Genomic DNA, 72089 nt, shown 5'->3' with positions numbered 1-72089 from the left:
ATTTAATGCTATGACTGGAGCATTTTTCCCATTCTAAAATCTCACCGAATAAGCTAGACCACAGCTAGTTAAGGATTTAATCCCATGGTTATTAGTATCGTTTTCGTGCTTGAATCCAACATTGGATTATGTTGCGTGAATCAGTGATGAATCGCTCGATTTGAATCAAGCAGCTCCAATTACACATCGAATCGCGATGTAAATCTCATGTATCGTGCGATACTAATAAAACTGACTAATACAGGACAGCTCTTGAAAACTGTCCTTGCCACACGATTACGAGCATATAAAACATTGAACACATGCTTTGTTAAAGCCATTGAAGACCTTGAAATCAGATATCAAAACAAATAAGTGGCTCTAGAAAAATGTCCAAACATTCTTAGTAAAAGTTAGATGACATCCACACAAGTTAAAACCAAAGCTAATTGATAGGAACTAGTATCTTTATTGCTCAAATAGGGAAAACTCACTTGATTACAGATTAGAACTAGTAGAACTTTGAGGGTTTGCCAAACCTCCCAAGTCCCAACGCTTGAAGGCCCCATACTTTCTCAAAATGACTAGACACCCCTCTCTTTCAACTGCGCTTCCAATTTAGAGGCAATATTCCTTAGTCTCTCGAACCCACTGACGAACTAACTATTACTCTGTTAACTAATTCTATCATCTGTACCCATCACTACTATTGTTCAAAGGAATCAATATCATAGTTCATAGACAACCTCCACACCCTCCCTCGTTATTTTTTATCAAGACCAGCAATACAAGAGGCATAATGTCCTCTTATAGACCATGAAGCATGCACGAGCTTCATAAAGCATGAATGCAAGAAAACTTAGGGCCTATTGGGTTTGAAAAAACATTCTGTTTTCATCGAGTGTTTTATAAATAACTGTAAAAAAATGTCATATAATACTTGACTTCCTTTCTTCATAGATTTGTACTTGTACAAGAAAGGACAATATGTATTCACCATTAAACCATTCAAATGTATTCACCATTTTCTGTATAAATCTTTGAAAACAAGAAATAAAGCAAAACCAGATGACATTTTTGCAATTATTAGTGAAAACAGGAAATAAAAACAATAAACATTTTTAGAAACCAGACATGAACTGCCCCTTAATAGCCTATTTAACATAAGGACATCTTTTCTGTCACCATTTGTAATTTTCACTAATACTTACATAAATGCCACATTGGTTTCACTTCGTTTCATGCACAAATTTTTGAAAACAAGAAATAAAGTAAAAACAAGATGGTATTTTCATAATTATTAGCGAAAACAAAAATCAAAAGAGAAGTATTTTCTATAAGACTAAAACCAAAATGTCCTTAACTTTCAACTAAATGAAGATTATTTTTCTAAAGCAAAGTTGGAAGTTAGCATGATTCACTAAAAAATAATAGTTTCTCAGCTTGACCATTAGATAACATAATCATACCACCTGATATATTTTGGAATATTATGTTTCAATACTTTCAACTAAAATTTAAAATTGTAGAGATAGGAATATCATGCGAACCTTTTCTCAGATCCCGAGGTCTTAGGCCACTAATTTTAGTGCGGAAATCAACAACCCGCTCAATTGGCTTTACAAACTCGTCATAAATAACATTTCCCCACTTATTAACCTGCCATCAACAGAACTAATATTAAAAATAAATGACTTAACAAGGCAACGGCAGATTAAATGAAGATATAGATGATAATTGCAAAAATACTTTGTCAAAGGAACTCAGAAATTAATATTTCGCCATTTAGTATTATGGTTTTACTATTCAATGTTAAATTAGTCTACTCGTTAAAATTAGGACCAGCTGAATCTTAAGTGAGGAGTTCTTCTCTAGCAGAGTTCGGATTGACTGGGCTTCACACATATATATACAGGGTGTAATCTTCTTAGGGCTTTCAATCTTAATTTTTATGTAGAAAAACACTCAGAAGATTTTTATAATATTATCAAGCATGAGTTCGGCATCACTTGGATAAATTAAAAGTAACATCACAGATGATGAGTCATAGGGCCAAATAAATCTTCTCTAGCCCTTGGACTTGAACAATATATGTTCATGTAAGGTGATAAAATACAAGTAATGAGTTCCTATTGTTTCATATGGGAAACCAGAAACATAAGAAAGGTCATGTAAAAGACAATCAAAGGTGTTATATCTTCCGAACAACATACAAATCTACTTTTCGGGTTCTCATGGCATTTACCCACACCCATTGGGTGTAACTTACCACGGTTAAGCGATTGATTGTTTAGCCATGGCCACAATGTACTTCAAGCGGGATCCCAAACCCTGCACTGCAGTCTGCAGGTATAGTTCTCCCACATGGAGCTCAGATCACAGTCTGAGAATAATACACAGTCTAAATGTGTGTGTGTGTGTGCCTATTGCCTAACTTTGAGCAAGGGCGTCCTAATCTTGAAAACCACCCACATTTATTCAGACTGGAAAATTTAAACACAATTCTTAACCTAATTTAGGCAGAAACTGTATAGTCAATGGAAACTAAAATAGATTAAGATGAAAAAGGTGAAAATTTTCTGTAAATGACCAGTTAATAACTTTAACAACCAGACATTCTTTTTAATGATATGGATTCTCAATGCCTAGTAGCTTGGAAAAGAACAAATTTTAGGTGTGTATTGATGATAGCAAGAAGAAGAGGAACAAATTAATACCAATGTTACTCTTCCAAGGGCACTTTTGTTCCCGGAACCAACGCCCACCATCTCACAATCCATGGCCACTGCATCTGTCAGACTGCCAAATGGTTAATAAGATAAAGGACGGCAAACTTTTAAAACAGAGTAGAAAGCTCCATGATAAGATAGCACGCCTAGATTAAATGAACAAATACAACACAAGAAAACACAAGTTTCAGTCCCCCCAGAGTATCAAGCCAAATGCTATTGCACAGTAAACTCTACTAAGGCGGGAAAATCATAGAAGCAAATAATATTTTTTTTTTTATAGGCCAAAGTTAGTTGTTAGTAAATTAGTTCCTTCACCAAGGTTTGAACCCTGACCCCTTCAGCCTTCATTCCCCACCAACCCTTATGTCCTTAGCTCTTACCACATGAGCTAACCCTCGGGGACAAAAAATAATATATATGTCTATATCATGCATTCAGAAACTTGGAATTAACTGCATACAGCCTCAATCTCAAAATGAAATCACAAATGCAATCAAATTCTAACATCACTATAGTCACCTTGCATCATCATTGACAGGAATAAGAGGATTAATCTGAGAATCATTGGATTCATCATCTGGCCTCTCTTTACGTTTCCCTGTCAAAAGGAAAAATTGCATTATTTTCAAGGCTTCACCACCTATAATCCTCCATACATTATATCCAACAAACAAGACACACCCACAAGGAAAAATTAAATTTTTCGCCTACCAAGTATCGATTTTAAGGTATCTTCTTCTGAATTTTTGGTCTTGGAGCCATTATTATTCAGGTTCAGCTTCTGCATAAGGTAAAAAAAACAACATTAAATCGATAGAGAAACATGGGTGTGTTTCTGTACATGCAGAACAAAGAAGAAGAAGCACTTGTTGGAGTTGAGCCCAGTTGGGACTGAACTGGGTTTGCTTTGGTTTCTTCATGAGATCGCCGCCAATGCGCGCTTCACTGTCTCAGGGTTCGTGTGCTGGAGTCTCAAGTTGAAAGAGAAAGAGAGATGGACATGAACGACGTCGTTGGCTTAAATAAGTTTTCTTTTGCCCCTGAAATATACTCAATTTTGATTTTAGTCCTTGAAAGATTTAATTGTATTTTCCATCTCTCCAAGATTATCGGTTTCGCTTTTAATTCTAAACGTTTAATTTCTTATCCAACTTTGGCGAAAGTCCACAATAGGTTTGAAATGTTATTCAACTGGTGTCGGTCGATGCAGTCTATGGTGTCACCCTTTAAAACGAGGTCACCGGTGCCGCCAATTTCAACCTACAATAACTGGTAGGTGTTGTCTATGGTGTCACCCTTTAAAAAGAGTTGGAGGACTTCATTGTAATTTTCACAAATTTCTCAAAAACTTACACAACTCGTTATCGATAGAGCATCTAAACCACTCATTTAAAAAAATAATATATTCAATAGATGTAAAATTGTATATACCTATGATCCTCATTTTATTAAAGTTTTGGCATGGGAGAGCATCGGTGCAACCCCTTTTTAGGGTAACACCATAGATTTCACTGTGTCGGTCGCAGTGGTAAAAAGTAATTGTTATAAACTCTAAGTTGAAAATTTATTTGGCTAAAAAACATTTTTGGCCCCTGATGTTTCAAGTTTGTGCAAATTCTTCCCCTACTATATTTTTGTCGACGTTTCTACCCCTCATATTTTCAAACAGTGCACCGTCTACCCCTCTGTCAGTCAGGCTTTCTTAGGAAGGTTCCTGAGTGGATTGAAGAGATGAAGAGGAGTATATGAAGTTGATGATGATCAAGGAAATGATATAAATTAAATTTGTTTGATGTATATATCAATTATGTATGTAATTGAACTGGTTAAATGCATGTTTTCCTACTCCCATGCCCCATTTTTTCAATTTCATTTGTAATTTTCACGTGGCAGATCCAAAAAATATATAAAAACAAAGTCAAATCAGCTCATTTAGTTAGTTTTTTAACGTCTGACTGACGGACCGTTTGAAAATATGAGGGGTAGAAACATCGACAAAAATAGAATAGGGGCATAATTTTCACAAACTTGAAACATCAGGGGCCAAAAGTGCTTTTTAGCCAATTTATTTCTATGAGCCGCACTTTTTTATGGTAAAATATAAGCCGCATTCTTGAGCAGACTTTTATCTCATCCTGATCAATTACATGGTTTCTGGTATAGAGAATGGTATCGCACATGGGAAGAGAGGGAGGTAGCTGAGGCCTGACGACATGAGAAAAAAAAAAAAGTAAAGGCCCATGTTAATCATTTTTTGCGGCTGGGGGAAGAAATGCCCCACCTTCAAAAAATATGCGTATCATCTTTCTATGTGCAATTTCATGAAGAAAAAAAAGAGAGAATATACTTTGGCACTTATGCTCTACTTTTCACCTATCCCTTGTACATTTTGATTTGCTGATGTATTCTAACCATTATGACACCCCTCTTTTGTGGCCACTATTTCACGACTTTAACGTTCCATCATAAATTAAACAAAGAAAATACAAATTATTTCCACGTTTTTTTTGTTTTTATCTTTTAATATGATGACATAAGATAAAGAAGACAACAAATGCAAACATCAAAACAAAATAGGAAAAACCAAAAACTGTTTTTGGATATTGTTTTATGGGGTATGGTAAGTAGACCACCAAGAGGGTAATCGTGCCCCTTTCATACATTATATTTTTTTTTTATCTCACACTTCTTAATTTCTTATCACATGATCTTATCCACTACTTCTCTTTATTCCATTCCCTTCTTTTTCTAGACACCTATACTTATTAGGTGTTCACTTATTTTCATTATTTTCTTTTACGTTATTTTTTTTTAGTTTAGGATATCGTGCACTCGCATTAACAGTAAATAGCTGATTACAATATGCACTTCAACCCGACGTCGTTCCTTTCCATCTCTCTTTCTCTTTAATTAAAAAATGAGGTGAGCTAAGTACTCCTTCTATTCATTTTTGGAGATTGTTAACTCTAGCTCCTTTAGAATAAAAAATAATAATTTATAGGATTTAATTTATTTATATATAGGAAGCGGGTGTGTCAATCACAGCCATGCCACGCTACATGTTTGGATTGGAACCTAATTACCTAATCTCATCCGGAGAGCCAATAGCCAATTTTTTAAACCTTGAGATTGTTTTGAAATAATTATAATAAGTAAAACAATTAATGTAATTAGAAAATTGAATACTCCAACCTGTGCATATTTTTCTATCATTGGTGTTACATGGGATTGCAGCTAGTAATTTTTTTATGGTTACTAGTACTTACTAGCTAGGCATGCGTTTGGTGCGAGGGAGTTCTTTTGATAGTTTAACAAAAACAAACCTATGATAACCTACATTAAGAAGTCAAATTTGCAAGAATTAGTTGATCAATTGCTACACACCTTCAATTGAAGTAGAACAAGATCAACCTGCAGTTTGATTGAAAACCGGATTCTTGGTTGGTTTGGTTTGGTCAGCATTTAAATTAGAATGCATGCACATTAAACGGGTAATAAATAAGATGAATCAGTTATAAAAGCTGACGTGATCAAACCTGCACTGATTTTAATGGTAATGGTAAGAGCTTTGAATAAGTGTATGATAGTGGAAAGTTACACAGCAAAACAACAACCACGTTTGCCAATGTTCGCTTGAAATTGAAGCATTAAATAATTTCTTAGCTACTCCTTTCGTTTTTTTCTTTTACAACTTCTTTCGTTTCTAAATTCTAATTATAAAACATTGATAAGACAATTCGCTAAAAAAACATATAATGTGGCTAATTAATATATTGATTTAAAAAAATTAAACAATATTTCATATTTACTCTTAGTTAGTGGTAATATGTTGAGTATAGTGTTTTGGAGATTAATTACTAATGCTAATCAAAACTTTGGAATCACAAAGTACAATAAATGCAAGTGTGTGTATGAAAATCAGTAACAAATGTTTCTAAAATTTAGTAGAGGTCTTTTATAAAGGAACACTAAAATTTCTCTAAAGGTCTTATAATTAGGAACGGATGAAGTATTGCACATGTTTTAGCCAGCATCTCAATCATATTTGGTCACTTTGTCCACTGATGGTCATCTCGGCTAAAGATAATCATTAGCAGCCAATCATTTCATCTCAGCCACAAGATTTCAATCGTATTTTGGTCAATCAAATTTACAGTCTCAACTCTCAAATGCTAATATAGCTCACATATGGAGCATTTTACTCTATACGTACATATTTGATCAGTGACATATTCATAAATTGTTTGTTGTGAGGACAACACCATAAATTAACGATATTAAAAAATTAATATATTATTATATTTTTTTAATATATATCATTAAAATTAACCCTTCCGTGAAGAGATGAGAATATCCGAAAAAAACAATTATTTCAAAAATATGGTTTTAACATGAGAATGTAAGACACTGTAAAGTTGAAGATTTCCACTAAAATGAAAATTACAATGCAGTACATCACAAGAATCCACTAAAAGGACAAATAGAAGGCAGATAGTGGTAACTTAATGAAAAGCCATTAAGCTATAAAACTTAAAAATAGAAGAAAATGGAGTTAATTATGTCCGTGAGATATTGCTACATGCATGAGAATTGAGAAAGAAAAAAATTGATTCAACTTCGTAATAAGAACCGATAAAATTTGAGGTATAAGAGCTAGCATTAAAAATAAAAATGCAAGGGGCATTTACCATTTTATTACTATAACAATATAGTATGTTATTAATAAGAAATGAAACTCAAGTGGGGGAAATAGCCCGTATCTCCTCAAGTGGATCGGTCCTTGGATTTGATCATTCCTAAATATAAGTATTACATAGTTTGCTTACTTGAATATGAGATAGAAGAGTTTCATATTCTCTCTGAATAAGAAGCTATCTTGAGCGTCAAGTCAAAGAATCTTTTGCAGATACTACAAGTAAACATGTAATTATCGACGACCTGGAAATCATCTCAAAATCTCTCGGTTATGTGTTTTATAAAAAAACGATAACTTTGCAGTATATAACTTTTTGGCAGGAATAATTACGGGAAGCTCGAGTCGTCAGTATATTGAAATAACCATGTTATTACCGATGACCTAGATTGCGGGTAACTTGGCAAGCTTAAAAAGATTTGGACATCAGTTATATCGTCGGTCGATAACTTGGCGGTCTTTTGAAAATCTGGACATCAGTTACCAAAACCATAATCGTCGTTAATTTCCAAAATTACAATTTTCATCAACCAGTATCTAGCGGGCTTTTGAAAATCTTAACATGGGATACCGATGTCAAAACCTTCGGTAACCTGTAAGTGATACTTAAAAAAGACCTAAATAACCTATAAAATCTTCGCAGGACCTCGTCGTCCTCCTCCTCATACTTCTCCTACTCTTCCTCCTCACGTTCGTATGAACTATGAATAATGATAGTGTTAAAGGCTGCAAAATGCTCATTTTGCTACAGATAAGGATATTTCTTTTTATAAATAAAACTTTCTTGAATGTTACATTTTTAGTCACAACAAAAATGTTTTTTTTTTAATGCATACCATATCAATTGCCAACGAAAATAATCGGGCTTATGTTACCTGCATCCTAGACCGTTAGTACCAATGATTTTGAAATTCGTTAGAAAAACTCTACCGACGAGACCCATACCCACAATTTTTTGGTCGTCGGTGGTTAAGCACTACCGACGACTTTTCCTAGTGACTAAAAGTCGTCAGTCCAAATTTTTCTTCTACTAAGGTATATGACCCCCTCTGCTCTATGAACAAGTAGAGAAATGATTTTAAGTAAGTAATAGCAGATGATAACCGAAAATTAATTTGTATTTATCATTAGTAAATTAACATTTTAAGTGAGTAGTTTATTTAATTTTAGTACTAGTATTGTGACCCGAGCGATACACAAGAGATATTCATGTTTGTTTATTGTGTGATTTTTTAAAAAAATCTACGTTATCTTTTTAAAGATAATTTCCGAATTACTCCTAAAAGAATAAAATTTATTTTATATAAAAAAATCATAGATTTGAAAGGATGAAAAAGATAAACATAAATATCGAAATCATTTTAATATTGGGTGAGGATGAAAAAGAAATATTAAAATTATAATTTTATCTTGTTGGACTCAAACTCAACCCATCACGATAAATTCCACTCATGAAGGGCTAGAGTATAATGGATAACCAAGATTCATTACGATATTTCGTTGGTGTAACAAACAACATATTAAAATATAGTATCGTGGGCGCAACCCATCATGATAAATTTTGGATTGATTTAAAATTTTATAGCTATAGTTTAAGTAATAGTGACTTACAAACAAATGTTGGTTTGCAAGATCCAATTATCTCGCAAAAAAGTTGTCGACGAGTGTAAAATTACAATGTAGTACACGGGTACAAGTTTGATCTCTTTCTTTTATTATTATTACTAATTTAATTTATAATATCGAGTTTAATCAGTTCAATAAATAACTGAATAAACAATGATTTTGGATTTCATTCTTTCATATTTTCTTCATGTTCTCTGTCTAGCTATTTTTATATAATAAAATATGTTAATTAAATTATACATTTTTAATAAAACAAAAAGATGTATTAATCACAAGCTTTGAGAACAAAACTCAAAACGAGACAAAGTTTGTATTGGTGATCAGTAACAACAAAAAGCTAACCATTAAACAGCGAAAAACAGTCTCCATAGATTCCAAAAGAAGAAAACCCAATCAAAAGAACCACATAGGGCAACCAAAAACCTAGAAACTAAAAAAGCTACCAAGAATATCCAAAAGAGACCTACCATAGCAAAAACTAGTCCCAGAGTTAAAGGAACAGAACTAAAGACCAGCAAAACCAAAAGGGCAGAGAGAGAGACCCGCCAAACAAACTCAAAGGAGAAAAAACGGCTTCGACTTCCCTTAAAAAAATATGTGAATGGCAGCGACAAGAATTATCTTAATCAATCTGGGCTGATATGCCTTGTATTGCTACTTCATCTAAACAATCATAGACCAACCCCGATCAATTACCCATCTCTAAGGAACTCCTTGCTTTGGTTAGAATAACTTGAGGTTCCCGAGGCCTCGAGGGAAGAACCATCAATTGGTTCTCCCCCAAAGCAACATGAGTAGACAAAATCTCCTCCTACATCTTAGAATCTTCTTCGATCCAAGCGACTTGTTCCTTCTTTTTTCTGCTTCTTGGTTTCATCTTCCTACTACGAACTCTTTTCCTAGGCAACAAGATCTCAGAACCTCCCACAAGCGAAACGTCCAAACCTCTTTGAAATCATGACCCAATGATAGAATCTTTGGGAGCAAAGCCTTGCATCTCTAGAAGAATACTTGTTCATAGCCAATAATATGAAATAAAAAAGTTCTGCATCTCAACCAATCGATACGACCTCGGAGAGCGGCTTTTGCTAAAACTCTAGCAGTTTCTTGAAAACTTGCTTCGGATATGAAACTTTGAGTATTCAGAGATGTTTTTGTTATTCCCAATAATAGAGTTCGGTAACAAATAGATTGTAGGATCACGCGCTTACCACTACGCCAAAACCAATTGGTGTTAGTGAGGGCGCAACGTTATTTCTTATAGCGTAGCAGACAACGCCCCGTTTCGAATGCTACCTGCAGGCAGGATGCTGGCCCACCTGGACCCAACAATCCCCCCCCCAGCACCTGCCAGCCAAACTAGCTGCACAACATGCCTTCCGTGGGATTCGAACACGGGACCTGGCTCTGATACCACTTGTAGGATCACGCGCTTACCACTACGCCAAAACCAATTGGTGTTAGTGAGGGCGCAACGTTATTTCTTATAGCGTAGCAGACAGCGCCCCGTTTCGAATGCTACCTGCAGGCAGGATGCTGGCCCACCTGGACCCAACATAGATTCTTCCAAGGCGCGCCCTGTTCGTTGAGCTCGTAACAATCCAATTAGAAGAATACTTGTTCATACTCTATTCATCCTAAAAGCAAGGCCTTAGAACAAGTCCCATGTTCTTCCCCAAAAAGGAATCTTGCCAAGGATTAGAAGAAGAAACCCCAACCTCCTTGAGTACCCTTCCTTGAAGATAAGCTTCACCTTTCATACCGGAGGTCTTTGAAACAGATTCCTAGAAGACATTTTCTTTCACAGAACTCCAAGGGTATCTAGCTGAATGAATAGACCACGCAGTGCACCCATCTCTAACACCACCAAGGGATTTAATCACCGCCGAATCATGATCCTAAGACAAGAACCGCATGAACCGAACCAGAAACAACTCCCAACCTTCTTCGTCCTCTGCAAAAACACATTCAACAAATCCTCATATTGCACAAAAAGATTATGCACCTGGTAGTTCCTCACAAAAATATGAATTTCGTTGACAAAGAATTGCAAGATCGCACACCCTTTGTCATTCTTCACTGACTCATCATTGACTTCCTCGAGCCCTTGTTCTAGCTCCTCCACCGCGATGAGAAGATCTGGACCGACCACTTCTACCGCACCCCCACGACTTAGATCAACTAACAACACCAGATCTCCATGACCCAAAATCATCACCATCACACCCGAGCCAGACAAACCTAATATCCTTGTCGCCTTCATAAAAAACCCGCCTTTGCTCCGGTATCGCAAAACTCTGCTCGGTCCCAGCCACCATACCTCCTCGATCCATATCCACGCTCGAGCCATCATCCTCGTTTCCTTCCCCTTGCTCTGTCGTCGCACTGCCTTGCTCAACCCTTGCCGTCATTGCTCGTCGTCCGAGATCCACAACCACCGCTGGTGGAACCCTAGCATAGCCCCCACCGGTCATAGCAGATCCACTCACTTGAAAAGTACGTTTAATTATTCTTTCACTCTTGTTTAGTCTTTTGAGGATGTTGTTACCCGATTGGGAAATAGTTGCATGCTTTGTCTTTCCATGGATTCATATTTTTAATCTCATCCTTACAGAGGTCTAACTTATTTACCACTAGACCGATATCTTATCTTACTTGCTAAGTTTCTACCCACTTTACCATATCTATAATTGTAACCTAACATAAGTTTATGTTTACTGCCAACATTTTACTTTTATTTTTATGCATAAAATTGCAGAAAAGTTAACAACGGGAAATAAGCTTTTATTTTACCTTAAAAAAAGATTTTATTTTAAGATGCAAAATAGGAATAATAATCCCTAAATCTGATTATTTTGTACCCAAAAAAAATCTTATCACTTATTGATTTTTTTAAAGCGGACTTATTGGTCTTAGTTATCCTCTTAATTTTTTTTTTGAACGTAGTTATCCTCTTAATTACAAAATAAGAATTGAACATTTTCTATTTTTAAGCATTAATTGTATTTATTTTATTTATTACTATTTCATTATAAATTAAGGAAAAAATTTATTAATAAATATAGCCTTATCATGAATCTTATCTTCATTACTTATTTGTATCAAAAAAATTTATCTTCTTTTTTATGAGACTAAAAAAGTATATATCTTGATTAACCACTTATCAATTGAAACCGTTCTGTGACATGCCTTGCGTGTCATATAATTTTGTGCCAATTGATACCAGAAATCAAGAAAGGTAAATTGATTAATTCTAGATTTTATTTTGATTTATTCTAGATTTACTAATTGGGTTTTCTTTTATCCCCTCACAAGCAATCTTTTTTTTTACAAGTAAAAAAAAATTAATCACTTTTTTCCTATGTAATAAAAATTAAAACCTTACAAAAAACATTAAAAAATCACATATTTTCAAGAAAAAAAAAACATGAAATTCACTCTCCTATGAAAGACACAATCCTCTCCTTCATATATTCATTTTCTTCCTCTCTCTCTTTCTCTCTCTCCACCTTGTTCCTTCTCTTCTCCGATCGTTCATCATCTGATCATTGATTTTGATCGTTCATCGCTACCCTCGTCTTCTTTCTCTGGTAATTGAATTTTCCTCAACTAAATTTTCAATCTTGATAAAAAACTACAAGTTCTATGTTTCAATTTGGGGCCTTTCTAGGGTTGAAATCTCATGTCATTGATGTTTTCTGATGAAAGGAATCAACTTGCATTCTTGGGTTTCGTCCACATTTACCCGATCATAATTTCTCACATTTTTCTGAATAAATTTGATTTTTTTTTTTAATTTTTTTGTTGTTGTTGTTGTTGTGAATTTTGCAGACTCTTGAGCTATATTGATCTCTGAAACTCAGAAGTTGCAAGCTTTGTGTTTTGATGATATCAAGGTACGGTTTTTGTTTAGTGGGTCGAATTTGGGACTTTATTTTGAGGTTGTAACCATGGAAAGTGGTTACAGAAGGAAAAAAATCTTCTTTTTATTTTTTTTGTTCCTTTGATTTTTATATTTGTTTGTGTGTGTAATGGGGCTTGTAATTCATAGATGTTCTGAAATTCCTTGCTTTGAACTTCACACCAATTAAAGGTTGCATTTTTTTGAAGGAATTTTTATTAAGGGTGATGGTTTTAATGCAGAATGATGTGTTTGTTGGTGTTTTATGTTTGGACTTGAATTCTTATTCACCTTCATTCTTTGCATGATTGTGTTTGTACCTTTATGGGTTCATGTTTGAAACCCATTGTAAGATGAAGCTGGCTATGAAATGTCTGAAGGACTGGGTAGCTACTGCTTAGTAATTTTGATATGAAAATTTTGAATGTGGAAAATTGACTGTTCTATTGTGCAGAATATGTATGTATGTGCTTTGCTGTTTTTTTTCATCTGTTTTGATTTTGGTTTTCTTTCTTATGTGTTGGAGTGGTTTGAATTTTATTTGCTGTTACTGGAATAGTAGGACTAATCTGCATTGATGAATCTGTATGTTGTGATCAGATGACAGATTCTGAAATGGATAGACAGAGGCAAGGCTATTTTCATCCTGAACCGTGTATCCTTTTGAGGGCCGGCGTTACCACCGTTGCACAGCCTAACATCCGCCCAGTGTTGGCAGCTCCAGGGAACACAGCTAATGTTGATCCTCACTATTTACCAGATGTTTATGACAATGGTAGGGTGTATGGGATTGCCCAGTACAATGGCGGTCAGCCTCCACATAATCTCGATATGGGTGTTGCAGCTCCGGCACACTTATATTATTCTGGGATGAATCCTTCTTCTAGTGCTGGTGTATTTCCTATGCCTTTAAACCACAGAGCCGATCAGTTGCCAGGTTCAAGCACATTTGCAGTCCCTGGAGTGTCCTCGGATAATTTCGGAAGGAGCACTGGTGTCGTTGATGATGTCAGAGGTCCGTACAAAAGGAAAAGCGCTGAAGCAATTCGGGGGAATTACCAGTATTTTAATCCTTCGGCCGGTCCTTCAACTGCTCCCCCTAATCCAAGACACACTGATGGGGTTACTATGATGGATACTGCATCATTTTCATTCCCCATTCCTTCACCTATTATGATGCATGACCATAACCATTTGATTCACGGAAACTATTTGGGGCAGCACTTTCATCAAGCTGCTCCTCCCTGGTTGGACCAGCAGTTGAATAGTAATAACAATGATGGTCACACTACAGCCTGGAACCAGTCTCTTCCAGTACATTATATGCAAGGTAAAGTTAATACATTGTCTTTATCTTTCCCTATTTTGAGTTTGTCCTTTTGGCGATTCATTGTCTTTATCTAGATGTCCTGTAGCTGAATAATACATTGTATTTTGACTACACTAAGAAGCCCTTTTCACACTTCCTGATGAAAAGTAGAAACTACAGTTTCTTGGATGTGGTATTTTACTGATCAGTAAATTTATGAGAAGTCTGTTTTTGCAATACTCAGTTTGCGCCTATAATTGGAGTAAATGCGTAGGTTTTTTTCTCTCTCTGTATGATCTGGCCTATTTACCTAACAATGCACTTATATGTTTCTTTGAATTTTTCATGTACTTCTGTTTGGCTATAAGTTTTATCTGTCTTGACTATTTCTCCCAATTATTATTCTCCAGCATCCAGTGTGAATGGAAGTTCATTAGAGAGTGCAAGCATGGGTTTGCAGAGATATCATGATACAGCTGGCAACAGAAATAGCATCAGGTTTCCTCATCCTCCTCCTGTCAATCAACAGTTCCATAGTTATCATCATCCAGCACTGCCCATGCCAGGAGTAAGAGGACACACTATCAACTTTCACCCTCCGGTAACTGCAGCTGCATTTAGAGTTCCAGCAAATCCTTCACGCGGTGCTGCGATCCCACCACAACCTGGTTTTGAATTAGTTCCTAGGCATGTTGGTCCAGCACCACCAGCAGGTTTCCGGATTTACCGACCTCAAAGAGGAGTGATGCATGAAACAACTCTTGGACATCGAACTCATCCTCCTGTGGGCTTCCTCCAAGTTGATGTAATATTCCATATTTATTTTTCTTAATAACTACTTTTTTTTACTCCAAACATTCTCATGTATACATTACAAATTACAAACACATCACTTTCTTATCAGTTAAAGTTTATTCTTACAGGGTGTTGCTCTAATTGATGAAGTGGGAAATTTGGTTGACCATCATAGAGATATGCGCTTGGACATAGAGGACATGTCTTATGAGGCAAGTATATACTAATTGATATTGATTGTATTTCCCTACCAATGCTTACATGTGTGAACTCTTGGATACTGAATTTTTTGAGGCTATTGTAAATTGTAAACTCTTTCCACTTGAAATTTGAGTACAGGATCTTCTTGCATTGGGAGAGCGGATTGGTAATGTCAGCACTGGTTTATCAGAGGAAGCAATTTCAAATCAATTGAAGACAAAAACTTATCTGGCGCATGCTACTTCTGTTAATGAGGAGGAGGCAGCTTCTAATGACCAGGAAACCGATTCTTGTATGATATGTCAGGTATGAACTTTTGGCAACAGGTCTCTCAGTATTTCAGTTATTGTGAAATTCATGTTTCATAGTCAGGCTTTCTGTGACAGTTCTTCCTTTCGCTGCACTTGTGACTCATCCTGTACTTATCAAATTATGAATTATGAATTATCCCTTATTAACTGGACTGTTTGTGTATAATTCTGCAGGATGAGTTTAAGAACCAAGAGGAGATTGGAATTCTTCGATGCGAGCATGAGTATCATGCAGAATGCTTGAGGAAATGGTTGCTTGTGAAAAATGTCTGCCCAATCTGCAAATCAGAAGCTTTGACTCCTGGAGGGGGGGATGTGTAGAAATGAGTGAAGTCAACAACAACATCTCTTTCTGTTCCTGCATGAACCCTTGTTGGATAATTTATTTCTGAACAGAATTCATATTTTGTTTTGTAATTTGTATATGTACTTGCACATAAATAGACAGTCATATTGCCCAACTCCTTTATTGTTGGCACCGGAACCTTGTATCTATCAACAAGCTGTACAGACTTTGTTCTGTTTGGTGTATTAACTTCAGGTCATTATATCGGTACTTTTATTTTTTATTTTTGCGTTTATTATTTCACATGTATGGTTGAATTGAATGGCTCATAACCATACTTGTGTTTTACATGGTTGCATTTTCACCACATGTGGTATGTATTAGAAATTTAGAATTCGACTTAGGCCTAATGGTACCCTAGAAACTAGTATAGGGGGAGAGTTTCTCTACCCTTTACAAGGACTGGCTCAGAAACTAGGACCCCAGAAACTAGGCCTAATTCATATCTCTCTGAAACTTCTCAGCAGTATGCAATGGCCAGTTACTTTCTTGAACTAGAATTTTGCATGTGAAAATTAATTACCAACCACCTTGGTATTAACTTTCTTTTGTTTTACATGGTAAAGAACTAGAACTATAATTTTGCATGTGAAATTAATTCACAACCCCATCCTTGATTAAATTCCTTGTGTTTTACATGGTTAAGAACTAGAACTAGAATTTTGCATGTTTAATAAAATCATAACCATATTTGCATTAACTTCCTTGTGATGGTATGCAATTACATTTTAAATAAATTTATGAATGTCAATTTTATAGTACTTAGTTTTGTTTGAGCAGTCATTGTTGACTTGCCCACAGCACATGGGATATGGATAATGGTCACGTTTACAGCATGAAAACCGTGGCTTATTGACGATTGACTGTGTCAAATTGTCAAATATTGAAAGTCTTCACTGACTGGTTTTCTATGTGATTGCATGACATAAACAAAACATATTTTGCAGGAGTTAGCCTGTAAATGTCAACTTGAGGCTGAACCGTGTAACGAAGTAACAGCTAGCCTTCTTGTTGTTGTTTACAAATATACCACCAAATTGTATAAAAAATGTGATTTTTAAGTATTCTAATAGAACAGCCACCTCTCACACTTTCTTTCTGTCATTGTGTTATCATATCATATATTACATATATATTCCTTTACTTATTCCTTTGTCACTTTTTTAATTTGAGGTTAAGACTTAAGAGTGTGTACCAACTATTTTCCTTGGATTAACTAAAATGACCAACCTGGATTTTATACCGTAGAATATTGTATAGGATTAAGTTTGATTATCAATTAAAACTTTTTTTTTTGAAATGACTATCAATTAAAACTTGATGCAGTAGTACATGTAAATGAAAATGCATAAAATTATTAAAACCTCTAATTATGCAAACATTGATGACATCAAATTATAAAATTTAATAATAGATATGCAACATTTTCTCTTTAAATTATACATTGTTAATGTGGTTTCTGAAATAATTGTCTTCTAAGAATTGAATGCTTTGATTTGGTCCTTACACATAAATAAAATCAAATTGAAATGAATGTGCATGTGAGACGACCTACCCAAATGGAAAAATGTTGCTTTTCTAGTGAATCACTAAGAATAATCTTGTCTGCAGTGGTGGAGCCAGCAATTTAATCTCATTGGGGCCAAAAATGAAAATAGAATTGTCGCAACAGAAAAAATTTCAAACATAATTTGGAATTATTAAAAAGTTTGACAAAGTTTGGAATAATTTCTCAAAATAAAGTTAGAGTTGATTTGGTTAAATGAAATATCACGTAAATTTTGAATGAAATTTTAATTTTGTGAAGAAAACTTTCAAAGTGTGAAAGCATTGTTTAGTTTTCAATGAGTATTTTACTGGGCTTGATATTGTGTTGACTCATGGAAGAGAAGTTTTTGGTTTGCAAAAATGTTTAGTGGGAACTCTTCCATCTATTGGGCTAATTTTTAAGAGATTTGCAAAATCAGGGGGTGGCCATGGCAGGAGCAGGCCACCCCTACCTCCGCCCCTGCTTGTCTGATAATATTGAGGAGACTCAAAGTGCTTTAGTCCCCCATCGCTTGAATCACTAGAATAATCTTGTCTGATTATGTTTGAATGCTTCATTATATTAACAATAAGATGTCCGGTCGGAATAGCCTTGAAGCTTGATATGTCAAAAACCTATGAGGAGAGTCTTAAACAATGAAGACGCCCTAGTGTTAAAGGTTTTTAAAGCATTTTATTATAGTCTTTCTGACGTGCAGAGAAGGCTAAGTTGGGTTTCAAGCTTAGCTACACTTGGAGAAGCATCTTAGAATCAATGTGTGTTATTGACAGGGGATGCTTTTAGAGAATTGTCCGGGGATAAAGTGTATATATGGAACTTATGAGCTTTTTAGGATATTTTTAGTATTTTAGTAATTTTATTTATTTGTGGTTGAGTCTTTTAATTTGTATATTTTATTAACTTTTGATTAGGATCTTTTTATTTTCATATTAGGATCTTTTTATTTTCAGAATAAGATCTTTTAATTTTAGAATAGAATATTTTTAGTTTCATTAGGTTTTTCTATTTCTCTATTTAAGTAGTTGTAAGGCATGAGCCACAGTAAGTTTTAGATAACAAAATTCAAGAGATTTCTCTCAAACTCTGGTGGATTCCAGTTTATTAACTCTGGTGGATTCCAGTTTAATTTATAGGGTTTTAGTGCTGGCTAACTCTCTTTCTGGTGGATTCCAGAAACCTTTTCCTTTAGGATTTGCGCTGGCAATCCTAGTACGACTTCCGCTGCATCAAGTGGTATCAGAGCAGGTTTCTCTTGTCTCTTTTCTTTGCTTGATCAACCATGGAAGATCAACCAGTGACCAAAGCAGACCTGAGGGATGTTACTGCGGCTTTTACCGCGGCCCTGGCTGCTATGACACAATAGATGACACAACATATGGCGACGTTCACGACGGCTATATCAGCGCATTTCAACAACACCAGCAACGTGAACCAATATTGAGACAAAGGAGAAAAACAACATAGGTTTCCACGCGAAAACAACAACAATCATTCCGCTATATACTTACCTTCCCAATCCTTATCTTCACCATCCGTATCTCATCCTTATTACCAAGTTCAGTACCCAACCTCTAAAACCACCAAAACTCCACACCACGAACCTTCTACACCCAACCTTATCAATCCTCACCCAACATATCTAATTCACTGACTGCAAATCCAATTTCCTTGCCACAACCCCTACCAAAACCCACATCTAATTCATGTCCATCAGCCAGACTTGTGCACGCAACTTCTTCGGAATCGGACTCTCAAATTTCATTTGCGCCATCCTCTGTTGTTGGCCTGGAAGATGAGGCAAAAACGTTGATGGATGATTTGTACAGTGAGAGCACACCAACACACAGTTCTCTTCTATCTAGATATGATGACATCTCAGAGGTTGCACCCCATGTTATATCTGAGGCAGACACCTCTGCCAATTTGGGCATCGAGACAGTAGTCACACCTTACAATCCAACACTTATGGTTGTGCCTCAGGTTCGATCTGTCCTTGTTCCCAAGTTTGCACCCCATCTGTTTGGTAATACGCCTGAGCAAAAGGAAGTGCAATTCAACTTGTCTAACTCGCAATTCAGACAATTGATTCCATGCTACTGAAAGTTGTTTCAATCACTGCTTGTTCATCCAGAAAACACACTCTTTCAATTTCATGGACGCTAGTGTTTCAAAACAGGAGTCTCCACACTCTTTTCCATGTGCTTTTATCAGATATTCAACACTCACCCTCCTTGTTTAATTTGGAAGCCTTTTGATCCTGGTATTTTGAGGCAGCTGAAGTCCTTTATCGTGATGAGAACTCGGGGTCGAGTTCTTCACAAGAAGAGGAGACTGATATAGGAGCTTTTTAGGATATTTTTAGTATTTTAGTAATTTTATTATTTGTGATTGGGTCATTTAATTTGTATATTTTATTAACTTTTTATTAGGATCTTTTTATTTTCGTTGATGCAGCGGAAGTCTTACTAGGATTGCCAGCGCAAATCCTAAAGGAAAAGGTTTCTGGAATCCACCAGAAAGGGAGTTAGCCAGCGCTAAAACCCTAGAAATTAAATTGGAATCCACCAGAGTTAATCAACTGGAATCCACTAGAGTTTGAGAGAAATCTCTTGAACTTTATTATCAAAAACTTACTATGGCTCATGCCTTACAACTGCTTAAATATAGAAATAGGAAAACCCTAATGAAACTAAAAATATTCTATTCTAAAATTAAAAGATCCTATTCTGAAACTAAAAAGATCCTAATATGAAAATAAAAAGATTCTAATCAAAAGTGGCTTCCTAATTGATCATAAGGTGTACTCGAGCTCCATGGCTGCTCACTCTCTACTGCTAATTTCTAGCCTTATTGATCAGGATACCATATGTTGGGATAACGATCTCATTAACCAACCATTCACCTCTTCAGTCATGAGTTTAGATTGGACCGCTAAATGGGCAGCGAATGAAAATTTGTTGTGCGAAGGTTGTGTTGGGGCTGATTGCAATGTAAGTCTCACATTATTAATGTTGATGAAAGAAAATAAAGTCAAGAAAAGCATATTGGAAAAGTCACACATTGCATAGCGTGGTGAAAGGTGGAAGAGCCCTTGGCTAAATATGAAGAGCTCAAGCTCTTCTTCCAACACACCAAGTTGCAACACCAAGAAATATTTAAGCTTATATTTGTGTTATCTTTTTCACTTAGGACCTGTTTGGTATGCTTTATAGTATAAGACCTGATTGTATTAGGTCTGATAGTATTAGACCTGATAAAATTTTAATACTATATAGCAGTGTTATAAAACTCGACTCGAACTGGCCGGTTCGACCGGTTGAGCCGGGAACCGAACCCTAAGCCGGTTCGAGCCGAGCATCGGATCGGCCGTGCAATTCACCCGCTGCGAACCGGAAAAAACCGGCCGGTTCAGTCAAAAAACCGATGACTCGGTCCTTACGGTTGGACCGGTTCGCTATTTAAAAAAAAACTGAAAACATAAAAATCAAAACTGTGTCGTTCAGTCAGTAGGGTTTCAATTCAACTTTCACAGTTTCACCCATTCGATCTTCAGAGTCTCAGACCTCAGTGCTACATCCTTCACCCATTCGATTCGATCTTCCTCATCGTGCGCCGCCGCCGCTCCACCACGTGAAGCTTGTTCCGCCGCCGCTCCACCACGCCTTGCTCGCGGTTCACGGTTCAGCTTCTTCTTCCTGGTGAGCTTCTTCTCCTTTCTTGGTGTTTCTCTAAATCACACTGTATGTTTTTATTGTAGATGATTTCTAATTCTAATGGGCCCGAATCAGTTGAAGAAAGAGAAGAAAGATTCATGATTTCATGATTTCATTAAGTTTTGGTTGAAAATCAAGTCTTGTGGGAGAGAAGGAGAGAGCGTGAGAGGGAGAACTGCTTACTCTTGTGGGTGAGAGAGAGAGGGGGGAGAGAATTGCTTGTGTTGTGTGCGGCTGTGGTATTGTGGTGCTGTCCCAATTGTTTGCTATTTGCTAGGGTTTCTCATTGTCTCACTCTCATGCCCTTTTACTGATTGCTCTCTTTTTATTGGTTAAACTTTATTTTGGTGGTATTGGGCCCAACCTCAAAAGTTGTGGTTTGTTATATTTTTTTGAACGTGTCTCTTACATAAAAAAAAATTGGTGAATTTCTGTTACATAATTTTTTTTTGAAGGCTAATTTCTGTTACATAATAAACAAAGGTGTGTTAGGTAAAAAAAAAATAATTAAATTATGATGAATTAATAATATTTCAGGTGAAATTGTAATAATAATTATAAGACTTAATACTTATATTAGTTTGTTTGAAGGTTTTAAATTTACAATTTGAAATAATTAGATATTAGTATTAACTTGTATTATGATTTTTTTTAAATAATAATATATTTCGAGTCAAACGGTTCAACCAGTGACCCAGTGGTTGAACCATTGACTCATTGACCCAGTGCCTCGACCGAGTCGATCACCGGTCCGAGTCTGATAACACTGTTATATAGTGTTTGGTGACACATCATATAACTTATCATTTTGTTTAAATTAGTATAAATTTATGTATAGTGAAATATTGAATAATGATATATATTATAAAAATGAAGATGGTGTTAGTGGTGGTAAAGATGGCGGTGGCGGCCAAGGTGGCTGCGATAATGGCAATGACGGTGGTGGTTGTAGAGGCGGCAGCGGTGATGCTGAGTGGTGGTTAGGGTGGTGGCGGCGACGGTGTTGGAAGTGATGGTGGTGGCGGTGGTGGAGGGAGTTGGTGGTGGAGATGGTGGAGGGTTGTGGTGGCTGTAGTTGTTTAGGTGGTGGCAGCGACAGTGGTGATATTGGAACTGATGGTGGTGACAGTGGTGGTGGCGGCGACGACGACAGAGGGAGGTGGTTGTGGCGGTAGTGGTGGTGCTGGGTAATGGCGATATGTAGTGGTAGCAGCGATGAAAATGACGGTTGAGGTGGTGGAAGGTGATGGTGATGATGGTGGTGGTAGTAGTGGGTGATGGTGGTAGCGATGGTAGTGGCGATAGCGATGACGACAACGACGGTGGTGACAATGATGGTGGCGGCGGCGATTGCAGTGGTGGCGGCAAAGGTGTTTGAGGCGGCAGTGGTGGTGGAGGGCAGTGGTGGAGAGTGGTGGTAGCAATGGTGGAGGGTGGTGTGGTGGCGATGGTGGAGGATTGTGGTTGTGGCTTATACATCACACTCTTATCATGTCTTATCCATCATCTATATGGTTGATTAAATAATCCATCATCTTAATGTATAAGAGGGGATTGATGTATAAGCTTATACAATACAATGTTAGCACCAAACAATGGATAAGCCCATAATGTATTGTATAAGCTTATACTATCATGCCTAATATGGTGTGTCAAACGAGCTCTTATACTCTTGCTTTAGAGTATTGTGACTTGTGAGTGTAAGACCCTATATTCTAGTAGTTAGTTATTATTTAATAATATTATTATGATAGTAATTAGGTGGATGTTGATTTTTGTATTTTGTTGACTTGTTTGGTTGAGTTAAGTGTTATTTTGATTTTGAAATAATAATTCATAAGCATAATAATATCGGACAAATATATTTTGATAAATGAAAATAATTATAATTAGTGTTATTTTCGTGATTATGGAGAGAAAAATAATTATTTTGGGTTTTAGTGATTAATAATAATATTTTCCTTAATTTATATATAGAGAAAATAGGAAAAAATTGTTTTTTTAAAATAATTTTAAAAATACAAAAAATTGCTTGAAATGTTATTCAGAGATTGTTTTTAACCAAATAAATTGATTATGAGATATCAGTTTTAATTTAGTTTCTAAGCATATAAAATTGTTTTTTTTTTAAATATTAGGAGTTAAAGGTGGAAAATTAGAGGAAAGCTAATTTTTTTTTGAATTATATTCAGAGATAATAGCTGCAGATATTTTCTAAAAAATAATTATATTTATTTTAAATAATAATTTTAGTTATTTTGTGATTTATAGGAAGAAAATAGGATTATCTCTTATTTTAGTTAAGAGATAAGGTAGAGATAAATTTGTTTTAATTAAAATAAATTTAATTTTGAAAATATGGATTCATAATATTATTTTAAATTTCAGGAATTAATATAGAATTATTTGGATTAATTTTAGATGTGTCAGTTTCTATCTCAGATTTTGACTAGATATGATTTTGAATTAAGTAATATGGTTGGATTTAGTTGGGGAAAATGAATTATGAATATTAATTCATATTATTAGTGTTAATATTTATTTTTAGAAGATAATCTATTATTATCTGAATTATTTTTAGATATAAGAAAATTGATTTTAGTTGATGCTACGTGATAAGATGAAGAAACAAAACTTATCTCCTATATCTCAGGGCTCGTTTGGTGGTCAGGATATGATAAGAGCAGGATAGGACAATTGATTGGATAAGCACATGATCTGATAAGAACAGGACATACTCTTATCATATCATGCGTTTAAGGTGGACAGTTTATTGATAGGATATGATAGAAATAATGAAAAACGTATATAATTTTCCTATAAAATAAAAAATTCGTAATATTCATACACTGATATCCTATCCTGTCAGGATAATTTCTCTCTTAACTTCCCATCAGGATAATTTTTACACATGATAGACAGGATAAATGACATGATAGTGTTATCATATCCTGCTGACGCAACAAACACCATATTACAACAGGACAAGATTACTGCTATCCTATCATGTCTGTTTATCCTGTCCACCAAACGGGCTCTTAGTGCCGTGTGCCTATCATGAGACTTTAGGGGGTTGAACTCTTTATTTTTCTTCTCCTCTAAATATAGACCTATATGATGAGTATTTCATGCATAAATTTCACCTCCTTCTTCCTTCGTTTGGTTGGATTTCCTCTCATTTTTCACTAAAGAATCCTAAGATGTCCTAAAAAACACAAAAATACATGAACTAAAACGAAAGTTCCATAAAGTGACTAAAATACCCTAATTTACCTAATAAAATAACTATAAAATAAATGAAAAATATCCCTAAATATATGGTTCACAATAGATAAGACAAATTAACATTCCATAAGGTGTTGATAAAAATAAAACTTAGATTTAGATTTGGCTACTCGTCCTGTGCTATCCGTTTTAAGTTGCAGTAGAAGGTGGGGCGCGATGGCTATGGAGAGCAGTGAATGGTGGGGCCTGTCCATGCGGGATGCATGGCGCAACGATTATGGGTTGCAGTAGCAGAGGTGGCTGACCTTTTCTTGGAGCTCACGACCCTGACAAATGTAGAGGCGATATATGCGGTGGCGATGGATACACCTAACACCTTAAGAGTGTTCTTCTTTTGAACGATATATTATTGAATATTTCCTAGTTTGCCTTAATTACACATTTGTTCCCCCACTTATACCCTTTTACGATTTTAGTCCCCTACAAAAATTAATTGCATTTCACGTCCCTAACAAAAGCCTCAGTTTGCAGGAATGGTTTTCCATCTCAATTGCATCCAGTTTCTAATAGAAATGCTGACGTGGTACTTTTTAACAATATTTTAGTTGAAATTTTTATTTTTTAAAATTAAATAACGTTTGCTCTATTGTAGTTTTGGTCCCTCTCTCAACCACCACTCCTCCTCCACCACCACTCAAAATTTCCAGAATCGCCTTCCTCCTTTAAAAAAATCTTCATCATCTTTTTCGTCACCCTCCTTCAAAATTCAGAAAATCAACATAAACATAAAAAGTCTTCCTTTTCTTCATCAACTCATTCATGAACCAGATAATCAAACAAAAAAATAAAAATCTTCATCATCAACCCATTCATCTCCCTTCTCCACCAAAGGAACAAACCAAAAATCCAAGGAATAAAGTTTCACAGTGTAGAAAAAAACATGCCCAGGTCCAAATCAAGGTCGTCCATGACAGCAGTGGCGGATCCAGGACCCCGGGGTCAGGGGGTTCAAATTTTTCATCAAGTCAAACAAGTAATACATACAGAGATATTCTTTCACGGGAAAAAACAACAAGTAGTACAAAGGATTCAAGTACTAAAAGAACCACAATGAATCCGTTTTCCCTTCAAACTGTAAAAAAGACATGATCGTGGAGTCCCATCTTGAGAAAGCAATGCTCAAACAGAGGAAAATTCTCTGTGCAGCGCAGATCCAAAGCATCTACAGGGGCATCTCTAGAGATACTCAGCAAATAAGAGGCTACAGTTTTACCAATTTTCTCAAATAAGAGGCTTCAGAGGATAGGGCATTTAAAACTCATACCCTTTTAAATGATAGAATAAATTTTGTTTCATAAAGATAGGTGAGGCACAATGATACAAGCATTATACAGAAAACTAGAACATAGTAAAGAAGTCTGAACCTGTAAAAGAAAAAATCGAAGTTCTTCGCAGCAATTACCAAAGCAGACTCATCAGGTGATGCAGCTTGATAGCAGATCTTCTCAGGGGACTCATCCCCCTAAGGAAGCACAGTATGGCATATAGCAAGGCATCTGAAGAATTCCTGCATAGCCATTAACTCCAAATATTACTTTGTGTTATGTAACAAACTAAACCATAACATAATATTATACCTACAGAATTCAACGTATAAGCATATTACAAGAAAGAAGCTCAACTGCTTAACTAAAATAGGTAAGCAAGCAAAAGACAAACAACGGTTACACAAAATGAATCAACTTCTCTTCCAATAACAAAATTCTAAACCCCCTTCTAGGCAGTGGCAACTGTAATTAAAATGTGGCTGCAAATGAACAGAGAGCCTGATTATGACAAAGCAAGCAGCCCTGTGCTTATTCCTTGTTTTAACAATTAAACAAAAGAAGATCAAAAGATTGTTCAGACACATAAAATTCAGAACAACCCAGAATAGAAATCTAACAAAAATGAACAATAGAAATATGAATGATAAACTTGGTCTGGTACCTTACACTCCCAATCCCAAATTTTGGTTTCCCATAGTAGAATTTCAAAATTTCTTTGCAAAGAACATAACTTTACTAAAATCCCAATAGCCTCATAAACTGAGAACATCTAAAACCCTATGATTATAGCAAAAATACACAAATATATACTACAAAATACAAAGTGAGAATCAAGCTAAGGTGATGGGTAGAAGGGAATCAATTTAGGGATAGGGAAATCAAGCTTGAGAAGAGAAAGGAAATCAATTTAGGGTTAGGGAAATCAGCCATACCTAGGTTTGAGTTTTTCCCCCAATCTAAGAGTTTTCTCCCAATCAATCAATAGACACCTTACCTTACCCAAAAATTAAATTATCAATCAATCGTATTCATGGTTGCTTGGGAAAATCAAGCTTGAGAAAGGAGAAGAGAAACGAAATCAATTTAGGGAAATCTCAAATCAGCCAGCCATACCTAGGGTTAGAGCTGCAGAGGGGCGGCTGGATTGGTGGACGGTAGTGGCGTTGCGTGGTGATGGCCGGTGGCGGTGCATCGTGCCGTGCGTGTGTGCTTGAATCTTGATGATGGCCAGACCTAGTGAGAGTGAGAGTGAGAGGGTGAGGGCGTGGTGAGCGTTCCTGAGAGGGTGAGAGCGTGAGTCTGACTGTGAGTATGTGAGAGAGAGAGAGAGGAGAAAGTGGGGGTCTGGGTGCAAATTGAAATTTTCAGGGGGTTCAAAAAAATAACAATACAAGGGAGTAAGTAGAATTTTTTGTTTTTTCAGGGGGTTCATCTGAACCCCCTGACTTACACGTGGGTCCGCCCTTGCATGACAGCGATACCTGAGATGATTCTGATTCCCCCACTTCATTTCCTTAAAAAATTATTTTTCTTCTTTTTTTCCAAGCCACTGCGCACGCCAACCCACCATCTTTGTTCTGAGAATCACCATTGCAGTACCCATACCCCACCATCTCCTTCTTTTGATCAAACCTCAACACACCCGGCCACCAGATATGCAGCAAGAAGATGCGAAGAAAGATCTCACCTTGGGAATGAGAGCATGAAACCCTCATCTTCTCCCTTCTTCAAGACCTACAACCTATTCGTGAGGGTTTGGTCAAGATCGAAGACTGAATGGAAAATGAAAAGGCTCATGATTGAATTTCTAAGTCTCAAATGGAAATGGAAAGGCTCATCTTCTTCCTCCCTCAAGATTGAAGGCTCTTGGAGGGATGGATCTCTCTTTCGATTTTCAACTTCGCTACAACCATGTTGCATTTTTCTTCTGATCTACAGAAGCTGCAACCTCTATCTCCTTCTCTCTTCCAATTTGCGCGGTTGCGGGAATCATTGGTGCTTTTGAATCGTCCAAGTGTAAGGTGGTGTTGTGCGTTCAATGATGCTCAACGTATTGTTCAAGAACATGTATGGAAGTTTCCGCTTCTTCTTCATCATTTATTTGTTGTTTTTGGGTTACTATTGGTGGTGGTTTGGAGTCAGGTTGGGGATGAGAAGTGTGGTGGTGGTGGTGTGTGTGAAGAAGAAAATGATCGAAGGAGATGAAACATGTGTGGCTGTGGTGTCACACCAAATTCAACAACATGATTCTTGGTTGATGGTTCAAATCTAGGTTTTCAGCATTTCTTTGAGAAATTGGATGGAATGAGAAACAGAGGCTTCGTTAGGGACGTGAAATGCAATTAATTTTTATTAGGGGGAAAATCATAAAAAGAATATAAATAGGGGACAAATTGTGTAATTAACCCTCTTAATTTCCACACCAAACACCTTTTTTTTCTTATAGTTATTGGACTCATTTATTTTCCCAATTTACCCACCATTTGACTAATAAACCATGAACCTTAGTTTAATTATCTCTCCAGTTTTTAAAACAAAAAGCATGTGATTGTACTTTTGTCTACTAGAAAAAATTATCTAACCACGATTGATGATTTTTTTATACGAGCCGAGGAAAAAAAGGAACAAAAAGCAAGAAAAGATAGGCAGAAGCTTAGAAACTATGATCTCGTAAAGGAGGACACACTCAATGCATCCGCAATAGTAAAATACTAATGCCCTCAAGCGGAAAAGTAATGAAAATCAAATGTTCATCTTGGCACGCTCCATGTTTGGCTTAAAACCCACTATTAATGTTAACAAAATGAATATATTTAAACACTTTTTTAAACATAGTTATTTTCAACTTAAATTATGAAACAGTTTTAGCTTTTTATTTCCTTCAAATTTGTTTTTTATACGAGTTATTTTAAATATGTAATTTTAAAACATTGTTTGATATATCAGAAATAAATTGCACCAATTAGGGATTGATTTCTAAACCCTCTCACTCCAACCATATGTCTCCTAACTCTTACGGCTTGAACTATTATTCGGGGGAATGTAATTTTAAAACTAATTAATACATGTCTTAATTATTTTAGTTCCTTAACATATTTAATCAAATTAACTATTGATGAAGACGTAACATCCTTGTACTTTACTTAAATGCTTTTTTAAATGTGGCCGGACATCGTAGGATGTACGACATGCAATGCAAGGCAAATATTAAAACAGAAAGTAAGAGAAGACACAAGTCGTGTCTATGTTCTGGTACTGCACGGGTCAAGCCCTGTATATTCATGCAAACACACAAGAATCTTGACGCCACCAATTTTGCAGTCGCTGGTCATGGACCGAAGACTTGTTAACAATGGGTAAATTGCTACCAAAATTTGAAATCAAACTATTAATTTGTCACTCCAATCTTAATTTCATTCTTACTATAAATAGTACATGGACCCCAATTAGCATTACAGCAATTAATCTGCTACTGATCACGAGTTAATTGTACTTGTAGTGGCTTCAAGACATTTTCATTCTTAGAGGGAGTTTGAATCTGCAATCAGAAGCTCTCTGTAATCACCGATACGGAGAACCCGTAGCTTCTGAAGTTGAAGTTATCGTGCTTTAAATTGTGTGTTAAGGGCCAATGCAACTACGCTATTAGAATCAATTACACAATCAAACAAGCCTAAGCACTTAGCAAGTTTTCTGAAATTTTGGTTACACAATTTTTATTGCCATTAATTGTAGTAGGAAAAAATATATGGGGTCTGAGGCAAATCCAAATAGTGGAGGTGATGTACCTACTATTGTTACCAGGGTCCCTAAGCATTGGCAAAGGTTGGTGACTTTGCCTAGTGAGTTTGCTGCAAAGGTACAAGAGATGATTTTGCAGCTGAAGAAAGTGGGAAAAGATGATCCCAGAAGGGTGATTCATTCTTTGAAAGTAGCACTTGCCATTACCATAGTTTCCGCGTTTTACTATTTAAACCCTCTCTATGATGGCTTTGGTTCGTCTGGAATATGGGCTGTTTTCACTGTCGTCTTTGTCTCAGAATTCTCAGTAGGCAAGTTCTCTTTTACTATTTGCATCTCTATATTTAATCTCATCCTATGGCATATATTAAGAAGATTAAGAAAAAAATCTCATCCTATGGAATAATAGTGTTTAAGATTAGTTAGTTTGAAATTGTAATAATTAAACTCTTTACCATATGTTTCTTATGTATCAAAATTAATTTGTAAAAATGCACATTTAACTTGTGTTTTCATTATGTAATCACAAAATTTATTGAATGAAGTTATAGTGTCGGGGATATTAATTAGACAACCCCAGGTAAATCTCATTTCTTCCCCAACCTTGATAAAAAATATTATTTTAGTTATTATATTTAAATTTATTTATAAAAGGTTCTTGACTTATTTGTTATAGCTAGGTTATCATAGTCTTGGTAAAGGACAAGTATGACAAAACAAAATATACATCTATCAGTGGTTGTTTAACACATAGCAACATAAAATATCTGGCTAAAATTGAGGATAAAAACAAAGTTTTACCCTAATCAAGTTTAGTACAGTATTAAATAAGTATGTAGAATGTAGACTTGACTTCTAATTCAGAAGCAATTTGATTGCAGGAGCAACGTTGGGAAAAGGTGTAAATAGAGGTATCGCAACGCTTTCGGGTAGTGCTCTTGGGCTTGGATGTTACTACATGGTTTGTCTAATTTCAAGAGGAGATCACACTACAGTGGAACCTGTACTTCTTGGAGTCATAACTTTTCTATCAAGTAACATTTATATTAATTTGTTCAATTCAATTTCACTAGTTAGCAATTAGCATTGAGTAACTAAATAAAAACATAACCAATGCAAAATTTGGAATGATTAATTGCAGGTGCAGGAGCCACATATCTTCGTTTTTTACCTCAATTGAAGGTTAGGTATGATTATGGGTTGCTGATCTTTATCTTGACATTCAGTTTTGTATCCTTATCAAGCTACAGAGAATCCAACATACAAGAGATTGTAAAGAAAAGGATAATCACAATCCTCACAGGTTGTTTAATCTCTGTTTCGGTCTGCATTTTTGTGTGCCCAATTTGGGCTGGTGGTGATCTTCACAATCTAGTATCAAAAAATATTGAAAAACTTGGGAACTTTATTGAAGGTGAATGCAAGTCAATTAATTTAATAAATTTGATTTTGGGGTTCAAAGGCTCCAATGTGTTATAATTATGGTAATTGACAATGCATAGAAAATTATTGCAGGATTTGGAAAGGAGTATTTCACCACATCAGAGGTTGGAGAATCAAATATTAAATCCTATATGCAAGGATATAAGAGTGTACTTGATTCAAAACAAGTTGAACAAAACTTGGTGAGGAGAAGAAACTAAAATTGTCTTCTAGACTCCTCAAATTAAAATGTCATGCTTATTGATTCAAATTCTTTCAAATCTTCTTCAGGCTAACTTAGCAAAGTGGGAGCCCTGCCATGGTCGATTCAGATTTCATCATCCTTGGCAACAATATCTGAAGATTGGAAACCTGACAAGGCAATGTGCATTCCGTATTGATGCCCTCAATGGCTTCCTTAATTCTACAATGGTAAGCAATTTGAATATTCTGCAGGAGAAGTTCCCTCCCGCACAATTATAATAATTAATGTCTATGATTAATGTATAATAAGAAAATACTTATTAAATTAAAGAGTTTATGGTGATTTATTGGTAGATGCCGCAGAGAATTTGAATTCATAATTTGGCCTCTAATTTTATTTTGTGATTGACTATTCTCTTTGTGAAGTGCCATAACTATATGATGTTTAACTTATAGGCACCATTGGAAATCAGAAGCAAAATACAAGATCCATGCATGAAGATGAGCACAGAATTAGGAATGGCTTTAAAGGAACTAGCAGTTTCAATCCAAAAAATGATTCCACCATGCGCCGCAGAACCTCACATTGCAATTTCTAAGATTGCTGCAGCGAAACTCAGGTCCATGATCCAAACAGGATTGTGGGAAGGTACCAATCTATTTGAGGTTGTTCCAGTTGTGACTATGGCTTCCCTGTTGCTTGATGTGGTTTCTTGCACTGAGAGACTCGCTGAGTCAATACAAGAACTATCTAGCTTAGCAAAATTTAAGCATAAGGAAAGTAAAATTGCAGCAGAGAACTCAGAGAATCCTCATGATCAAGAGGAAGCTCCACAATCAGCTTCTTGTGACAACAGGGGTCCTCATCATGTTATTGCAATCAATCAACCTTGTACGAACTTGTCACATGATGGGAAATCCCAATTGCTTAGGAGTTAGGACTTAGGACCGCTTTTCAGGGGGAAATTATATTGTATTCTTTAATTAGTTATTTTTATCTAGTTTTCTATAAAATATAATTTTTTCATTAATTTTACTCCTCTTGCTTTTCATCCCATCACATCTCATCTCATTGACACAAATTCAAATTTACCCAATGAGCGTAAAAGTGAGTGTAAAATAATAACCATAAAACACTCATTTCTCATTTTAAAACAAATTAAATGACATTGAAAAATAAATTGAACCATTGAGGAATTGATTTCTAGATATCATTTTTAATCACACACTTCAATCCCACCCATACTCAATAAAAAAAAAAAGCTTCCCTTTTTAACCAAATTAAATACTCAATGGAAGAAAAGAAATAAACATGAGATATATATGATAAATGATGTGGTAGGAGAAGAGAGATAGTCTTAGTTAACTACTATTTTAAAAGGTGGTTTAGAGGTAAGCAATGTCATATCCTTTATAATGATTATTTTGTCAACAATTATAGTTAATGTGAGATTTCTAACATACTTCCTTAGTCCAAGGTTGGACATATGAGCTGTGAAATTTAAAGGACTTGACAACTGACAAACGAATTTAGAATAGATTCTGATATCATTAGAAAACTTTGAAGATCTAACTAACTTTCGGGATGTAATTAAACATAACTAAAATTCTAATATGGTATGAAAGTGAGAAAAAGAAGAGAGGGAGCGGTGAATCAATAAAAAACAAAAGCCCCTGTAAAGATTTGGTCAAATCCTTATTTACTTGTGTGCAACAAACCACGATTGTACTGTCTTTAAATCAATTTGCAATGGAGGCCCATAGTATTTGAGGTAAACCTATTGGACCAAATCTTTACAGGGGCAATGAACAATGACCCGTTTTGCCCAAGAAAAAAGGCCCGATGATTTTGTGGGTTGAATCTGATCCCCTGAAGGCCTGAACTCATCCGAAGTTGCTTGCTCGCTGCCTCTTTGACATGCATGCTCCAATGATTCTTATTTTGTTTCATATTGAAAATAATATTTTAAAATTGTGTACTATTCAAACTTTCTACTACTTCATTTTTTTTAGTTTATATTGTTTTTGTACCCCTAAAATCAGGATTCTTTGGTTTAGACTCCTTTAAATTATTTTTTCGAATATGGGTTATGTCCCTCTTGGTTGTCGTCACCTTCCATCATTTAGAGGAACTTCAACCAAAAACCCTTAATTTTAAAAGGCCTTAACCAAAGAATCATGATTATATAGGGACCTAAGATCATGATAAAAATTGGTTTTAGGTTCTTCTAAAATTATGGTTCTTTTGTTTAGGCCCCTCTAAAATCATGTCACGTTAGCTTCCGTTAAGTGATTCAGCACTCAATAGATGGAAGATGACGACAGAGATCAAAAGCTCAGTATTTCCAAATAAGGGCGTTCCACAAAAAAAATATTTTGATGGGCTTAAGCCAAAGAACTCTGATTTTTATTTAAGCCTTTTTTTTAATCTGTCAACAAAGTGAATCTGAGCATCCCGTTAATGTCCCTAAAAGATAACTCAAATGGTAAGAGCTGCGGAACATTTGGATTGAGGAGCGGAAGGTCCGAGAATCAATCCCTAGTGAGTGTAATTTATCTTTCTGATATACCAAAAAAAAAAATCTTCTCGTGAATTAATACAAGGTAGACACACTTAGTGCTTGTTTGGTATGTGTCATATATAAAGTTTTGTGTGATATTTCTTTCTCTCTTTTCCATTATATTTTTACTCCCAACACACCAACCATCACCATTGCCTCCACCACCTTGCACCACTGCTATTACCACTACCGCCACAACCACTAACTGTCGCCGCCACCCACCCCACCAACATCACCACTGTAAGACCCAAGTTTTAAGCTTAGAATAAGTGGAAGAGATTTCCATTTACGATTAGGTTTGACGTATCGTGAAGGGAAAACCTGAACAAGAGTTTATCGAATGGAATAAATTTATGAAGGAGAAAGTTCAGGAAAAGTCAAAGGATTGTATCGAAGTCGATTTAAGTTATAGCACGACTAATATTCGTTTTAAAACCTAGGACAAGAACCTTAGGAAATCAAACTGTGTTCCACCCTTGGAACACTGTAGGAATTTAGTCCAAAAATCTTCAGAGAAATGTTAGAACTTCTCTTTTTCCATATATCACAATCGTTTCGAGGCGAAACTCTAGAATCTATGAACGTCCGATTCCAATCATCGGAAGTTTGCCGAAACCAAAACCCTAGAATCACCCGACGATGAAGACTTTTTCTATTCAGAGCTTCAAATGAAGATTCTACACGCGTACACCCATTTCTCTCGATGATTTCAATCTTTCTTCAGAAGGAAGTTTTCTATTCCGACATCCGATGCAAAAAGCAACTTATCGGGTAAAATAGTTTTACACCGACTTTGCATTAGTTACCAAAAATACAAGGAAACCTTTTCTTAGTTTTGGATTTATGTCGCCAAAACCTATCTTAGAATTCATGGAGAATGAAGCCGGAAAAATCAGATTCGCGAAACTTTCATTTTCCCGCGTTTTGCCAACCTCAATATATAGCATTAAAAACAAGCCTCGAAAACCAAAAATCATACCGATATTTCTTTGAAGAATTAGAAGATTCAGAGGGGAGAATATCGTGTCTAGAATACCTTGGAATCAGTAGGAAGAATCGGAAATCACTCTCATATTTTTATCTTAACTCTATGAGCTAAATCCTCCGATATCTAAACAAATCTGTACCGGTTTACAAAATATCTTCTCAAAAATATCTTCACAAAAATATCTTCTCAAAATATCTTTGATAAATATCTATCCATCCTTATCCAATCTTTACAAAATATCTTCCATTTCATTCCCTATATATATATGTTGAAGCTTGAAACAAAAACCTCACAAAACACAAAAACTCACCCATTTTCTCTCTTGAAGCCGCGAGTTTGCTAGGAGGAGGAGGAGAAGAGATTTTGTTCATTTCTTGCTGGATCGTCGATTAAACAGTTGCTACTTCAAGGTTTCGAGGTATAGTCGCTTTTCCTTACCTTTGATCGTCTTTTTCCATAGCTTTTCTCTATGTCCTTCTGTGCTCATAGTTTTGAGATTTTTGCAAAACTATCTTGAATACTTCATTTTTGATTCTAAACATCTTCCTTACGTGCCCAAGAGCACTTCTGTCGGATTAGTTTTTCCGTTATGTCGCCGGAACTCCGCCGGAATCAATTTCTGCTTAAAATACCCATTTTTAAGCAAAGTCTCAACCTTTGGGCTGGAAACTATCGCCTTAGCTTAGTGCTAGTAGGATTAGTCGTCATAATCGTCGTTAGTATCAACCCCATCTAATTTGTTTTTCGAAACTCTGATTTTGAAATTCTGAGCTGAAAATAATGACCAAAATACCCCTGCGACAGTTTTCGATTCGATATTTTTTATGAGAGTTTCCTTGGCCTAGATATCGCCTAAGAATACCTAGGAATCGATTTAGATCGAAGAAAAAGTTCGGAAACCCTATTTTACATAGTGGCCGAAACCTATTGCTTAGAGTACCGTGTCTAAAAATAATTTTTGGGTCTCTATGACCTGAGCCATTGCGTAGCTCTTCCGATTGTCGAAATTTTGGCGCTGGTTTCGTGTCATTCCGAGTTCTGTAGCTCGAGTTATGCTCGTTTTAGCGAACGAGGTTATGTCGTCTATTCATGCTTAAAAATTGTACTCTGAAGCTTCTTAAGCTTTGTCTAAACGCTAGTTAGTGTTATATTGACCGAATTGACTTGTTTTGATTGACCTTCGCTTCGTTTGCTCGAAGATTCGTTTGGAGGAACACTTGGAGCAGGAAAAGAGGATTGTGAAGGAGCCTTGCTTGAACACACTGGACGAGTTCGAGGTTAGGGCAACTTACTTGCTAGCTAATGCTTTGTAGGCGTCGATAAATTCGACTTGAATTATTGTTTATGCATATGAATTGTCTGGATTGAAAATGTTTTCTGAAAGCTTCGGCCGACATGGGAGATTAGGATTTATCGCATTGATATGTTGATAATTGACTCGCATGCTTAATTGTTAAATGGTTAACTATAGGCTATGTGATTATTTGTTCACATGATATTTGGATTATATTGATTATAATGTGTCTTTCTATTACGCACTTGAATTGCTGACTATATTGAATATACCGTGCAATTGTGCGAATGAGTGAGGAACGTCAAGATAGTGGATAACGGGTAGTTATGCCAGACTCCTGACGAGTTTTTAGATAAAGTTTGATGGGACGGACCGAGGTTCGTACCCTATTATTGTTTTATGGATCGAGACCTTCTCAAAGGAAAATTGAGTTTGAAAATGATATTGGAAAAACCCCATTTGAATTCACGTAAGAACTTGGGTTGTTCTGTCTAAGGCAAGAAGGGCTTTTAATGAGGCATTGTGCCCGGCCAGCTTACCTGGGAACTTCTCGGGCCATTACTTGGGTGATGATGGACCTTTTGTTTTGAGACCTTCTCCAGGGAATCATTGGAATTATGGGATCTTTGAAACTAATAGGATTAGAGACAAAACTTAAACAATTTCATAATGAACCTCCATAATGTATTAAACAACCTCAAAACCCTTAATATAATGATAAAAGACTCAGACGAAAGTTTAGGGCTTGAACATTAAGTTTTGAAAATGAGAAGTGTCGTCGGATCCAGGTTTCTAGGGAAACCATTGTGCGTTGGCACTTTGCTCGATGAGCAAGTTTTATTGGTTGGCCAATCCAAGGGATAAGCCGGGGAACTAGTCAGTTCTGAGTATGTTGATACTCTTTTGCTCGTTGAGCAGTTTGTTTGGTCATCGAGATGGTGAGCCATGGTAAGTTGAAAGGTCACTGAGTGCGAGCTGCATTCTTTTGCTCGTTGAGCAGTTTGGTTGGCCATCGAGACGGTGAGCCCAAGTGACTAGGAAAGTTACCAAATTCGATTAGCACTTCTTTGTTTACCTTAGGGTATTGTAGAGACAATGTACTTTAGCTAGACTCGCGTACCTTGGTGAGGACGATTCGTGGTTTGGCTAACCATATTGCATTCATGCATACATTTCTTGGAAAGTGTGCTGCTTTCCGAAGGACGATCTCAGATCGGACTTCATCGGAGCGAGATGCTTCACAGGAGCGTGCAGCTTCATAGGAGCGAGATGCTTCACAGGAGTGTGCTGCTTCACAGGAGCGTGCAGCTTCATAGGAGCGAGATGCTTCACAGGAGTGTGCTGCTTCACAGGAGCGAGATGCTTCATAAAAGCGAGATGCTTTATAGGAGCGAGATGCTTCATAAAAGCGAGACGCTTTAGCGGAGCGAGATGCTTCGGGTCATCGTGAGGGTGACATTTTATCCGGATCATATTTTGAGCATGACATTGCATTGGCATACCATATTTTAATTATATTCGTTGATATATTTCTTATCGAGTTTTTGAGATATAACTTATTGAACTGTTGAGATATTGAATATTGAATTTAGAAATCTGATAACATGTTATGTATATACCTTAGGGTAGACGATACAGAACTTATATGGATATATACAACCTATATATATATACCCCTTTATTCATCACATGTTGCTTGTATTATCTATTATATTCTGTGAGTTGACCCTAGCGCCTTGACTTTGTGTGTATGGTTGTGTTTGGGCGGTCGGCCTGCTGCCAGACGTCCAACAGCTGATTCAAGATGGATCGTCGTTCGGGGAGGATCCGGAGCGCAATGACTATTACTGAGCCTTTGACGTGGACCCGGACTTCATGCATGATTGGATGAGGGTCGATGTTAGGAGTGTATTATATGGGGGGATTGTTTTCACAGCTCTGATTGTCATTTCCCGTTTTGGGGCTGACTTATCTCCTTGAAAACTGTATTCATAAAACTCATGGCTCTGACCATGGGATGCACTTATTCGCCTGCGGGCACTATCCCCAATTACTTTATGTTTATTATCTTTGGGTTGAGTCTTCATTATGTTAAGTCTTCTATTTGAAAAGAAAACGAAAAAAAAATATTTACGCATTTTCCGCACTATTGATTTAAAGTCACTAAAGTGACACCACCGAAATCGGGGTGTTACAACCACCATTCTCCACCAAATGTAATCGTATTTATTTACCCTATATGATAAGTTATATATGTTGAGAATTCAAGTGCGGAGTTGGAGTCCCACATTGGTTAAGTATGGGTGAGGAGAAGACTTTATAAGAGATGTGACCCATAAACCTAATGCCTTAAGGTTTTGGGTTAAGATGTGTGGCGTTGATATCTCTTGGTGTCTTGCTCCTCGGCCCATGGGCTTCCCTGTCTCCCCCAACAAGTGGTATCAGAGCCGATGGTTGGTGTAGTCATGGTTACGACTCCTTGTGTCGAAAGTCTTCCTAGCGGTGTGGCTAGGCGGCGGGTTCCGTTGACGCGGTGAAGCGAACGGCGGTGCAAGGGTGGATATGCTTCCGCGGAGGGGAGTCATGATAATGTGGAGGTGACTCGCACTTGAGGGAGAGATTGTTGAGAATTCAAGTGCGGAGTTGGAGTCTCACATTGGTTAAGTATGGGTGAGGAGAAGACTTTATAAGAGATGTGACCCATAAACCTAATGCCTTAAGGTTTTGGGTTAAGATGTGGCGTCGAGATCTCTTGGTGTCTTGCTCCTCGGCCCATGGGCTCCCCTGTCTCCCCCAACAATATACAGTATAATCAATGGTATATGATATTAATTTTTTATTAAATCTTATCTAAATATAAAATCATCAAATTTTATACTATACAACATAATATTATTAAATTTGTTTCCGCGTCTACTTTTGCGTGTTTCCATTATTCATTATTTCATACTTGCTTGGTACCTTGGTGCTTCATTATACGATGAAGTACGTACTTTTAATTGTAACGAACTAGTGTGTTTTACCCACGCGTTGCACGAGAAATATGTCTATTGTATTTGATACATTAATTAATACTTTGATTATTAAAAATATATTAAACAACGAATGAAATAGAAAAGTCAGAATTGATGAGTAAAGTGGACATAAAAACTTCTCTTCTAAGCCCGATTGAGACCAAGAGGAACTCGTTTCACATTCTTTGTAAATATGAAGACGATAACACAAATCATAGATATAAGGAATTATCAACATATTAATCTTAAAAAAAAATTAATGTGATAGTAGCACAAATCAGGATTGTGTAAGATATATCATAAAGTATAACATTATTGTGTTTATTCCAACTAAGTAGGGATGACAATGGGTAGGTACTATAGTACCATCTCCATACCCGCGTTTTTAAAAATTACATGTACCCGTCTCCATACTCACGTGGGTAGCAACTCGAAGCTCTCCACCTTTAGACAATTCAATGTCATTATAGGAAGCTATCCATCTTTGCCAAAATCTAAATCTATGGATTACAATGGGTCTCAAAATCATAGGGTACCCGCAAAAAATATCAACTATGGGTAGGGTAAAAAACCGCTAAATGGGTATGAGGTTGAGTATAGATAATTACCCGCAAAAAATAGAGGGTATGGGTGCGGGTATGGGTACTATAGTACCCAACCGGCCCATATCCGCACACACATGTTATCATTATTATTATTATTATTATTATTATTATTATTATTATTATTATTATTATTATTACTATTATTATTATTATTATTATTATTTGGGAATATATTAACAAATTAACTTAAGCTATAGCTTTCAAACTCACTCTTTTTTAAAAAAAAGTTTGGGATATATTAATTAATACTCTAAAAATAAATAATAAATAAATTAAGATAAAATCAAGAAATAAACCACCTAAATCCTAATCAAATCTAAAATTTAAAAATGTATTTTTTTACTCTAAAAATAAATTAAGATAAAATCAAGAAATAAACAACATAAATCCTAATCAAATCTAAAATTTTAAAATGTATTTTTTTATGAGAATTAATCTGAGAATGACACGTGTTATTTTTTTTTCCAATTAGTGAATATTCTGCACCCTAGAAGATTTTCTTTTCCTCAATCCTTTTGCTTTTGATTAAGAAGATAAAAGCAGGAATCCTTAAAGCATATGACATCTTACAATTAGTTGAAGAACAAAATCAATTCATGAAGAAGATTGAAACAGAAACCCAAAATGAAGTCTTGAAGAACAAAATACCCTCTTTCACCAATTTGAAAGGACTGTGGTGAAAGAATTGTATTTAGTGTATTTGTGAATCTTGGGGTAGAGCCCTTGTGAAACAAAAAATCAAAGGAACATTTCAGTCAAGAGAAACAAAAAATGATGTATTGCCCCATATGTGCGCACCCCAGCAAATTATCTATATATGTAAGAAAAAAACAAAATAATTCTCTCACCCAAAATAATTGTGGTTACTTCACCAATAAACTTATACTAACAATCAATTTAAATTGAACTTAAGGAAATATATAGAGTAAAGTAAGATAAGTCACTCAATTGGCATACTAAAACATGAGTATATGCAAAACTAATGAGTTTGAGGAAAACATGAACCAACCTTAAGAATGAGCTAACCATACTCATGAAGATTAAATGTGAGCTCTTCATATGCTTTCATCAATTTGACTGACCTGTGCATCATTAAAAAAAAAATTAGTAAGTTGTGCATCATTCACATACAGTGCAAATAGTATGCTTATACACACAGCTCAAACATGATGAATAAAAACGTGTAAAATTTGAGAAATGAATATAAATTCAGGCTATCCTAAGTTTCGTAAATTTCTATAAATTATACCAAAATCTGGTTTAGAATGGCTTCAAACGCATGGATTTCTACAAACTATACTAAAATCTGGTTTAAAAAAATAAAAAAGCGGAAGTAGAACAATAGAAAAAACATTACGTCTTCAACAATGATTCGTTAAAGGGTCTATGCAAAAATTTGTAAACTTTTGGATCAAAACACACAAAATATGTGAAATTTAAGAATCCAGGATTGAATTACGAACAAAGGATAAACTGAAATAGCACAAACCATCAATCACAACATGATAAACTCTTCTTCACGTAACATCATCTTACGGCATACCTCTGTCGTGATCGCGACATGTGGCAGAGGTAGAAATAGCAGCTATCAAATCTCTGCGTGTCCATGGTAGCTTTGTGGACCCTCATCACCAAATCAACTCCCTTTTCTTAGAATTAGCATTAAATAAATAATAAGATAAATTAAGATAAAATCAAGAAATAAACAACCTAAATCCTAATCAAATCTAAACTTTGAAAAGGTACTAAATAAAGATAGATAAAAACTACCAAAATCTAGCAAATCACAATAAAAAACTCATAAAATCCTGAATTAAATAAAAATATGAAAATTCAATAAAAATACCATAAAAATTCATTTATACTCTAAATGTAACTCAAAAATAAAATAAAATATTTCATGAAATTAAAATTAAATAAATAATAAATAAGGATAGATAAAAACTATCAAAATCTAGCAAATCACAATAAAAACTCATAAAATCCTGCATTAATTAAAAATTCGAAAATTCAATAAAAATTAATTATTATACTCTATAAATAAATGTAAAATAAAATAAAATATTTCCTGGAAGTAAAATTAAATAAATAATAAGATAAAATTAAGAAATAAACAACCTAAATTCTAATCAAATCTAAAATTTAAAAAGGTACTAAATAAAGATAGATAAAAACTACCAAGTCTAGCAAATCACAATAAAAACTCATAAAATCCTGAATTAATTAAAAATCTGAAAATTTAAGAAAATTTAATTAATATACTCTAAAATTGAATCTAAAATAAAATAAAGTATTTTCTGGATTTAAAATAAATGATAAGATAAATTAAAATAAAATTAAGAAATTAACAACCTAAATCTCAATCAAATCTAATATTAAAAATGTATTAAATAAAGATAGATAAAAACTAACAAAATCTAGCAAATCACAATAAAAACTCATAAAATCCCGAATTAATAAAAAGTTCGAAAATTCAATAAAAATTAATCAATTTATTCTAAAAATAAATTTAAAATAAATTAAAAGACCAAATCTTATCTTTTAAAATAATATCAATCGATTATTTTAGAATATATAAAATTAAAACATATATCAATTGAAAATTATATCTTCTAAAATAATATCAATTAATTAGGTTAGAATATATAAAATTAAAATATATATCAATTGAAAATTATATCCTCTAACAAATTGACACGTGAAATAATTTTTATGAGAATTAATCTAGGAGCGACACGTCACTAACTTGGCCTGTGGGAGCGACACGTCATGCTAGAAGTTGTTCTTTTCTAATATATATAGATATAGATGAGATGACTGAATTAAAGTATAATATTAAAAGTTAAAATATTTATAAGTATAATACAATATATGCTTGTTACTTTTTTTTTGGTGCAATATATGTTTGTAACTTGAGTAAATGAGTAGCAGTATTTCTACACTAAAAAGAAACAATGGAAAATAAAAGACAGCAAAGACATGTTTGGTCGTCCCACGTGCAATTATGCTTCATCTTCACAATCACTTCTAAGTCCCTTTCTCCTTCTAATCGACTGTACGGTAATACAGAAATTCGGGGATCCTAAAGTTTTTCCAATATTTGTATATTTTAATTTAATTTTTATATTATTGCTCTTTTTTCTTTGCAATAAGCTATTTTGAATGTAGTTTATATTATTGCTATTTATTTTTTCAATTTCAAAAAGGATTGATGCGCATGTAAATAGTAAAAAATAGGATTAACGGTTAAATTAGCCTATAATTTTATAAGTGAGTTTGATTTATTTTATTCCATTAACGGAAAAATGATGCATAGCAGAGGTTAAAAATAGTCATGAATTATAAAATGACCGCTACTAAACGTTATTTTTCAGGTGATAAATCAAATTCATTTATAAAATTGAAAACTAATTTAACTATTAACTCTGAAAGGAAATTTACTCATATATGCAACTATATAAAAGTAATAAATCACTTTAAGTCAGTCTTTTTAGACCTTCTTTAAATTCGTTCTCAACAAATTTTAAAATTTTATTAAATTAACTAAGACAATAATGGATTCAAATGATAATTTAATTAAATAATTTTCATATATGAATAATTAAAAAGTACATTTTTATTTGTACATTTTTCAGAATGATAATTATTTTAAAACAAAGACTTAATTCCTTTTTTCCGAATGCAAAAAGGACAATGTAAATATATTAAAAAAAGTAAGGGTTAATATAAGAATAAATTTAATAAATTATGTGATATATAAGTTTAAAAAATAAGTTTTAGAAAAAAGTACAAACACTCTTTATACACTTTATTTTTGTTTTTATTTCTCACTTTTTATCACATCATATCATATCTATAAGAAGTGTAAATATGCTAGACCAGACTTTGCGGGATCCAAATTAAACCTGACCTTCACTCTAATTTCATGGCTCAAGTCTTGTCTGTTACTTACTATAGACAAAATTTTAAGACTGATGTACTTTTTTTGTTAGAAGCATATTTGATAGAAAATATCCTGTTAAAGACTGGGAGACCAACATGCTACATATTGTTGCATTTTCATTTATTTAAATTATTGATAAAAATAATATTATGTAAACATGTTGGCCTATCAAATAAGTTTTTATTTATAGCTTGAGCCAATCCTTTTTACTTAATCACACTTTTTAAAAAGCATAGAACTTGACTTTTTTGATAAACGAGCTTCGTCGCAGGCCCTTTTGGGTTGCCTAACCTACATCCACCTATAGTGTATTTGGTCTCAATTCTTAAATGTGGTCTGAGCTCCAAACGTGGATCCGGATAAATTCTCAAAATTGGTTTCCAAACATCTTCAAAACGATGGATCGTAAATGGTTTTCATAACTGAATTATAGTACAAGCACACAAAATCGGATCAGTCAGATGGAGAAGCTAACCCAAGAGAATTTGATCCGAATTTGACAGAATTTACCTGGGTTAGCTTCTCCATTTTGTGTGTTTGTACTATAACTCAGTTACAAAAATCAATTATGGGTATATGTATCCAAACATAAATCACAACACTTTAACTCACGTTACCAAACCCAATTTTGATCAGATCCAATTCTGTTAACGTTGATCCGAACACAAACTATATGAATCTCTCTACTTATTTCTCTTCTCTACTCTCTTTTATTTATCTATCTTTAATTTCTCTACCAAACAAAACTTTGAAGAGATGAAAATCAAAATATGACATCGACAAGCAGGCTGTTTGCATCAAATCAATTTTCCAACAATAAAAGTATATTTTGTGAATGGAAAATGCATGTAGCTAGAATTTTGAACTGTCCGAAATAAAGGCAAACCTTGGTAGTAATATGAAAATGGCCGAATAGGATGATCTATCATTAATTCTCTTAGGTGTAAGCTAGTGACCGAGTGCACATGGCAAACCCTTTAATTAATGTTTCTACTGTCCATCAGAACATTGAGCCGGTTAATTTAATAATAGTAATAGATAATAGTTTCCCTTTAACTAGGTGCTTTTTAATGTTTATGCTATAGAGAATTATGATGATTAACCATGGGCGAACCACTTAAACCTTGGTAAGATTGAGCTTACAAACTCTAGTTATATGTCTTGAGTGAATATATTAATTAATAATCAAAAACTAAAATGAAATGAAGAAATGAAATTACAAAGATTTATTAAATTTAGTAAAATAATATAACGTTTCCGAAAGTGGGTGATATTTCAGTACATAAGAACTATATAATAATAAATGTAGAGACAAAGTATTAAACAAATGCAAGTTAATATGCATCCCACCCTTCCCCCCTAATCATTGTTAGTATGTCCTAATTAGTACTATCGATTTATAAAAAAATGGAACATTGGTGCCAGCATGAAATGATGGAAGTACGTAGAATTTCAGAGGGGAGGGAAGGAGGGAGGAACACAAATCCCCCCATGTGAGTGTGATTTGGGGACAAAGCAAGTAAAGCTGGACGCGCTTACACATGGGGGAGAGAGAGAGATGAAGGACATGATTCTTACAGTCTTTTTATCCTCACAGCTCATGCATCTCCTGATATACTAAATTTCACTATTTCCATTATCCAGTGAGATATTAAAAAGGAGGAGACATATATAAGAGATAGGAAAACAAAAGATATATAAAAACAGAAATTGAATGAATATGAAATAGAATTAAAAAGATGAGTGTGATATATATTCAAAACTCTAAATTAATCTATACCCTAGAGATCTTATATGAAAACGAACCACGGGAAAAAAGTACTATAATATGATTCCACAATGCCGGTTTTTTTATAGTTTATACCTAATACACTTACCACAAACTAATTCCCAAATACTCAATTGAATTAACGATCAAAACCCGTTTCCATACTAAAAGGAGAATATTTCTTATTCATTTAGGTAAAGTTCAAATTTCATTAATAAGAAATACCAAACCAAGCTACATCAAGATGAAAGGCAAGACATACTCCAACAAAATTACACTAGGAAAAGAATATTAGCTAAATTTGCTAGGTGATAAGCATCACTGTTCTGATGTCTGTAAATGTGAGTTTAGAGAAACAATTTTCAACTCTTATGCTAAAAGAGGACAATCGTCTACAATTTACAACAACTCTGGGGAAGAGATCCCTTGCTTAAAAATCATTGGCAAAGATGAGTGAATCTGTCTCAATCTGGAGTCTTGAGAAAGAATCACATACAACCAATTCATCAAGAGCTAATAAAGGCCAACACCTCTGCAATAGCAACATTAGATAATTTTTATTCTCACCCCTTCAATCTAGTTCCACCTTCCTTAAACATATAAAATATGAAAACACCCTTAAATTTTTTATCGATCGCACCTTGTAACTGCGTAGGCTATACGCACTTTTTAACTGCGTAGCCTACGCACTTCAACGTTACCTACGCACTTCATAGTGCATATGCTACACACTTCAAAGTGTACGTGTAGTTACACCGGCCACTTTGACTGTAACTGATGCACATTCTGAAACTTTCAATTTCCCAAACTTCCAATTTCCAAATAAAGCACACGTTACACACTAATTTGACCGTTAATTACTATGTTAATTCGTTAATTCCTATGGCAATTCAGATTCTATAAATTGTCCTTCAAACTAAGTTACCTACGCACTTCAAAGTGCGTAGTTACACCAGCCACTTTGACTGTAACTGATGCACATTCTGAAACTTTCAATTTCCCAAACTCCCAATTTCCAATTAAAGCACACGTTACACACTAATTTGATCGTTAATTATTATGTTAATTCGTTAATTCCTATGGCAATTCAGATTCTATAAATAGCCCCCTTCTCACTTACTAATTTTTACAATTCTTCATCCACTCATTCTCCATTTCTCCCTTTCTTCATTCTTCCTTCTGATCAACCAACGCAACAATAGCACCCTCCCGGGTGAGACTAGTAAGAGTAAAGATATCCCATGTGACAGGGATATGCAGCAATGACGTCGTCGAGGGTAATAATCATCTCACCAAAAGGAAAATGAAAAGACGACATCTCAGGATGCCACCTCTCTACGAATGTCGTCAACATGGCGCTGTCAACGGTCAGAACATTGTATGTCAGTAGAGACTCAATACCGGCATTGCGACCCGTTTGCTTGATATGATCACTGTCGTACATTGGTGTCCCGTGTAGATGTCTGCCATAGTAGTAAAATTTGATGATGCTCCAACATTGCTCACGTTCTGGGTCAATGTAATGCTTCCATATCTGATAGGCAACATGAGTTTTATAACTTGTCAGCGCTGACAAGTCAAAAGGCCCCCCTTGGTAGTAAGCCTCATTCTCCTCCTCCTCCTCCACCTACTTTTCCTCCTCCGAATCTTCGGTCTCATCATCATCATCAATATATTTCTCCTCATGCTCTTGCACAACATGTAGTACCTCTTCTCTTTCAAGCTCATTAGTCACCAGCCCACATGCACAGTTTTCTTCTTCTCGCCTTTTGTGTTCCGACATCGTGGGATGAATATGTGAGGGGGAAACCACGACTGATTGATTATCACAGAGTGGACGCCTTCGATTCAGATTCTTTGTACTTGCCATTTATATCAAACAATAGGATCAAGTTTATTTCACTTCCTGTTAACACACACTTTAGAGTGCGTTACCTTCCTACCTTAAAGTGTGTAGGCCACACACTTTAAAGTGCGGAGGTCACACACTTTAAACTCCATAGGCCATGCACTTTAAAGTGCGAAGATAACACACTATAAAGTGCGTATTTGATGCAGTTTAAACTGCGCAGGTATCGCTTTCGAAAGTGCGAACAAAAAAACCAGAAGATGATAAAGTTAACCGTTTTCACGCGAAATCGAGAAAGAATGCAAGGGTCGTGAGTGCGGCAGTGCGACCTCTAGGTCAGGGAAATGCAGAAGTTATTTTTTTAAAGGGGTATTTAAGTATTTTTACACTTTTAACGGGAGTGGAACTAGATGATAGGGGTGTGAATAACAATTACCCAACATTAGCATACATTTTAACCTTATGTGAGACTGCCATGAGCATAGAACCTAATGATCTCTAATCAAGCAACCGTGACTCAACCATCCTTGCTTGATGCTAGCATCCACATTATGATTTATAGTTCCAAATGAAGGTAGTTACCAAGATTTTGCTCTCTGAGCTTCCTTACAAACTGAGCCTGAAAATTGCTTTGCCAAAACTCCTTATCAAATTATATAGCAGTCCACACTTGTGATAGGATCAAGTGTTCTATTATTGAAGCAATAGTCATTCCTAATTTCCCAAATTGACTACAAAACATGGGACGATGTCGTTCCAGCAACAAATGAATCCTGACAGGAGAGACTATAATCAACGCTAGGATAATTTTTTGGGCTAAGTTTAAAGAAACAAAAGGTTGTCGCGTCTATGGCCCCAAAAAATTGCACAGGGTTGTACAAAATGTCCAGCTGTTCTTGGGGTCGGAGTTTCTTATAAAGGGATCGATAAATGAGGGTTAGGTGCAGTTCACAAGAATCTGGTACCACATGATTACCTCACAGAGCGGGTCTTCTGTGTTAGAAAGAGCTCCTCTTGAGGGTCGTTTGGCGCCGTTTGGTTCTAGCTTAAGATGGCTTCTCACTCTGAGATTCTTTCTTAGTAGTGTCTGACCCGTTTGAGTTGTTGGATCCCGACTCAGAGCTCGGTGATGATAACTTGTCACTCCTTGATCATCCTCGGGAGCCTATCTTTCTGGATGTCCTTAGGGATCCATGTTGATGATAATTTGTTGGATGAGGTCGACGGTTTCTCAGGACGTCCCACAAGGGGTTCGTCTCGTGGTGTATGCGGGTTGGCTTGTTGGTTAGGTAACCCAAGTGGTGGAGCGATGGCTCGGGTCTCACTCGTCTCGCATTCTTGAACGTATCCAACGGGGGTGGAATGAAGTTTTACTATTCGTCGTGTTTCGGCCAAGATCATGGTGATAGGAAGTTCTACCGATTCCCACTGACGACACCAGTTGATCGGGATGAAACTAGTTAACCAGATCACCCAGACGATTGTTGAGGGGTGAGGGACGATAGAAGGAGATGTTATGTGTAAGACCCAAGTTTTTAAGCTTAGAATAAGTGGAAGAGATTTCCATTCACGATTAGGGTTGATGGATCGTGAAGGAAAACCTGAACAAGAGTTTATCGGAAGGAATAAATTGGTGAAGGAGAAAGTTCAGGAAAAGTCTGAGGATCGTATCGAAGTCGATATCAGTTATAGCACGATCGTTATACGCTTAAACCTAGGGCAGAAACCCTAGTAAATAGCTGGTTTACGCTTAAAGTCACGATGGAAACTAATTCCAAAAATCTTCAGAGAAATGTTAGAATTCCTCTTAATCCATATATCACAATCGTTTCGAGGCGAAACCCTAGAATCTACGAACGTCCGATTCCAATCCTCGGAAGTTTGCCGAAACTAAAACCCTGATAGTTCAAGAACCCTAGAATCAACCGACGATGAAGACTTTTTCTATTCGGAACTTCAGATGAAGATTCTACACGCGTACACCCATTTCTCTTGATGATTTCAATCTTTCTTCAGAAGAAAGTTTTCTATTCCGACATTCGATGCAAAAAGTAACTTATCGGGTAAAATAGTTTTACACCGACTTTGCATTAGTCGCCTAAAATACAAGGGAACCTCTTTTTAGTTTTGGAATTCTTTCACCAAAACGTATCTTAGAATTCACGGAGAATGAAGCCGGAAAAATCAGAATCGCGAAACTTTCATTTTCCCGCGTTTTTCCACCCTCTATATAACAAGCCTCGAAAACCAAAAATCATGCTGATATTTCTTTGAAGAATTAGAAGATTCAGCGGGGTGAATATCGTGTCTAAAATACGTTGGAATCAGTAGGAAGAAATCGGGATCGCTTTTATATTTTTATCTTAACTCTATGAGTTAAATCCTCCGATATCTAAACAAAACTGTACCGGTTTACAAAATATCTATTCGTTCTTATCCAATTTCTGATAAATATCTATTCAACCTTATCCAATCTTTGATAAATATCTGTTCATACTTATCCAATCTTGATAAATATCTATTCATACTTATCCAATCTTGATAAATATCTATTCATACTTATCCGATCTTTGATAAATATCTTCCATTTCATTCCCTATAAATATGTGAAGCTTGAAACAAAAACCTCACAAACACACACACACACAACCCGCGGCTTGGAGAGAAGAGGAAGGAGGAGAGTTTTTCGCCGATTCTTGTCTGATCGTTCCATAGTTTGTTGCTACACGTAGGTCTCAAGGTACTGATGCTAATCTTTTCTTCTGATCGTAACTTCTGTAGCTTTTCTCTATGTTTTTCTATGCTCTAAGTTTTGAGTTTTTGGCAAAACTATCCAAATACCTTCATCTTTCTATCTAAACTTATTCCCTGCGTGCCCCTGAGCATGTTTAGCGGATTACATTTTGCTGATTCTCGCCGAATTGCTGCCGAGTTTCAATTCTGCTCATAATACCCATTTTTGGCTAAAGTTCCAACCTTTGGGCTTAAAACCCTCGACTGAGCTTAGCGTTATTAAGATTAGTCGTCATAATCGTCGTTAGTATCAACCCCATCTAATTTGTTTTTCGAAATTCTGATTTTGAGTTTCCGAGCTAAAAATATTGACCAAAATACCCCTGCGACAGTTTTCGATTCGATAATTTTTCTGAGAGTTTCCTTGGCCTAGATATCGCCTAAGAATACCTAGGAATCGATTTGGATCGAAGAAAAAGTTCGGAAACCCTATTTTACATAGTGGCCGAAACCTATTGCTTAGGGTACCGTGTTCAAAGATAATTTTTGGGTCTCTATGACCTGAGCCATTGCGTAGCTCTTTCGATTGTCGAAATTTTGGCGCTGGTTTCGTGTCATTCCGAGTTCTGTAGCTCGAGTTATGCTCGTTTTAGCGAACAAAGGTTCTGTCGTCTATCCATGCTTAAATATTGTACTCTGAAGCTTCTTAAGCTTTGTCTAACGCTAGTTAGTATTGTATTGACCGAATTGACTTGTTTTGATTGACCTTCGCTTCGTTTGCTCAAAGATTCGTTTGGAGGAACACTTGGAGCAGGAAAAGAGGATTGTGAAGGAGCCTTGCTTGAACACACTGGACGAGTTCGAGGTTAGGGCAACTTACTTACTAGCTAATGTTTTAGGCGTCGATGAATTCGACTTGATTTATTGTTTATGCACTTGATTGTGATTGACTGGGGAATGTTTTTCTGGAGGCTTCGGCCGAGTGAACTAATTGAGACGTGTGTCTCCGTTTTCTGAGGCTTCGGCCGACATTGGTGATTGGGATTTATTTATCGCTTTGATTTGCCATTGATTGATTCATATGTTGTACTTGCTAAATGGATAATCATAGGCTATGTGAATACTTGTGCACATGATTTGCTGGATTATATTGATTATACTGTGCAATTATACGAATATTTGTGGAACGTCAGAGTGTGGGGAAACGGGTAGTTATGCCATACTCAAGATAAGAATTTGGGAAAGTTTGACGGGACGAACGGAGGTTCGGGCCTTATTATTGTTTTATGGATCGAGACCTTCTCAAAGGAAAATTGAGTTTGAAAATGAGATTGGAAAAACCCCATTTGAATTCACGTAAGAACTTGGGTTGTTCTGTCTAAGGCAAGAAGGGCTTTTAATGCGGCATTGTGCCCGGCCAGCTTACTTGGGAACTTCTCGGGCCATTACTTGGGGGATGATGGACCTTTTGTTTTGAGACCTTCTCTAGGGAATCATTGGAATTATGGGATCTTTGAAACTAATAGGATTAGAGACGAAACTTAACAATTTCATAATGAACCTCCATAATGTATTAAACAACCTCAAAACCCTTAATATAATGATAAAAGACTCAGACGAAAGTTTAGGGCTTGAACATTAAGTTTTGAAAATGAGAAGTGTCGTCGGATCCAGGTTTCTAGGGAAACCATTGTGCGTTGGCACTTTACTCGATGAGTAAGTTTTATTGGTTGGCCAATCCAAGGGATAAGCCGGGGAACTAGTTAGTTCTGAGTATGTTGATACTCTATTGCTCGTTGAGCAGTTTGTTTGGCCATCGAGATGGTGAGCCATGGTAAGTTGAAAGGTCACTGAGTGCGAGCTGCATTCTTTTGCTCGTTGAACAGTTTGGTTGGCCATCGAGACGGTGAGCCCAAGTGACTAGGAAAGTTACCAAGTGTGACTAGCACTTCTTTGTTTACCTTAGGGTATTGTAGAGACAATGTACTCTAGCTAGACACGCACACCTTGATGAGGACGATTCGTTGTTTGGCTAACCATATTGCATTCATGCATACATTTCTTGGAAAGTGTGCTGCTTTCCGAATGACGATCTCAGATCGGACTTCATCGGAGCGAGATGCTTCACAGGAGCGTGCAGCTTCATAGGAGCGAGATGCTTCACAGGAGTGTGCTGCTTCACAGGAGCGTGCTGCTTCATAAAAGCAATATGTTATAGCGGAGCGAGATGCTTCGAGTCATCGTGAGGGTGACATTTTATCCGGATCATATTTTGAGCATGACATAGCATTTGCATACCATGCACTTAACTATATTCGTTGATATATTGCTTATCGAGTTTTTCGAGATATAACTTATTGAATTTTTGAGATATTGAATGTTGAATTGTTATTAGAAATCTGATAACACGTTATGTATATACCTTAGGGTAGACGATACAGAACTTATATGTATATATACAACCTATATATATATACCTCTTTATTCATCACATGTTGCTTGTATTATCTATTATATTCCGTGAGTTGACCCTAGCGCCTTGGCTTTGTGTGTATGGTTGTGTTTGGGCGGTCGGCCTGCTGCCAGACGTCCAACAGCTGATTCAAGATGGTTCGTCGTTCGGGGAGGATCCTGAGCGTAATGACTACTACTGAGCCTTCGACGTGGACCCGGACTTCATGCATGATCGGATGAGGGTCGACGTTAGGAGTGTATTATATGGGGGATTGTTTTCACAGCTCTGATTGTCATTTCTCATTTTGGGGCAGGGTAGGTCCCCGACTATTAGCTTTTGTGTGGTTCTCTTCCAGGAGGATCACAGGGAGTTTGTCAGGCATAGGAAGTCTTTCGAAGGCCGTTTGGGGCTGACTTATCTTCTTGAAAACTGTATTCATAAAACTCATGGCTCTGACCATGGGAGGTACTTATTCGCCTGCGGGCATTATTCCCAATTACTTTATGTTTATCATCTTTGGGTTGAGTCTTCATTATGTTAAGTCTTCTATTTGAAAAGAAAACGAAAAAAATATTTACGCATTTTCCGCACTATTGATTTAAAGTCACTAAAGTGGCACCACCGAAATCGGGGTGTTACATTATGCACAAGATGGAGAGGGCTCTAAAGAGGATGAAGGTGAGGTGATGCGGTTGGTGGGTGGGGGTACTTGCACATTAGCACTCTGACGCTCGATTCAAGTTAGTTGGAATAACGAAAATGCTAGAAAGGGAAGATGGAATATTAATGGTACAGATGTTGATTGACTACAGGGACATGGTTTGTGCCTTCTAGGGTATCAAGGTATGAGGTTACAAAGGGTAACCTTTGGACCGAGGGTCCCTAATTTCCAGAATCCTTGTACTCGTTGGATCGCTTTAACCTCTACTGATCGTGTGGCTTTGGGAATATTTTGTAGTTGCTTTGCTCCTTAAGCTCAACGCGCGCAGGGCGGGTGTAGAGCCTTATTTACCTCAAAGGAACCGGTGATGGGATAGGACACGTTCGCTTGGATCCAAGGAAGGGTTTAGTCTCATCTTATACGTTTGTGTGGGTCATCTTGCTCGTTCGTGACAAGTGTTAATGTTCTTCTAATGAATTGTCAAATATGAGAAAATTATGGGAGGTTCACTATGTGTAAGTTGGCAGTGCTTCTAAACAGTAATCGGGTGTGGCGTGGAATAACTGGACTCGTCTGTTAGAACGGTTACATTTCCGCCAAGTTGTCAATGATATAAATCCGTTGGTTATAGCCACGATTTCCAATACCTTTATGGCATTCAAAAAATTTTCTTTAATACATTTAAAAACATTTAATATTCTTTCATTTTCTATTACATTACTTATTATATCTCCAATTTTTTTCTTTTTATCCATATCTCTTTCAATATGGGTATGTATTTGAGGCGTGAATAACTTTTTATTGTATTTCATATTAGACGATTATATAGGGTAATGAGTAGAACGATTCCGATGGTACACTGACCATGTGAAAACCAGGAGGCCTCGCATTGAAGGTAGCATTATCACGCTTTTAAGTTTACATGGATAGGACACAGGAACTGCCATGCTATAATAGACCAAGCCTTATATATTGTACAGGCAGTGAAAACTGCCTAACGTGGGGATGAATTTCTATACAAATCCTCTCACTTTCATAAACTTAAGGGTTAATTTCACCTCTTAAATATGTATCTTTTGTCCCCCTTTGTTTATTTCTCTCTTTCTATAGGGTTAAATATGTTTATGGTCCCTGTGTATTGAGGACAGTTTGAGTTTGGCCCCTAATTTTTTCAAAGTAAAGTAACCATCCCTCCGATTACACTTTTCGTAACAAACCACCCTTAACTCCGCCAGTCCTTGCCAAATACCATCACCTGAGGGGACGTGGCATTGCCACGTATTAAATGAGGTTGACCTGAAATTTATTTTTTAGTAAAAATTAAAAATGACGTTTTTTTAAGGTTTTCATTTTTTATTAAATTAAAAATAAAATTAAGACACTCTAATTAACTTCCTAATTACATACCTATTTTAACAAATAAAATGCAAATTAATAGTTCATGGGTTCCTCTTCATCTATGTTCTTCATTTTCATATTCATCATCTTCTCCAGCATTAAAAATATAAAATCCAGAAAATAGAATAATTCATCATCAAACCCCTTCTTCCATTTAATTCACCAAAAGCCTTAAAATCAATCCTCAAAACTAGATCTAGGGTTTCCTCATCAAATCACAACCCCCAATTCGTGGAACACAAACAGCAACAAAACATCCCAATTCGTGGAACACAATAAGCAGCAAATCAAGAAGCTTAACCGATCCCTTAGGCGAAGATGAAGAAGCAGAAGAAGCATCACCACTAACCAAAACATCCATGACAACGTCCTCCATTTTCACCCAACCATATTCTTCTCCATGACCCAATACGCGGACCTCATCCAACCGTTTCTGGCGAGCATGCCGAGGATGGCGGCGAACGCCGATTCAGACCCCCTGAAACCGGGTTGCCTCTCGGCCCAACGGAAGAACCAGAGAGCAGATCTGGGTCGGGTTCAGACTGAATGGAGGACCCGAACGAACAGCTCAGACTGGGGAAACCGCTGCGCGCAAGTGATCAGAAACAGAGGAAGGATTGTGGAGTGAAACGACGTCGTAGGGGCTGGAGGGGCATGTGCTGAAGGAGAAGATGAAGCGAGATTTGAGGGGTGTGGTTGCTGGTGTGGAGAAGACTCTGAAAGAGAGGGTCATCGATTGAATGGAAAATTGGTGAATGGGTCTGCTGAAAGTGACAGAGGAAGATGGTGGAACCAAATCCAAAGATATCATTTTTTGCTAATTTTTCTGGGTTTGATGAATGATCCTTTATGCACCTGAAGATTGATGTTGAAGAGTGGGTTTTTGATGAAGAAGATATGCAGATGAAGATTTGTAAATAATAATAAGGTGAAAATAAATTCCAGGTCAACCTCATTTAATACGTGGCAATGCCACGTCCCCTCAGGTGATGGTATTTGGCAAGGACTGGCGGAGTTAAGGGTGGTTTGTTACGAAAAGTGTAATCGGATGGATGGTTACTTTACTTTGAAAAAATTAGGGGCCAAACTCAAACTGTCCTCAATACACTACACAGGAACCATAAACATATTTAACCCCTTTCTATATATCATGTTCTGCAGTCTAAAAGTGGGAAGCTATCTTTATCCATATTTTTATATGATATATGCATTATTATGACATGAGATGAGATGAGATAATGGATGCCAAGTGAAGGGGTCACATCTGCACGTGGTTGCTGATTCCTCTAGACTCTAGTTATTAAACTACACTGCAATTTTCCCACTAAAACCGTTGAGTCTTTCACCCGCTAGCTGTTGCTAGCTGTCTCTAATTCCCTCCCCATGTGACCCTCTTCCTTTCCCTTCCCTCTCTCTCCAAAACCTCACGACCTTAGAAAAATGAAACAAACAAGGACATACATACATTACATACATACCCAAATCTAAGGGAAAAAAAATAAACAGAGTACATTTGGTTTATAGTTGAACTTTTTAAGCATTTAATTCATATTCAATTTATGAGCTGTGTGTATGGAGAATAATTTGTTAAACAAAACATATATGCATGCATATAATATTCAAGTTTTAAGAGGATTAGTCACGTGACTGCCGACCGACTTGAAAAAAATCACCTTTATTGCACATGAATAAAAACACCATGATGATGAGGTTGTACATGACACAATGGCTTTGCCTCTCATCTCTTTAATACACTACCCCTCTGGTTTTAGAAGCCCAAGAACGAACAACAAGATTTTCAACTAAGATTTGCTGTTGTGTTGGTTAGGTTGTTGTGATCTCTCTCTGTTCTCTTTCTCTCTATCTGTCTATTTTCTCAAACACACAACACACTTAGAACAAGTTAGAAACCCAAAGCCATTTGTAGTACACGAAATTATCGGTATCCCTCTATATTTGGGGTCACACAAACATAGGGAATAATGGCACAGTTACCTCCTAAAATACCAACCATACCCCAAAATTGGCCTTCTTTTCCTCACCATAGGGGATTAATGTCGAACTTCACCACCACCGCCGCCACCACCACCACCACCCCTCCAAGTCAACACCAATCACCACCAACATCCTCACAACAATTACCATCATGGGTTGACGAGTTTCTTGACTTCTCCTCAACGCGGCGGGGGTCTCACCGGCGCTCCGTCAGCGACTCCATTGCCTTCCTGGAGACACCGTTCCTTGACGAATGCCAAGATGGCAGCGGCGGCGGCAGCGATGAGTTCAATAGGATGGACGATGAGCAGCTCATTTCCATGTTCTCCGATGACATCTCCGGCGTTGTTCTTCCGCCTCCGCCGCTTTCTTCCGCGTCCAACCCCTCCTCGCCGTCGTCTGACCAGAACAGCAACAACGATGAAAAGGCAATGGCGTTGGACGCTGTTCCTGTTCACCCCAAGAGCGAAGCCGTTGATGATGAAACGTCGTTTAAGAATGAGGCGGCGCAACCTCCCTTCGCCACCACTGAAACCGTCGTCGATCCCAAGAGGGTTAAAAGGTAATTTTATATTACTAGATTGTTTCATTTTTTTTTTGTTTCCTACTAGATTGTTTTATTCACCACTTCCCATGCGCACACAATTAAGGACAATTATTTTATTTTGAAAATTATTTCAGAATTGAATTAATGAATTATAAATACATTACTATGAAATTATGATTTTGATCATCATTATCGAAATGCATGATTTTTTATGGTGAAAACTGAAAAGCATTGGCTATAGTTTAATTTATGGGGAAATTTTTGTTGAACAGGAAATTCTCATGATATGTTTACACAGCATATTGTATATCAACTATCAAGCAGTCATAATATATTCAATTTAATGATATAAGACACTTAATTGCTTTAATATTTTTATATTTGGATCTTACGAAAATTAATCTGATATAACCAATTAAATGAGTTGGTTGATTGGTGGGAAGTCAAATATGTTCATCTCCAGCTACATTTCAAGCTCACAATTTTCCATGCAACATTTTACGCAACCTATAGACTATAGGCTATTGATTTTGATAAGGTTGAAGTGTTACTAATTCAAGTGTGATTTTTGGAGTATTTAGACTTTTTAAATGTAATTCAATTCAAAAACTAGTTTAAGAAAATTTTCTTTTCATATATAATAATCATTTTAGTCATATTTTTAATAAATATGAAACTTCTCAACACATCATCTCATATTCAATACTAAATATTTAAAGCGTGGAATATGTAGAAATGAACATCTGCGGATCTATATATGCTCCATATACGGATGATCTCCACTTAGCGAAATAATGATAGACTCTAAAACTGTATTAGAATTTGAGAGATCTAAGAGAGAATTTAATAGTTAACTCAAAATTTAAAGATTTTCATATATAAAAATTACTTTGCCAATATATCTTATATCTTAGATGATTTGGAACACCTCAACAATACTTATTGGTTAAAAATAGATCCCGAAGATAATATTATATATATGAATCATAAATGGAATGCCTTAAGATTAAGATTTTAATTTATTTTGATGGTTTTTGGAAATAGAGTTTCCACTTGTTTTTTTTTTTGGCCGTGAGAGTTTCCACTTGTTAGAAAGATAATACTAATAATAATTAGAGTGTGAAACTTTTTTTTTGGGTCAAATTAGAGTGTGAAACTTAACATGGTTAAATATTTTTACAATTCCGAGGATATATCATTCTCATAGCCAGCCCATCATACCATGTGGTCTTTGGCCCATTATAGCATGTTATCCTCCTTTTGGGTCCAACATCTAGATCGCATGTTGAGTATTTTGTATGACAATGGAATTATGGAATAATTTTTATTTCTATTTGTATTTCAATATCATTCTTTGAACTTATATTTCCACATGAAGCAATTAAGTGTGGTTGGGCAACGCTTTTGGGTTTTAGTTTATTCTGAAAAATCTATGAATCTTTTCCTTTCCCTTTGCTTAAACCAAACAAACCATAAGTGCACACATCTATTTTTTTAACAATCATGAATTGTATCAAAAAAACTATCATTAATTAATAAGTATGCATGTCAGGATTTTGGCTAACCGGCAATCAGCTCAGAGGTCAAGGGTGAGAAAGCTACAGTACATTTCTGAGCTTGAAAGGAGCGTAACCACTTTGCAGGTGAATTGGTTTTATTTACAATATATTTGCTTACTTATTAGTTCCACAAAATCAAATGAGTATTAGCTGACAATAAAAAAGAAATTGTGGTAAATACTGACTGTGAAAAATGTGAATTAAATGAAGACGGAGGTTTCAGCATTGTCACCACGAGTTGCATTCTTGGACCATCAACGTTTGATTCTTAATGTCGACAACAGTACCTTGAAGCAACGGATTGCTGCTTTGGCCCAAGACAAGATTTTCAAAGACGGTAAGTACAATGCCTTTTCTTAAATTGTTAGATATATTTTCACTTCAGCATTTTCATAATCATAATATTTATTTTTCTTCATGTTAAAAGCTTGAATAACAAACATAGTATTAGAATTGGTACACTTAACTCAACCACATAAGCTAGCTCAAGATTTAATGGTTGATCTACCGTTTGTAAATGTTCTCTGTGTCATATTACTAGTCAATGAGACTTCTAACACCTGGATGACTTCAATATAAGTGTTTTCTACTTAATGGATCTAGGATATATATGCTCTGATACCATATTAGAATTTATGAGATCTAACTCAACATTAAAGATAGCTCAAGAGTTAATGGTTGCTTTAACTCGTATAAAGGTTATCTATATTATATCTCTGGTGAATGACTCAATGTGAGACTTCTAATCTATAGTGTGTGCATATGATATACAAAGATTAATTGTTGATCTTCATGAATAATGTTGATGTTGATATCTAAGTTTGGAATCTTTCAGATGAAAATTGCACGCTGTAAAAGCGCATTTTTGAAACATGAAGAATTGAATTCTTTTATTCGATTAGTCACCTCTGGAAATTGAGATAGTGGGTGTTGTTTTTGAATTTCTCAGCTCATCAAGATGCATTAAAGAAGGAAATTGAAAGACTGAGGCATATCTATCACCAACAGAGTCTTCAAAAGATGGGAAACAACAACAACAGCAACAACAATGGCCATTCTCTTCAATCCCCACCAGCATCACAGCAACATCCACAACACTCTCTTCACCAGCAACTAACAGCTTCTCCACCTTTGGCATACAAGGACAATGAGCAGCTTCTCAGCTAATTAAGGGAAAGATTTAAAAAAGAAAAAAACATGGAGGAATAAGGCAGTGGATGAGTAATGAATATTGTCCCTTGATGCCATATAACTAGAACTTTCACATGATGTGTTCCTCATTAATGTTAATGTGGGACTCCTGACACACAGTTATGAGGTTGGAGGGTAGGAAGTTGACAAGTGGATTGATTAAATAGATTCAAGTTTTTTTTCTTGCTTCAAGGTGGTGTGTGGATTGGAATTACAAGATTTAATTAATTTCTGTATGATTACACTTTTTTTTCTTTTTATGAGAAAATTATTCTCAATGATTTCTTTGGGGTGGAATAAGGGGACAGAGCATCGTGGGTTTGGATCGGGATCAGCATGGAAGCTATCAGAGAATTACTTTTCTCCTTTTATTTTATTGTTTTGGAGGAAGGGGTATTTGATTGATGTATTATTTTTTGTTCCATTTGGGTGTAGTTTAATTTCTGCTATTTTTTATTTTTCCTGTATGTCATTTGGAAAATTGTACAAAATGTTATGTAACTCTAACATTAATTCTTAACGTATGGAACTTGATGTTGTGTATATTTTTAAGATTTTGTGTTGTGTTGTGTCATCAAATTTCTGGATCTCAATTGAAGCATATATACATGGATGGAACTTACCATGATTTCTTTAGGTCCAAAATTTAATACCCCAAACCCAGTACTCATGGGTTGGTGTTGTTTAAATTCATATCCAATCCAATTAAATGTAGAGACAATGATTGTTCGTTTCGTTCTAGTTATTTTGGTAAGAGAGACAATAATGATTTCTAATGGTAGTTAAATGCTGCAAATGTGCTTCTTTGGTAAGAAAACAGAGTTGAGTTTTCTCTTCAAATACTACTATTCTTCTGATCACTAGTTTTTATTCGATTATGATATGATACACTATCACATTACCGAGAGTAGTAAGGATATAAACAAATTTAGACCAGATTTGGACACTTTGTGGTGGTTTATAACCATCGTTAATGTTTGCAGCAGTTAAAAACCGTCGCTAAAGTATATGGTCGTTGGTTACAAAGCAAAAAATGTACGCCCATATATCACGACTCAAACAAATTAGTTATTCTTATGGTAAGAGAATATCGAACCTGAGTATAGGACATAGGACGCATGCAAGATGGTGAGCCTGCTCCATTTGACTGCTTCTTCGTTGAAGGTGTCCTTTTTCTCGTATCCAAGGTGCTCCAGAATGCGAAAATGTGTGTGTTGTCACAAATTAATTAACCGTTAATGGAAGAAGGTGTCGCGTGTAGCGTTCCAACTAGCGAGGACTGATCCAACACCACTTCCTAAAGTTGGCTTAATGATAAGTTGCAGGATACGAAATGCCAAAATTGCCTTCGCTTGGGAGGTGAAGAATCACCTTTGCCCCGTTTCATTGTCTTTATATTCAGTAATTAAGCTCCATTTCGGGTTTTCTTACTCTTGCCATATCTACTGACAGTTCTTCTTTGAAAGTGGCCATCAAGAATGAACCCATTGTTCAGCAACTTTTCCTTCAAGATCTTCATCACTCTTCAATTTTGGTAAGTTCTTTGACCTTTCTGTTATTACGAGTAAGAGCATAAATGAAGCTCCTGCAATTACGAAGATGGAGTAAGGGGATTTGTGGGTTTGAGGTAGGGGTGTTCGCGGATTGGATTGGATCGTTTTTGAGGAGAAAAATCATCCGATCCGATCTCATCGGTTTTATGATTTTGTCATCCAATGGATTTTTTACTAAATTCAAATCCGAACCAATCCGATCCAATCTATAGCGGTTTGGATTGGATTGGATTGTTCGGTTTTTGTTTCACTTTTTTATACTTTGAAATTGTGTTGTATGAATTTTAAAAATATATAATATATGATAAATACAATGATACATAATTTATAACATTAATATAACATTCATAAATTATAACATAGTCAACATATTTTAAAATTATGATTATAATTGTTTACTTTGATGCATGTATATAGTAAACTTTGATGCATGTGTGATATAATCAATATATATACAATAAATATGTACTATGTAAGTGTAAATGGAATGATATATGTATAACTAAAAGTATACATATTTGTGAATGTTCGGTTTGGATTGGATTGGTTCGGTTTTGGAAATCAAATCCGAAATCCGATCCGATCCAATAAATAATTTCGGTTTTTTCAATTTTCAGTCCGTTCGGTTTTCGGTTTGATTGGATTTCGGTTTTTTTGGATCGGTTTGTCGGTTTTGTTTGGATTGGTTCGGTTATGAACACCCCTAGTTTGAGGATTTGTGGGTTTGGATCCGTGGGTGTGAAGAATAGGGGAAGATGATGTTTTTTAAGAAGGATGATGAATAAGCATGATATAAATACAACTTTGTTCATTAATTTACCAATTGATTGTGTAGCTCAAGTGGTGAAGTGTGCGTTTTTCTATTCTAAGGTCCTCGGTTCCAATCCCCCAACCCCTTTTGTCAAGTTCGGAATGTTGTTTAATGACGTGTCACACCACGTAGAGTGCTGACGTGGCACTTAACAGCCACACCGTCCACTTTTTAACGTTGAAACATCAGGGGGAAAAACTACTTTTTAGCCATAAAGATATTATCTAAGGTTACTCTATTTTTAGGTGCGCTTACATAATGAATTCTCTATGCCAGCTACTAACCCCCAATGGCATCAACATTGTACTGAAAGAGCTTTTTTTGGGAGTTAACATACTTGAGTCGCATGACTCAATATCAAAGAATTCTTACACAACAATACTCATTGAAAATCGATAAAATCGTAGATCTTACCGCTGACTAAGTAGAGGATCTGACTTTAATAGTGATTTGTAACATTGTATATTGTAATATTATTCATAAATTAAGGACATATCAGCATTCCAGGTTATTTTAGCAGTCATCTGTTTGTATGACAGAACACACTTTAAAGTGCGTCACTTGCGTATTTTAAAGTTTGTTACACTCGCACTTCAAATTCGAAAAGGACACACGTTAAGAGTGCAAACATCACGCTCTTTCAAAGTTTGAGAACCAAAAAAATTAAGAGTCTTTCCAGATTTTACGAAAATAAAGGTGGTATGAATAGATGTAGGATGATGATAATAACAATTCCCTTACTTTAATCATCATATTAAAATAAAATTTTAGCAAGTTTGAATTAACTTCCTTATATTAAAATCAATTCTCATTTTCCAAAAAATTATCAAAAACCCCAAACAAGTACAATAATGTCAACCCAATGAATGACATAATCAATACAAAGTTGGTCGTACGTGTAGTCCTCACACTAGCAGCAGTTATGCGATCCTCCTACTTGCACTATGGCCAACTAACTGCATAATCCAATCATTCATCATTTTTCTCATACATATATTGATGAAAAAATTTAGTTGACACTTTTTTTCACTCACATTTAATGAGAGATAAGAAAAGAAGAAAGATAAATAAGAAATATGATCAGTAATGTAATAAAAAAAATGAAGAGAAAGAAAGTGGATATGAGATGATCAGATGAAACAAAAATTTGAGTATGAATAAATCATAAATCATATTTCAAAAAAAAAAAATCATAAATCATAGCTCTATATTAATTTGAGTGTTCAAGTGCGTTACCCACCTTGTCCCTGGATGTTTTCTTACTCTGCCTCACATAATCAATCAGTAATCGCCAGAATGTTTCTGTCTAGGACTAGACATTCATATGAATTCACTATTTGGAGCCAATTATCGTTTCTTCCACTTCACTATTTGTCTCAATTAATTTACATCAACTGCACCATTACAATTCATAACATATATAGTATAACATATTCTGCTCTATGCAGGACCACACAATACAATTTTTGTCAACAATCCTCACCCAAAGTTTGTTATGTCACATCTCTTGGTCTCGCTCACAAGGAGTCACTAAACATAATAAAGAACATCTTTGAGAACAAAAACCATAAGCAACGAGAGTAGGTACATGAGGTATGCTGGAATGGATGTCCAAACTGGAAAAGTGTGGAAAAAACTAGCAGCGAGTCCCATTACAGCACAAACAATTGCCACAACAAGTACATCAGCTGAGAATTCCCAAGTAATTTCTCGCACGTATATCAGAATAGAGATCACCACAAAGCCAAGAATGTTGTTCATGAACACCGCTCCATAAATCTGCATTAATCCCATTGTCATCATATATGTAAGTATCTTTAGAAATATAATATAAAACCCTTCATATTGTTTGTGTCTAACAACTTTGTGCATGTTTGATTTTCAGTTTGAAACAATATTAAGTATCTCGTAAATTGGAATCACAATTTCCGGTGCACATTCCCAACGAAATGCAGCTGTTCACCCAAGCGCAGTGTAGTTTTCTTCGCTGGACTCAAGGTTCGTGATCAAGACCGATAACGTGGCTACGAGCTCTTTCCTTACTCAGAAGAGAGCCCCCACGCGGGCACACCCCTAATATCCTCCCTTTACCACATCATGGGGTTTACAGGAGATCCCAGAGGCTCGCTCGGAAAGGCTGCTATACCATACCTTTTGACTCAACTCTACTCGGGGAGTCACTGGACTCACTATAGTAGTCCGTCCGGCTGTGTGGAAATGGACTTTTGAGATATATGTTTTGTTCATCACATGCTATCCGATGCTCTATGACCTAGTGGGCTGGAGTTCTATGTATCATTCACGCTTCAAATGTGGTGAGTTCTTTTGTGAGGGTGTGTTAGAAATGTAATATAAAATCATTCATGTGTACTAAACCAACAATTTGGTCTGATATTAGAAGTTAAACTAGTGAACAAGGAAAAATGCCACAGGAACATGACTAACCTCATACATTGTGTGTGAAGTGTTACCGCTTTTCTTGTGGCTAGCTTCTTTGATTGCATTGGTTGCTTCTCTAAAATTTGTAGCCAGGGGGACTATAATAAATGAGATGAAAAAGGATGAAAGCCCCGCAGCTTCAGAGAATTTCTGAACACTTGCTATTAGAGGCTCTGCAAGAAGAGCCAGCATAGTAATTCCCAACACCACATATCCTATAGCTGCCAACCATGCAGATATCCCTTTTTGTTGATTCTCTTCCATTACCTTTTCCACTTCTTCCCAGGTCTAATACAAAATCATTTCAGAGAAAATGTGTAAATATATATTCATCAAGTATTTTGCAAATTAAGAAGAAGAAAAAATGAAAATCGTAAGTTTCTTAAGGAAAAATGGAAATACTTGATGTGTTCCTTGAGCTGAGGATTTTGAGTTAGCAGTTTTGCTGGAATTTGAGTTTATCCATTTTGAAAGACCTTCAACAAATTCATTCTCACTGATTTCGTCGTCTCTGTTGAGATCAAGATCTTGAAGTAGTTTTGCAGCTGCCTCCTCTACATCTACAGTCTTGCCAAAGTGGATCTCCTTCACTATTTTATCTAACTCAGATCTCGAAACATGGTTATCCCCATTTGTGTCAACTTGTTCAAACAACCTGTTGCATCACACAGGCCAAGATAACAGTTAAAATTAGTTAGGAACATTTAGGTTTTTGTTGTGTCATCAAGACATCCAAATCTCATCAACTTTGGCAGTTTAAATGTTAAGTGCTTATGTCAATATATAAGCTAATTTGAGAAGCTCCTTAAAATAAGCTCAAAATAGATTATGTTTGGAAGAATTTAATTGAGCTTATTTTATAGCGTAAGCCCTTATGGAAGTATTTGGGAGAGCTTATGTAAATAGATTATGGTCTACCTATAAGTTGTTTTGAGCTTATTTTCATTATCTATTCAGATTAGTTTATGAATAAGAGCTTATGCTTACCTATAACTTATTTTCAGCATATTTCAATAAATTTCTCAAATTAGCTTATGAATAAATTATGATGCGATAAGTGCTTATTGCCATAAACACTTAATTAAACCGTTCACTAAAAGCACCCTATTAGTAAGATAGGTATAAGCGCTTATCCAAGAGCTTATCGTATGAAAATAAGCTCGAAACACTAAACATGTATGCTTTAAAAATAAGGTCAAATAGGCTTTTTTCCAAACACTGCGTTAATATATGTATGATCACAATAAAGTAGATGAATACCTTCTGATAGCAGTTGTATCAGGTGTGCCTTCAGCTGTGAGCAACCTGCCAACCATATCATCCTGAGCATGCTTCAAGACTCCAGAAATAAGATGTCCCTTCAACTCACGTTCTTTTCTCACATGTTCAATCCATGGCTTGATAAAAGTCTGTTCATTATTCATTAAGGACAAGCTTAATTAGCAAGGTGAAAAATACAAGGACCAAATTTCAAAGAAAATTAAAGAAGAAACTCATTTGCAATTAATCTCAAAAGGACTAGAACTCTGCATTTTCTTAAATGGCAGTAGATTGTATAAGGAAATTGCAAATTATAATGTCACATGGTGCATTATCACACACCTGATACATTTTATTCATAGATTCTTTGGGGAGGTACTTTTGATCCAGAGCATGCTTTGATTGGTTAATGTATTCAGTTAAGCCAGTGACAAATTCTTCCTTGGTTATAATTTGGTCACCGTTTCGGTCAAAAACTTTCAACATGTCTGCAATTTTTTCATCTTGTATATTTGTGTCAGTTAAGTTGTTCCCAAGCAGCAACTCTTTCACTTCAGAAGTTAATAAATCCTTGTTTCCACGTTGACTGATTTCATGATATAGCCTGCATGGTGATGAAGTATTGTAGACTTGTAGTTATGTACTCCATAAATGCTTAAAAACTAGACAAATATGAGCATCAAATCCTTTGAAAATTGTCTCATGAAATCAATCTCACTTACCCACTGATAGCAGTTATATTAGGAGTTCCATCTTCGGTTAGGATCTTTTGCAGAGTTTGCTTTTCAACTCGTTGAAAAATTCTTAATATCAAATCATCATGTTTTATGTATTCTAGCCTTGTTTTCTCTATCTGAGGTTTAAATACCTGCATATTCATTAGCTCAATGTAAGAAGACAGTTTGCTATTGAAAAGAAGCAATAATCAAATAACAGAATGCAAAAAGTTTACAATATAGTAACTGGTTGATGGAAGAGGGTATGTTACACCCCTTCTCTTACTCAGAGCATGTTTGATCCTAGGTTTGCTTGCAAGTCCATGGTTAGAATAAATTTTTAAACGTTATCATATTTCTTTCCATAATTGATTCTAGTTTCTAAAATAATTTCAGGATGCAACTGCAATTGCTAACTAATGTGATCGACATAATCAATTGTGAGATTTCATAACTGGATTCTACAATATTATCCTACAGAAATTGTCATTTCACTTTTAACTCACTTTTAGTATTGACAACCAATTCTAACAATAGTAATGTAAACACACACAATTAGACAGAGTGATTTTAAGGATCACCTAAATGCAAATAGATGGTGTTGGATGAGAAACCTGGTATATAAAGTATGAGATGAGAAAAGCCACAGAAATAATAAGAGAAACCATCAAGGTCACATCACGTGGTGTAGAAGATAGCTGAAACACTTTGGGAATCTGCATTAGGATGAGTGGTATAACAGAGAAAACCATGATTATTGCCATCTTTCTGGTCTCTACATCCATGGTGATGCCATAACCTATAAATCCATTAAGAAAAACTAGACATCAATTATTACACATCTAACAACTACAAAGGAGTTAAGGCTCATGAAGAATTTGTTTGTTTGTTTTAAGATTATGCACTTTTTTATAAGTAAATATTTAAGGATTCAAGTACAGGGAAAGAAACAAACAGACCAGTCAAAGTTTTTTTTATTCTTCCAATTGATGAAGTTGAGCTAACAGAATTAAGGTCATCTTTCAACTTTTGCTTGCCAATAATAACACAGGTTCCCCACACTACTGTAAGAAGCAAGATGGAAGATCCAGCCAACAAACCAACTCCAGTGGAAGCATACTCTTGTGCACTCTCCTTATCGCTGGAAAGACCAGTAACTGATAAACCAAGTCAAACAAAAGCCACAAATGTGTTTATATCACCCTTAACAGAATTGATTCTGGAAACAAATGCTTCTACTGAAGTAGCCTACATCAACGTGAGTTCAAACGATGTGATTATGTTTGGATACTTTTACGAAAAAAGTGATTTTTGCAGGGTAATGTATTAAAATTCAGTTGTAAAATCTAGTTGATTATGCTTAATGCAGACGCAGCTATTTGTTGCGGTAAGTGGATTCAATTCTTGACCATGAAATCAATTTTACTGGTACATCCAAACAAAGATTTTAGCTGGCTTAAATTGATTTTAACTGAGTAGAATGGATTCTACTAAATAATGAAAATAATTCAAATAATATAGTATCTCAACTACCTTAAACCAGATACAGCAGAGTGACAAAGTCAATTGAAAGTTTGAAAACTGCTTTAGAAGTAGTAAATGAAAGAAAAAAAAGGACTATTTCATACCAACAAGAATTAAGGACTCTGGAAGGGCACCAAGGATATCAAAGGCACTAGCACCAAAAACACCAGGACCAAGAATCTTGAAGATTTGTTCACCCCCAGCAGCCAAATATGACTCTCCATGGAACAACAAGTACTCATAAACCAAAATCAGGAAGAGATGACCAAGAATGTTGTTGGAACATGGCAAGAACCCATACATTTGCTTACAGTACTCCCCTGGAGAAGATTCATGTTCAACAACCCCTTGGTCTATGAGTCTTAGATAAGAGTCTTGGGTCTGAATCTGAACATCATCATCCCCATCAGAAACCAATGACTGAGAAACACTGGTGCTAAGAAAACGGCACTCAACTACTTGAAGTGCTACTACAGAAAGATAGAGTGTGAAGCATGCTAGCTTTCTAATGTTCCTCATTTTTATCTATGTTGAACTGAGAGTAAGAGAAATTGAGGGAGCAGAAATGACCCAACAGAATGAGATTCTTTCATCTATTTTCTATGTAGTATCTATTTGAACTATCTTTAAGACCACATGTGAAGCATTGAGTATCCACAATATACGATTATCACGTGGGTTTATTTTAACAATTTAACTGGACTTGTGCACCATACAAATTATTAAATAAGACAATGTGATATGCATCGTCATTTAATAATCTACATCAAAGTTACAACGACTGGATCGAAGGTTTGGTGTCTATCGAAGAAGTCAAATACTCATGTCTTGTCAATATTTGTCATTATTTTAGTAGAATTGCTTAGGCATTTCTTGTACATGAAAGCAACAAAGTTAAGTGACATTAATTTTTTTTTATAAATAATTTAAATGAGATTTAAGTAATGATCTCAGGAAAATGTGGTGACATATAAATAATATGAAAAATTGGATAGTCAACGTTCATCAAGCATCTCGCATTATAAGATAGTATTCTTAGTTTATCCCCTAGCTAGCTCTATCCATAAATTCAAGTAAATTATAACCATTTTATATATACTAGTTTTTAACCGGTGCCTTGCACGGGGAATTTAATTTTGAATTTATATTTTTTTTATTTTTGTTAATCAATTAATATCTTTTTTTAATTTATTCTATATAGGTATTTGGTTTATTTTTTGTTTTTTACACATTTGTAGGTTATTTTTTTGCAAAGTAATGTGTTTAAGGGTCGAAAGCACATTTAAATTGACGTATGCACGAAGATTTGCACACATAAAACGATTTATTGAACATCAGATAATAACCTTCGCGATAAAAAACGGTAAACGTTGCAAATCCAGTATCATCAGCAACATTAAGCAACAATTTGTACCTGATGTAAACATTAATAATTAAATAAACTGAATATCTTACAAATTAATTTATTTATCGAATTTGTAGATTATCGTATGGTAGGAGTGACATGCTTGTTACATTTTTCACAATAATATTGTGCTCCGTCAGAGTATGCTGCAGAGTGACATTCACAGTTATGGTAATACCAATCATTTGTGCTCTAAATTTTCTTAATCGTGGCATATATAATGAATATTGTACGCTGTAGAAATGAATAAAATGCAAAAAAAAATTCGTAGTTACAACTAATTGTTAGATTAACAGTGATGATAACATATGTAAATGTGATACCTTTAAATGTAAATACTCAGTAACATGTTTTTTTTTAAATGGGAAATGATTGTACTTGATTTTGTTGTTATTTTTTTAAATAGTAATTTATTTATAGAAAAAGTAATTAAATTTGTATAGAGTAAACTTTATTTTTCTAAAATGAGGGATTATAGAGTCTACTGTTTTTATAACTCAATATAAAACACACTATTTAAGATCCATTAAATACGTTTATATAGTAACCAAAAAAAAATACGTTTATATAAGAGTTTTTATATTTATTAAATGATAATTAAAATACTCGTTAAAAGAACTTTAAGTAGTTTTTTTTTTCTTTTTTAAATACGGTATTTACTTTTAAAGAATTTTTTTTTTTAAAATTGATTAAAATTAAAATTTAAAAAAAAATTAAATAAGTGTTCCATCATTTTTTTTACAATAAAAATTAAAACATTTATTTTTAAGAATTGAATATATTATTTGTTGTTTTAACTGTTGACTATGAATTAATCTTTTTTAAAATTGTTCAAAACGTGTATCAAAATCTTTTTTTCCTATTATAACGTTATGAATTTAAAGCAATTAAATTCAATGAAAGAGTATAAGAGTTTATGGTCTAATTAATTGATATTTTATCTCATTATTCATGTGTTGTTAATCTCCCATAATAGGTGATTATTAAATTACTTTAATAAGTATTTAAGTTTGTAGTTAGTGTTTAAAAAACTCTAACCCCATGAATTTTGTATTTAAAATGCATTTTTGTTTAGTGTACTAACATTAAATGTTTATTTACTAATTTAATAATTTATTCACTAATACTAAGTTAATAATATAATAAGTAATTGTTTTATTTAATTAAAACATTGAATGAAAATCAATGTCTGTTTTTTTTAATAAAAAAAATGTCTAATAAATTAAATTAAAAGTGATGAGAACATACCGATCTGCAAGTAACTAAATTTTTAATACTTGTGCTTGGGAAAAGCGTTAGGAACTCATCTTTTTCAGTAACGTTTAATCTTTCAATCACAACGTTCATTACTTGAGTATGAACTGCGTCACACTCAAACAATCTGCGAAGAAACAAAAATTATGTTGTTATTTGTCATCTAAATTTGTTCAAAGTAATGTGAAATCCACAGTACATACATACCTTTCTCTGTAGGACACTGTTTGTGGAATGTCAGGATTGAACAATACTTTAGTGTAGTTTAACCCAGCAGTTAGTTTATATTCCCCTGGAAAAAAAATTAGCGATCGATTGTAAGTTTAAGTTTGAACATGTTGATTTATCATATAGAAGTTTATGTTCGTTTGTTGCTCAAAATAATTCAATGTACCTTGATGAATTGTTAAAACTCCCAACAATATGATAATAACAACATGTTTGTGGTCTTTTGAATTTAGAAGTGCGTCTAATTCGTCGACAAATTGGCCGTATAAAAAACATTTAATTTTTTTTGCTGGAAAAAAATTAAATAAAAGTTGTTAACTTTCTTCCGTAGGAATTTATAGAAATTAATAATACTAATTTGTTATTGATAAAAGCAAATTTACCCTTGAGATTCAATTTCAATGTCTCTGCTCTGCGTATGGACTCTGTTCCGCTCAAATTCGTTGTAATATCCGACGTGCGTTACTTCTCCCATAACATATGTTTAATGGTAATGTCAATACATGGAAGTGTTGATGTATTTGAAATTATTTGAATGAAGGTATTTACATACCAACTAAGAACCGCTCATCAAAGTCAGGATTTAGAATTTCATGCACGTTGTCAAATATCAGATCACGCATAAGAAACACATCTTTATTATATCGAATCATCTTTGTCCTACTTTGCAAGTGTATCTTGTAGATATGCCTAAATGCACTAAGACCTCAGAAATTATGCCATACCCAGAAATATTCAAAACGCTATACCAAACCCTCCGTGATTCTGTTGGCAAAACGTTCATGAAGGTTACACCTACACTCTGCATGGATTGTTTGACCCTAGAAATGAAGGAGTTACATATGAATTTATGTCCGTGAATTAAATTAAAATACAATTACATATTTAATAATAGCGAAATTGTTTCTGGTTTACATACCTTTCGATCCATCAACAACAGATTATAGAACGAACCGTCGTGTCCTTCCTCATCTTCTTCCTCCTCTTCTTCAGCAAACCACACCCTTATTACTCGAACGACAATAGTCCAATCATGTGCTAAAGGAATTAGTTGGTCAAGTAGGCTATAGTTCGGATTCATGATGCATGGAAGTTTTGGAGATGAAAACTAACTTCTGTTGATTTTGGCCTGAACTTGTGTATCAAAGGAGATGTATACTAAAGTATATATATATGCTTATTGCTCTACTATGATTCCTAATTGATTTTGTTTTGATTTTTATTTTTGGTTGAAGATCGAATTTTTATTAGTATTAGTTGAAA

At 35.4% G+C, this 72089-nt stretch overlaps 5 protein-coding genes across 7 annotated transcripts in view; 3 read left to right on the top strand and 2 right to left on the bottom strand.

The window, feature by feature from the left end:
• The window catches only part of LOC130749228 (uncharacterized), a 5009-nt gene extending 1306 nt beyond the window's left edge, over positions 1-3703 (bottom strand). The window contains exons 1-5 of one of the 2 annotated variants that reach the window (XM_057602550.1): positions 3578-3703; positions 3423-3492; positions 3231-3309; positions 2697-2778; positions 1530-1638 (exon numbers count right to left, since the gene is read on the bottom strand). In XM_057602550.1, the coding sequence (XP_057458533.1) occupies positions 1530-1638; positions 2697-2778; positions 3231-3309; positions 3423-3492; positions 3578-3631 (394 nt within the window). In that variant the 5' untranslated portion in view covers positions 3632-3703. Of the gene's footprint in view, positions 1-1529; positions 1639-2696; positions 2779-3230; positions 3310-3422; positions 3493-3577 lie in introns of those variants that run through there. The other variant, XM_057602551.1, reaches the window with a different exon arrangement.
• An 8759-nt stretch (positions 3704-12462) lies between these two features.
• Positions 12463-16116, top strand: LOC130748394 (probable E3 ubiquitin-protein ligase ZFP1). The gene is made up of 7 exons (XM_057601618.1): positions 12463-12620; positions 12862-12926; positions 13532-14261; positions 14651-15045; positions 15164-15247; positions 15375-15542; positions 15722-16116. Exons 3-7 carry the CDS (start codon positions 13532-13534, stop codon positions 15866-15868), a joined length of 1524 nt encoding a protein of 507 aa, XP_057457601.1. The 5' UTR covers positions 12463-12620; positions 12862-12926; the 3' UTR covers positions 15869-16116.
• A 13301-nt stretch (positions 16117-29417) lies between these two features.
• On the top strand, positions 29418-32015 carry LOC130742370 (aluminum-activated malate transporter 2-like). The gene is made up of 6 exons (XM_057594472.1): positions 29418-29760; positions 30331-30483; positions 30591-30863; positions 30965-31074; positions 31163-31303; positions 31532-32015. The coding sequence occupies exons 1-6, from the start codon at positions 29457-29459 to the stop codon at positions 32012-32014; spliced, it is 1464 nt and encodes a 487-aa protein (XP_057450455.1). The 5' UTR covers positions 29418-29456; the 3' UTR covers position 32015.
• Positions 32016-56012: 23997 nt separating this feature from the next.
• Positions 56013-60181, top strand: LOC130748375 (basic leucine zipper 2-like). 2 transcript variants are annotated; one of them, XM_057601599.1, is made up of 4 exons: positions 56013-56901; positions 58439-58529; positions 58656-58782; positions 59281-59419. In XM_057601599.1, the coding sequence occupies exons 1-4, from the start codon at positions 56327-56329 to the stop codon at positions 59298-59300; spliced, it is 813 nt and encodes a 270-aa protein (XP_057457582.1). In that variant the 5' UTR covers positions 56013-56326; the 3' UTR covers positions 59301-59419. The 2 variants fall into 2 exon arrangements, with proteins under 2 accessions (XP_057457582.1, XP_057457581.1); XM_057601598.1 differs by having other exon boundaries at positions 56047-56901; positions 59395-60181.
• Positions 60182-63285: 3104 nt separating this feature from the next.
• LOC130748287 (sodium/calcium exchanger NCL2-like) lies at positions 63286-68556 on the bottom strand. Its single transcript, XM_057601471.1, has 9 exons — positions 68044-68556; positions 67375-67572; positions 67030-67214; positions 66422-66567; positions 66042-66303; positions 65700-65848; positions 64842-65094; positions 64446-64727; positions 63286-63779 (listed from the first exon to the last, which is right to left on the bottom strand). Exons 1-9 carry the CDS (start codon positions 68456-68458, stop codon positions 63531-63533), a joined length of 2139 nt encoding a protein of 712 aa, XP_057457454.1. The 5' UTR covers positions 68459-68556; the 3' UTR covers positions 63286-63530.
• Between the last annotated feature and the right edge of the window lie 3533 nt (positions 68557-72089).

Source organism: Lotus japonicus, chromosome 3, assembly GCF_012489685.1.
Source record: "Lotus japonicus ecotype B-129 chromosome 3, LjGifu_v1.2".
Lineage (NCBI taxonomy): Eukaryota > Viridiplantae > Streptophyta > Magnoliopsida > Fabales > Fabaceae > Lotus > Lotus japonicus.
Note: the sequence above shows the minus strand (reverse complement) of the source record. Positions and strands in the feature narration are given on the sequence as shown.

What these genes read in the sequence shown, in the direction of transcription:
- LOC130748287 (XM_057601471.1), bottom strand. Translation starts at nt 68,458, where the DNA reads ATGAGGAACATTAGAAAGCTAGCATGCTTCACACTCTATCTTTCTGTA. An exon ending in TCTCATACTTTATATACCAG is followed by an intron (nt 66,568 to 67,029) that starts GTTTCTCATCCA and finishes ATGAATATGCAG; the next exon opens with GTATTTAAACCTCAGATAGA. An exon ending in CTTCACACACAATGTATGAG is followed by an intron (nt 63,780 to 64,445) that starts GTTAGTCATGTT and finishes GGATTAATGCAG; the next exon opens with ATTTATGGAGCGGTGTTCAT.
- LOC130748394 (XM_057601618.1), top strand. Translation starts at nt 13,532, where the DNA reads ATGACAGATTCTGAAATGGATAGACAGAGGCAAGGCTATTTTCATCCT. An exon ending in TGGGCTTCCTCCAAGTTGAT is followed by an intron (nt 15,046 to 15,163) that starts GTAATATTCCAT and finishes TTATTCTTACAG; the next exon opens with GGTGTTGCTCTAATTGATGA. An exon ending in ATTCTTGTATGATATGTCAG is followed by an intron (nt 15,543 to 15,721) that starts GTATGAACTTTT and finishes ATAATTCTGCAG; the next exon opens with GATGAGTTTAAGAACCAAGA.
- LOC130748375 (XM_057601598.1), top strand. Translation starts at nt 56,327, where the DNA reads ATGGCACAGTTACCTCCTAAAATACCAACCATACCCCAAAATTGGCCT. An exon ending in GGAGCGTAACCACTTTGCAG is followed by an intron (nt 58,530 to 58,655) that starts GTGAATTGGTTT and finishes AATTAAATGAAG; the next exon opens with ACGGAGGTTTCAGCATTGTC. An exon ending in AGACAAGATTTTCAAAGACG is followed by an intron (nt 58,783 to 59,394) that starts GTAAGTACAATG and finishes TGAATTTCTCAG; the next exon opens with CTCATCAAGATGCATTAAAG.
- LOC130742370 (XM_057594472.1), top strand. Translation starts at nt 29,457, where the DNA reads ATGGGGTCTGAGGCAAATCCAAATAGTGGAGGTGATGTACCTACTATT. An exon ending in ACTTGGGAACTTTATTGAAG is followed by an intron (nt 30,864 to 30,964) that starts GTGAATGCAAGT and finishes AAATTATTGCAG; the next exon opens with GATTTGGAAAGGAGTATTTC. An exon ending in GCTTCCTTAATTCTACAATG is followed by an intron (nt 31,304 to 31,531) that starts GTAAGCAATTTG and finishes TTTAACTTATAG; the next exon opens with GCACCATTGGAAATCAGAAG.